This window comes from Ceratotherium simum, chromosome 2 (genome assembly GCF_057802395.1).
Source record: "Ceratotherium simum simum isolate JZ-2026a chromosome 2, ASM5780239v1, whole genome shotgun sequence".
Classification (NCBI taxonomy): domain Eukaryota; kingdom Metazoa; phylum Chordata; class Mammalia; order Perissodactyla; family Rhinocerotidae; genus Ceratotherium; species Ceratotherium simum.
This window is the reverse complement of record NC_141901.1, coordinates 77,298,134-77,350,849: the sequence shown is the minus strand read 5'-3', so window position 1 is coordinate 77,350,849 and position 52,716 is coordinate 77,298,134. Positions and strand designations below refer to the sequence as shown.

Below are 52,716 nucleotides of genomic sequence, written 5' to 3'. Positions count from 1 at the left end.
AAATTATAGACTGATAGTACCAAGTACTGACAGAAATGTGGAGCAATAGGTACAACCACTTTGAGAAGTGTTTGAAAGATCAACTAAAGCTGGACATAAGTACACCCTGTGACCAAGCAATTCCACTCTTGGTATATACCCAACTGAAATCAATGCTTATAGTCTATGGAAGTTTTATTTATAATAGTCCCAAACAGGAAATAATCCAAACGTTCATTAACAGCAGTTGGCAGGTAAATTGTGGTATAGTCTTACAATGGAAAAAGAACATATTACTGCTATATGCAACAACATGGCTGAATTTCATGCAGAAAATGTTATGTGAAAGTAGCCAGACAGACACAAGAGAGTGTGCTGTATATTTTTGTTTATATGAAGTTCAAAAACAGGTAAAATTAATCTATGTGGTAATGGAGGTCAGAATAGCCATTACCGTTTGGGAGTTTTTGACTAGAAAGAAACACAAAAGAGACTTATGGGATGCTGGAAATACCCTACATCTTTGACGAAAGTTTGTCTCTCAGGTTAACTACCTGAACCTCTGGTTTGTGTCATCTGACTCATCTGGGCTGCCTCTGACAAAGCCAGATCCCAGGTGCTAAAGTACGATGCTTTATGTGAGCCAGAGCCTCTGTGCATCTGTCTAGGCCAGTCTTGAGCACCAGAGAGAGTGGAGCTGCCACTCCAGCCCAGCGGAGGCCATGCTAAACTAGGCCCTCTTCCTAGGGAAGCAGAGAAGAGCCAGCAGGAGATGAGGCAACCGTAGCAGCAGCATGGACTCCACTGAGCAAGCAGCCAAGGCCAGCAGGGAAGGCCAAGCAAATCTGGGGAGGCACCTAAGCTGGGTCTATCATACCAGATGACCCCTGTCACAGGCAGCTGCAGCAGCCACAACCCAACAAGGGCAGGGCAACTAAGGGCTCAGACTCCTCAGGGATGAAGTGTTGGGTTACACCAACAGGCAAACAAGCAACACAGATCAGCCAAAATACTGGCTCAATGTGAGGGAAATTGGTGATGAAGGAAGGAGATAATAAATATCTATAATGGCCTTGAGCTCTAGCAGCAGACACCGCAATTTATTTAAATAACTCTCTTGCTTTAGATATTTTAGGAGATTGCAATTGGCCACCACTTTGAAGGAGATTCTATGAATGATTGGACTTGAACCTTCTCTCAAGGAAAAAGCGAGACAGCTTGTGCTCACAAAAAAAAATGCAAACTCTACAGTATAGTATTGGAGCTAGATAGTATGAAAGAGTATGAGTGGATGTGAGCAGTTCAAGGGATGAATTGTACTGGACTTATCTTATTGACCTCCTTAGATTTTCTTAGTCCCATCAGTCTACTGGACCCTCAGTCACTTGCTCCTCCTCAGTCACTACCCACTCCTTGCAAGCCCAAGTGGTTCCACTGCCAGAGATCAAGCCGGCACCACTTGGAATCCTTAGCTCCTTGTATATCACAGGGCATGGTATCTCTCTTTCCAAGCAGCCGCTGAAGCAGCTGGACAACACAGCCAGGAAGTTCAGGGGAGTTGATCACCTAAAGGAGATGAGAAGGAGCCAAACACTTTCCCTTCCTTCCTCCAATGGACTGTTCCAAGGCATGGTTTCTTTGTATAGCCCATTAGGAGATATCCCAGATGGCAGAGCAGGTGCACCTGCAGGGTGGACTGTTGGGTCTCTTCATTGTACCAGTGTGGTAACACTTCACCTTTCACTACTTCCCAGCCATCCCTGACTCATTTTCCCTTCCCCTTACTCTCACTGCTCTGGGATTAAACTCTCAAATCATTAGCACGTAAGCTAGCCTTAGGCTCTGTTTTCTAGGGAATCCAGGAAAGATACACATAGTTGGGGGTCTGAGACATTTTAGAATCTAAATTTTTTATGTCATATGTACAATAAATGCAGACATTTATTCAATAAGCATTGAATAAATTATTTTCATATGAAAGCATATTTGGATCATCTGGACAACCACTTTATAATTGAGTACTTCCACTCTATTTCAGTGCTTTACTTTCGATTGCTTAAAGATTAAGCACTTAAGCAATAAATACTAATTGTTAGCAATAAGTACTAATTTAAATTTTATGAGTCAATGTCAAAGACAAGGAACAGACAAGATGAAATTGATGCTTACCACCATGCGAAGACCAAATAAAGTCATGGGATGAAGGGATATTTCAAGTAATTTGAATGCAGGAAGGTGGTGGACCAATTTGAGTTTCCATCTGAGGTATGGAAAATTTAAAAGAATCTATGTGGTAGATGGCAGTCCATAATTCATAGCCTGAGAGACGTTAAGTTTCAGTAAAATAATTTCATATTGTTAATTTGAATTTTGTTGACTGATAGGAGCTATGGAACAGAGAAAGGAGAGGACTGATGAGAAAACTTGAGGGAGTTTGCTTTGCACAAAACAATTTTATCTTTTCTCTCTATTATAAAATATTCAGTAATATCTATGTTGCTTGCTAATGCTTTTGGTGCAAGTGGATTGTCTGAGGCATGCACCAAGAGGTGCTGAGGTTATGTCAAGATCAATGAGGATAAAAATAAAGACCACCACGAGGGATAACTGGATACATGATTTACATTTAATGAATGCTTATTGAATACACAGAACAGTCAGGTCTCGGCTGGGCAGGTGGGGGCTGGAGGGTGGCATTGGGTGAGCCAGTGTCCCTGGCTGGGCAAACATTTGTAAGAAGTAAACATCTTTCAATGGCCAAGCTGCTTATCACCTGTGAGTCCTTCCAGGGAACCGGATGTGGGCGCCTCACCCTCATTCTTAGCATCTGGCACAGGCGAAGTCAAGGCCAGCGATCCTTTTAAAACAAAATATTTAAAAGTACACAGAATTTGAGACTAAGCTTTGATTACCCTCATATTGGAGATAAACGCAATAGTTAAACAATTTTGGATCAAGGGGTTTAAGTCCTTGGTAAACTACCTCTGATAACTTGTGTCTATATGTTCATATATATAAGGGTAAAGAAAGCTGCCTCCAAAACCAATACTTCCCAAAGAGAGAAATCCAAGGGAGAAGTACAGCAATGGGGTCATTTAAGAGTTCTGTTTTCATCTTAGTCCTTCACTTTCTGGAAGGGGCCCTGAGCAATTCACTCATTCAGCTGAATAATAATGGCTATGAAGGCATTGTCATTGCAATTGACCCTAATGTGCCAGAAGATGAAACACTCATTCAACAAATAAAGGTAAGTTCGAAATGGTAATTATCCATGCTTTTTTTTTAAAAAAAATGAAGTATAATATTGTGATAGAGGGAACATGAGTTCTCTAACCCCAGTTGTGTGACACTGGCAAGTTATTTTCATGTCTGAGTCTCGGTTTCTTCAGCTGAAAAATGTTAATAGTAACACTTAGCGATTAGGATTCTTTGCGAGATGAGATAATAAATGCAATGTACATAACTCAGGGTTTGATACATTGTTGATACGATGACGTCTACATTTATTGGCTGTGGATGATTTCATTGAAAATTATTTAATTCTGCACCAACGTAGAGCCCCCTACATTTGGCAGATATTGTGAGATGCACAGAGGATACATTCCTTTGCCTGGTTTTACCATTGGCTTATATCAAATTCTCCTTTTATTCTCCTAATTGTAACCCCCTTCTCTGTGATCCTAATATAGGAGCCAAGGATAAAATCTCTGACTTAAGAACAACCCTGACCCTTCCAGTGGGAAGAAACCCCGCATTTTACCAGCTCCAATGGAAGGGATTCTCTCAGGGCTGCTGAGTGGCCTCATCTCACTTGTTACTTCTTCTGTGGGAGAAGGAAAAACTAGGGAAGAAGGCTCTTGCCGTCCTGGCAGAGGTGTCTAATTGTTGTAAGGTGGAGGGGTTAGAGAGGTCATATACAACAACGAACAGCTAAGAATAAGAGGGAAATGCCTTACAAAAGACACGCTAGAGTCTAACTGTAGCATATCAGAGGCAGTATTGTGTAACAAGCAAAAGTACTGTCTGTAAAATGGGAGTAAACAGGGGGCCGGCCCCCTGGCTTAGGGGTTAAGTGCGCGCACTCCGCTGCTGGCGGCCCAGGTTAGGATCCCGGGCGTGCACCAACGCACTGCTTGTCCAGCCATGTTGAGGCGGCGTCCCACATACAGCAACTAGAAGGATGTGCAACTATGACATACAATTATCTACTGGGCCTTTGGGGAGAAAACGGAAAAAAAGAGAGGAGGATTGGCAATAGACGCTAGCTTAGGGCCGGTCCTCCTCAGCAAAAAGAGGAGGATTGGCATGGATAATGCTCAGGGTTGATCTTCCTCACAAAAAAAAAAACCAACAACAAAAAAACAAAAATGCGGGTAAACATAAGTACCTTCCTCATAGGATTTTGTGAGTATTAAATTTAACAATGCATGCATATAAGGGAAGCTGGGTGAAGGATATATGGGAAGTCAGCACAATGTCTGCATATCTTCTGTAAGTCAGCTGTAAAATTATCTCAAAAATTTGAAAAAAAAAAAAAACTTTAAGAATGCAGTCATAGAGCCTGGTACATAGTAAGAGCTCAGAAAATGGTGGGCAAAGTAATCAGTCACCAGTCCCTCTTTTAATCCTTCTTGATGGAAATGACTCACCCGTCTTAACCAAGCCAAGGGGACTGGGGCTCGCTTCTGAGCAAAATTTCTGAGTATGAGCTCGGAAGTTAATACGGCAAGGACTCCCAGTGTTGTCCCAAAGGTTCCTTGCTCTGAGCAGGAGCAAACCCAGAAAAGTGGAGTCTGGAGAGAAACCACCAAGAGGAGTTTGGGGCTGGAGAATCGCAGTAGTTGAGAGAGGAGGGGAAGCTTGCCTGTTTAACCTGAAGACTGTCAGATATTGCTGCCATCAGTAAAAGGAAAATTCATACCTTTTGAAATCTCTGAACAATCAGAAACCTTGGGTACGTTTTTGATTGCCTCTAAACTTGGAAATAGCATCAGCAAAAATGAAGGAGCCACTTGGAGCAACAGACACAGAAAGTGTGGGAGAAAAATATGACCAGCAGGTTTCTTCTCTGGCTAGACAGTCAGTGGGGCTCAGGAACATACCAGAAGGAGAACAGAGATGCCTTGTGCCTAATGACAATGGAAATTTGTATTTATACGATGCTTTAGAGCTTTCAACGTGCTTTCATCTCATTATTTCTGGGGATTTTCCTTCTGAGAAACATACTTCTCACTACAACTAGTAAATTGGCTTTCTGCTTTGAGTCCTAAATGAGGTGAGTATGGGATAAGTTGGTTTCCACATTTCCTTCTCTGTAACAGGACCACTTTTACAGGCAGTAGTGTGCTCAGAGGCCCTAACTGAGTAGTTCATCAAAGTGTGTTCCTCCCTTTTTGGTGTTCCAGAAGTGTAGAGTTGAGGGACCTCATTGTGGGCTTTACCGCCTTTCCTGGCCATTCCTCACTCTCTGCTCCAACAACCTTCTTTCTGAGGGGAGACTCTCCCCCGGGTGCCCTGGTGGGGACAGAAGCCTCTGAGTCAACTCTTAAATACTTGCTTCAGCAGGACAAGCCCCAACATTTCTCCACCTACAAGTCCAGCAGATGGCGCTGCAGCAGTTCCGTCGACCACACCTGTGCTCCTGTCAGTTTAAGTTGAAGCAGCGAGAGCACACGTCACAGGATGAGGGAATGAGGGTCAGGGAGAAGCATGCTCTCTCTCTGTCACACACAAACACACAAGACGCACAATGGGAGCAGTCTAGGGTCTCCTCAATGCAGGGAGCCCAGGCACCTCCTGTCTTGGTACTCCTGGACAGTTTGCCATTCATAATCACTTCATTCATTCATTCATTTGTTCATTCACCCGGCAGACATTTGCAGAGCATCTACATTATGTCAGGAACCAAGAATCTAGTGGTGAACATACACTAACCCTGTCCCTAAGGAATTTCTAGCCCATCCTGTAAACTGTCATCTTCAACCTTCTCTCAGCCTTGAGTATAAATGTCTATTTGGACATGAGGTCCCTCTCAAAATCTGGAACAGATGCCAAAGCAAAGATCCCTTATTAATGTTTCCACTAAAGCATGGAAGACAAGACCATTTCTTGCTGCTTATCCTTCTTCCTGGGAGACACTGAAAAGTCACATTTCCCAAGTCATATTATAATATGATACTCTAAGGTAGGAAGTTTTATACCCACTTTTCAACTTTTCTGGTGATCCTGACTCAGTGTTTTTATTTTTAAAAATGACACAATGTTAAATTCTCCTAGCGATTGTTGAAGATCTGGCTTTTTTGGAGGAAGAAAATGCAAATCAATAATGAGAATTTTTTTAAAACTAGCAAGGCAACCATTATTATCAATATTTGAAAGGAGAGAAACTGAGGCTGGAGAGATAAAATAAATTCCCCAAATTTATCACGTTAGGAAGTGGCAGAGCAGGGTTCACCTCTGCGTCAATACCTGAGTACTGCTTCCCCATATAACGCTGCACTGTTTCTGCCCCTAAGGCCAACCCCACTGGGCACTGGAGTCTAATCACTCTGGTCTGCTCCAGGAAGGACTTTCATCCTGCAATGATCCCTTTTTTCTCTTGCATCATCAGGGAATTTTTCCATTAGCACATACATATGCTATAATAGTTCCCGTTTTTAAAAAAAACAAACCACACAAAACTCCCTTGTCCTGAAGTGCTCCTTCGGCTACTGCTTCGTTTCTCTATTCTCCTTTAATTTACAGAAAACTTCTTGACCTGTTGTCTGTATTCACTGCCTCCACTTCCTCACCTCTCCCTCTCTTGAATTCACTCATATGGAGCTGTCATCTCCATTCCACTAAAATGGCTCACCCAGGATGCCAAATCCATTGATCAGTTCTTAGTCTTCATCTTACTTGATTGCTCAACAGCATTTGACACCTATGATCACTCTCTCCTTCTGGAAACACTCTCACCCCATGCCTTCTGATTTCCTTCCCATGCACCAGCTGCTCCTTCTGAGTCTCCTTTGCTGGCTCCTTCTCTTCCCACCTCTAAATGGTGGTGGCTTCCGGGGCTCAGGCTTCAGCCCTCTTCTTTCCTCTGTCTACTCTCACTTTTGAGGCCAGTGATTTCAGATCTAATGGACCCAATGCCCTTTCAATAATAAATATCTTGTGATACCCTCTCTACTCTCTTGTCGTGATGCATCTCAGGGAACCTGCTGAGGTATTTATAATTTAACACTATGGCTCTTCCATTGTAGAGAAATAAAGTTAGGTGTAATTTAAAAAGAAATTATATAATTAGGCCACTTCCTTATATCTGACACTTAGTACTATACTAAAAGTAAATACTATCATAACATTTGGTTAGCCCCCAAATTATTACAGGAGTCAGCGGGTATTGAAGTCATATTCATTTTAATTTGAGTTTCTCTCCAAGTCCTGCTTGGTGTGAGACTTTGAGACTTATACTCTCTAATTGTCAGTTTCTTTCTAAAGGTTTATTGATCCTCAAAGGATCAAATGAGATGAAACTAATAGCTTACATTTAATAAGCACTTGTGCTAAGTAAACACGGTTCCAAGTGCTTTTTTGACTTCATTTGGTCCTCACAACCTTATGAGCTGGTCACTGTAATATTTTCCATTTTATAAACGGAGAAACTGAGGCTCAAGAGGGCTCAAGGAAATTGCCCGATGTCCCACAATAGGTGGTGGAGCCGGAATTAGTGTCAGCCTCAGGAGTCTGCATTGTCAACCATTACACTGTGACACAAATCATGCGGTAAGTGCTCAAAAAGGTTAGCTATTATTATTAATAAAAGGTATTTCCACATTTTCCCTTCCCATTTTGATATAACCAGTCTTTGGAAATGCAAAATACAGATGTAAATTTGAATGATTGGTAAGTTTGTCTATTTCCAGTCGTAATTGCACTTGTTATGTATGTTTTCTTTTTTCCCAGGACATGGTGACCCAGGCATCTCCATACCTGTTTGAAGCTACAGAAAAAAGATTCTATTTCAAAAATATTGCCATTTTGATTCCTGAAAAATGGAAGACAAAACCTGAATATGTGAGGCCAAAACTTGAGACCTACAAAAATGTGAGAATATCAAGTTCTTTTTCCAAATTCAGTTTTCTTCTGTGATTCAGACTTTTTTATCAAAATGTTCTAGAATCAAATGAAATTGATTCAAAATACTGCAGTGTGACTAAGGTCAATTCATTTGCTGAAATTTTGTAATGATAAAAACTTTTTCTTAAATTTTAGGCTGATGTTCTAGTTGCTGAACCTAATCCTCCAGGAAACGATGAACCCTATACCGAGCAGATGGGAAATTGTGGAGAAAAGGGTGAAAGAATTTACTTCACTCCTGACTTCTTAGCAGGAAAAAAGTTGCCTCAATATGGACCACAAGGTATGGAGAGAGATGAAATATTCTGCTCTCTTTTTCATAGTTTAATAATTTTATGTTCAAAGTAGATGAAAAATAACATTATCTTTCTGACTAAGCCCATATAAGCCAAGTAAACTATTCACTTAAAACAGGGATTCAGAAGAGTGCATTTCTCATAAATTTAATTTCTTCATATTCTGCATACATGTATAAATATAGTATTTTTAATTTTCAGAAGTTATTATCAGATAATATTAGTAGCAGAAAATAATTGTAAAATAGTTTAATATGTAGTATTAGCTTTCTGTGAATCTGCAGGGAGACTCACCTGAATGAATTAAAACCTCCTGTCTGAAATTCAGGTAGCAGCCACCGGACGACAGAGACACACAGTGCTCTCAGACTTTTATGCACATTCAAATTTATAAACGGACTGTTAAAATGCAGATTCTGATTCAGTAGGTGTGAGGTGGGACTCAAGAATCTGCATTTTTAACAAGATCCCAGGTGATACTGATACTGCTGGACCGTGGACCACACTTTGAGTAGCAGACAGAACATCCTTGCAGTTCAGCTCTCAAAAACGTGTAACTAAGGAAAAAGTTTCTTTTTACGTCACAAAATAAATTCTTTATCATTCCCATATGAGCTATACACAGCAATCTTTGGAAAACAAACAGGCAATGTAGTATATAGATTATGTATACTTTCCAAGTATAACCAAATGATTAGTATTAACTAATTAGGTTAAGTAATAACTAGTATTAGACTTCTTTACTATCTCGAAAAGATTGGAACCAGCTTCTTTTTCTTCATTTAAATAGTCAAGGCAGAGGAAACAAACAAACAAACAGAAGAGCCCAGGCGCCTTCATGCCCCACCCGCAAACACTCTAGAGCATCTACAGACCTTATCAGAGAGATAAAGTCTTGTCAAGCATACCTCCTCTGTGTTGTTCTTCCACAACACTCCATTTCACCTCCATAACAGGAACAGAAAATTCCCAGTGTATGGCTCAATAAGTGTGCGTTAAATTGATTTACCTAACAGCCCCATCCCACTCTGGAGCCCGCTCCAGCATCATGGTCACCATATATAATGTCATTCCTTTAAAATCTCTCCTTTCCGTACTATAACTCCACATCTGCTCCCTCACAATCTTCCTTTACCTTTAAGAGGCCACTAAGTGTTCCTCAGCACCTACAGAATAAAGTCCAAATCCTTAGTGTGAGATTCTAGGGCCTCCTTAGTATGCACCCCCTCACCTAACCCCCAAATTCAGCCTACCCAGGAACTTACATTCCAGAAAAACTGAACATAAGTCACTAAGATTCATCCAAATTTAACAAACGCCCATTGAGTGCCTATTAAGTTCTAGACACTATGTGCCCAGACGTGACAATGAAGTTATGGTGCCTGTCCTCATGGAGACAAGTGTCTAGTGTGAGAGACTGGCAAGTAAGCAACAATGACAATATAACAGGACAAGTGCCATAATAGAATATAATGAAAGTGCAAAGGAGGGTTACCTGGACTAGTTTGGAGATGTCAGAGAAGGCTTCTAGTACACATAAGCTTGATTTTGAAAGAAGAGTAGGAGCTATCCGGGCAGAGACAGGGAAAGAGTATTCTCAGCAGAGGAAAAATATTTTAAAAAGGACCAGAGATGAGCAAAAGCATGGTGTGGCTCTAGAAAGTAAAAGGAATTCAGGAATTCACTGATTATGGAGTTTTGGAACTGGGTGGAAAACAGCAAGAAATATGGCTGCAAAGAGGAGCAGGGCCTGTATCATCAGGGACCTTGTATGCCATGTTGAGAAGTTGGAGTTAACCCTGAGCACCATTAGGGGAGCCATTGAAGACTGGAAACATGGAAGCCAGCTGGGTGGCTATTGCAGTAATTCAGAAGTAACTGGCAATGAGACTGGAAAGATGAGAATATGTCAAAGCAAAAAGGCAGAGGTAGAGTAGGCAGACCTCCAGGTTTGAGCAGATATGAGCCATGAGAGAAAAGGACCTACTGGGGATGCTGCCCTGGCTGCCCTGTGAGTGCCTCTGGCTCCCATAAGAGGTCCATAGGAACCTCCACCATTACACCTGCACCACTAAGGCTTTTAGTTATCCGATCCTGCATGTCATCTGCTAGATCGTGAGCTACGTAAGGACAAGGCAGTTGTTTCATCTTTGTATGAATAACTGTCTGGCACTTACTTGGTGCCTAATTAACATTTGATGAGCCAACACAAGTAGTTATATTTTACGGAAGTGTGCAGTTGCCATATTAGATTTTTCTTTTAAGGAAATAAAACCTTTAATTAAAAAATTAACATAACAAAGCATAATAACATTCAGAACAATGGCTTTCTCCCAGTGTGAGAAGGTAATTTTGCCATTCTTATTGTAATCAGGTGTTTAAAATATTTTCTCACAGGAAGGGCATTTGTCCACGAATGGGCTCATCTACGATGGGGAGTATTTAATGAATACAATAATGACCAGAAATTCTACTTATCCAAAGGAAAAAACAAAGCAGTAATGTATGTATATTTTGATTTAACTTTTCCCAAACTGTATTAAATTGCAATGAATTTTTTCTTTAATTGATCACCTTAAAAATATCAGTCTTTCAGGTGTACATCCTTATACTTCAATTTCTGTAGACACTGCATTGTGTTCACCACCAAAATTCTAGTTTCCATTCATCACCATATGGTATACAGAAGTCAAAATGTAACAATGTACATATGAAATTTATATAATGTTATAAACCAATGTTAATTTTAAAAAATCAGTTTTTTGTCATTTTCTATCTGTCATTCTCTCACAGTGCCTTCTTTTTCAGATCTCCACACAACTACCGTTTTTGCTCACTTTACAAGGGCTTCAGTTGAATTCTCTACTCTGCAACTACAAATCTTTTGCCTCTTTTTGTGTGTGTACAACTATAAGAAATCCACAGGTGCTATGTTCTGTGTCTCCAGCTTCTTGTATCAGAATCTGTGACATAAACAAAGCTAATGGACTCTTCAATGCTTTGGGGGAAGAATGATGTCTGTGTGGATTTTGTCAGTGTGAATGGGCCTGGGAGGGATTGTGGAACTTATCTGAAAGATGATCCAAATATTAAAACAAAACAGAAAACATCTCCCAATTTGAATTAAACCCTGTATGGTATGAGTAGAAAGCAAACCGAACCCTTGGAAAGTACTCTTGGCTGCCATGATTTTATGGGCAAGTTCTTGCAACCAACAGTTTCAGTGAATATAAACTGCTTTAGTACGAACATAAAAGATAGGGAACGTCCCAATTTATTTTAAAGAGCTAGCATCACTCAGATACTAAAATCTGACAGATGGCATGAAAAAGAATTCTGTAGATACAGCTTTCTAAGAAGATTTTAAATAAAAGAATAGTAAATTACATCTGGTAGAATTAAGAGAATAACAAACACACTAAGGCCACCTAAGATGTCTCCCAGAAATCCGAAAATGCTGTGATATTGTTAAGTAATTTATATAGGGTATTGAGTAAAGAAGAAAAATAAGTGATTATTCCAAAAGATTCTCAAAATGAATTGGATAACTTTGCACATTTGTGCCTGAGTTAAAAAAAAACAGCAATCTCTTTTTAGAGACTAGATGTTGGTACAACACCCCTCTCTGCTTCTGCTTTCAGTTCTACCCGCCCGATGGCTCTTTAAGGATATGCTGTTGGCTTTGGTTCTGTTATCTTTACTGGGTCCAATGGTTTCCAAGCAGAGCTGCACTAGGCTCAGAGTTCAGCCTGGGCTTCTCATTTCTCCCCCAGAAGCGTTAGTCCCCTCCACTTTTCCCTTTCTTTATCACACTCAAACTCTGACAGCTTGGTCCACTTCCATTATATTTTCAATCATCATTATCTCACTTCAGGCATAAGTAGACACTAAGTGCCCCCTAGAGCCATGAATACCGGATCCCTTTAGCTTGTTCCCTCTGCATGACATAGACCACACCCCAGGGTCACTTCCCTGATGTGATCCTATGTTGGACTGACCTCTCAAATCTCAGCCAAGATGCCGTTCCAAACCTGACGTCTACCTTTCCCACTTCTCTTTTCTAAGCTTCCCGACAGTTAGACCCTGTATATTCCCTTGAGAGAAAAGCTGATCAGTACATATTCCTTTCTACAGATCTAGAAATGTCTACGTATACAGCATGTTTTTCCTTCCACAGGTAACATTAGCAAAGCTGACACGATTACCGTGTCCTCTTAAAAAGAAATTTTATTATAACATATTAATAATATTGCCTCTTGTCCAAATTTTTTTCTATTACTTTTAAGGCCTAGAATAGTAATAGATGGGACTTTTACTTATTGAATTTTAAATATACTATAAAGCTACATTAATTAAAACAATGTGGACTGACAGACACATATATAATAATTTACCATTTAATATAGTTAGAATTACAAATCTATGAGGAAAGGCAGAATTTCTTAAGATATCAGGACAATTTTTAACTATGTGGGGGAAAAAATTTAACAGATCCTCTTCCAATTGGATTGACTCATTAAACATAAAAAACAAAAACATAACAAAAATTAGAAAAATATTAACAAATATTAAACTGCTATACAGTGAATTTCTTTCTAAGCATTCAAGAATTGGAAAAAGACATAACTAAAAGAATAATAAATTTGGCTACATATAAATTAAAAATTTTATTCACACAAATCTAACATTAAATAAAAAGGTAAAAAACAGAAAAAGATATTTGCAAAAATTAGAAAACCAGGCTTTTAAATGCTTAGTATTGTAACACATAAGGAACTTTTAAAAACCAATAGGAAAATAATAACACCCTAATAGAAAAATCGACACAGGAGAACAATAAATAATTCACCAAAGAAGAAGTAAAAATGGCCAGTAAACACATAAAAGAACACACTTTGCTAGTAATCAAAGTGCAAATTGGACAAAGAAAAGAATCATTGGTTACCTTTTAAGTTACTGTCAATGGGATGAGTGCTCCCACAGATGGTTGATAGAGGCATAAATTAGCACAACTTTCCTGGAAAGCAATTTTGTGACACGTATCAAATCTCTAAAATTTTTCCTATTTCTTAATCCAGTGATTTCATGTTTGAAAATCCATTTTACGGGAAATGATGGAATGAGCTGTAGCAACAGATTTTAAACTATTCATACTTTTGGGTCTGATAATTTACTCTGGGAATCAATCATGCAGCAAATGTGGAAATAGAGCCAAAATTTTGTATGAAATGTTATTTATTCATTGAACTTTTATTTTTAGAACTGACAAACTGGGGGACGGGGAACCAAATTAAACAAATTAGGCTAAATTAATATTATAGTATATAAACATGAAATTATTAAAATCACGTTTTGAAAGAATATTATGAATTATAATAATATATTAAATTTTTTAATATACTAGCATACTAAGTTTTTAAAAGCAGGAAGCACAGCTGCATGTGCAATGTTATGCCGATACATGGAGAAGGAAATGCTCCATCATGTTAGTCGTCTATTTCTGATGGTGGGACATAACTTTTTACTTTTCTTCTTTATACTTTTTTGCTATTTTCCAAATTTTCTGTGGCATTCAAATATCTTTTATATATTCAAAAATAAGATGTAGGGAAAAAGCATTCCATTTATAATAGCAACAAAAGTTGTAAGCATATAATATAAAGAAAAATCCAATATACCTATGAACATACAAGAACTATGCAAAAACAGTATGACATAAACTAATTAGAAAAAAAAAAACAAACAGGAAATGTCAGCAAGGCTTTTGAGGGAAACAAGAGAGGGGTCCTTATTTTCCAGGAATGAGGGGACTAGACAAGGGAGTGCCTCGGGACTTCGATCCTTATTCATTCTAACAGCAGCCATAAGCCAGACTTTGCTTTTCTGCTGCATAGAAACAAATCCTGATACCATTTTGGGGACCCCTCAGATACTGTCTGCAATCAGAAATGACGATAAGAATTTAATAATTTTGCTCTTTAAGGGGATGTATTTGTTTCTTGGATTACGAGAGGAAATCATAGACAAGGCCATCCGTCAGAAACTGACCACAGAGTCTAATGCTTTGAAATGATTACATCACCTAAACATCTAACCTTCATATATTTTCAGATGTTCGGCAGCTATTACTGGTAAAAATTTAGTAAATAAGTGTCAAGGAGGCAGCTGTGCCTCCAAACCTTGCAGACTCGACAAAGTAACAGGGCTATTTGAGAAAGAATGTGAGTTCATACCTGACAGCTTGCAGACTGAGAAGGCTTCCATAATGTTTTCACAAAGTATTGATTCTGTAAGTACCCTCTTCTTTTTTTTTCCTCTTGACACTTATGAATTTAGTGAGGTTTTTATCCTAGATGCTGCAAGAGAGGATCAGATCTTAGGAAATCATCAGTGAGCAGCTGATTCTCTGGGGGACAAGCTGGGAGGACAAACTCAGGGATGAAGTCCCATCTTCCCCTCACCCCTTCCGTAGGCCCATTCTTGCTTCTCCGTCATCTCCCTCCCACTAGCTTCTAGTTTAAGTGCTTAGAATTACTTCAAGTGTCCTTAAAGGCAGACAAGCACAAAAATTCTTAGTTAAATAAGAAATTTACCCATGGGGATCAGGTAATTCTTTCCATTAGTTAATAAGGACATGACCAGTAGCCTTTCATTAACTTTCAAAGATCTCCTCTCAGCCTGCATATTTGCTTTTGGTTGTTAACTGAAATGTTCTATCTTTTTAAGAGTGTTGGTAGCTTTAGGGAGTTTGTATACAGTTTTAATAGCTTTATATAGTTTTTAAATACTTAATGTTATTTTGTTATTTTTTTTTTTTTTGCTGAGGAAGATCCACCCTGAGATAACATTTGTTGCCAATCTTCTTCTTTTTTTTTTGCTTGAGGATTAGCCCTGAGCTAACATCTGTGCCAATCTTCCTCTATTTTATATGTGGGTTGCTGCCACAGCATGGCTGATGAATGGCGTAGGTCCACACCCAGGATCTGAACCTGCGAACGTGGGCCAGTGAAGTGGAGCACACTGAACTTAACCACTACTCCACAGGGCAAGCCCCATAAATACTTAAAGTTTGATTTTTTAAATAACTAACTTGTCATAAAATGAACTTGACTAATTATCCTTTTTAATGCTAAATATATACATCAGAACATTTGTACAAACTAAGATTAAACACATCAGTTAGCTGACTTGAGTAGGGAGCCTCTCTTATCTTCCAGTGTCTTATATAAAATTATGTTTTTCTTTTGGAATAGAGGGTGAAGGAACTTGCAAGAATCTGTCAATAACAATATGGCATAAGTTTTAAAATGTGATGTACCATGGTTCACGAGGCCCATCCTTCAGTCTGGCTTTGCAATCCGTTCCCAGACTTATACAGAAGCTTCCAAGAGGGGGCCCAGATTATGTGTTTTAAATTAACCACAGAGTTAAACCTGATGCACAATCAGGTTTGGGAACCTCTGCCTGGAGGTTTACGAAAAGTTTTTCAGGTTCCCTTGCTAAAAAGGAGCCATACTGATAATATGGAAACACTACCAAAATGACCTGAAAAATGCAAATAAAGAGAAAAAAATAAGTGTTTTACAGCTAATGATTACTTTCTAAATTACTAGAATCCCAGATATTTAGGATTTTTTAATTGAATAACAATACTATAAAGTCACTGAGAGGAGGAACTAGGTTATGCCTCCTTTGTATACTCTGCTTCCTTTTTTCATCCCCCAAATGCTAGGAAAATAAATACTTAAGAAAAGAGAAGAAACTATCATTTATTGGCTGTGTTAGTATTGACCCTATTGCATTTGTTCTCATGTAACTCTTGCATAATAACTACTGCCGTTTTGTAGATAAAAAAACTGACATGCAGGTTGGTTAAGGTTACTTAAAAAACAGCAAACTTATATTGAGCTTTTATTATGCATCAGACACTGGGCTAAGTTTTCAGGAAGCAAAATTTAATGAGACAGATTCCTGCCATAGATGGATATACAGCTCAGTGAGTGCATTATGATACTAAAGGAGCCTTACCAAAGTTTCTATAGGGTACTGTGAGGCCACAGGGTTGAGTAGAAATTCTGTGGGGAGAGAGTAAGAAATGAGAAAACATTTTGAAAATGATCTTTTGGCTGAAACGTGAAGATATGGTACACAATAAAGATATAGTTCATGAATGATATAGTTCACAATGATGTAGTTCCTTGACAAAATGGGAATCCTGAGCAAAGGTAGAGAGATATGAAACAGTCTGGCAAGTTTGAGAACTTATAGCCTACAGTGGGGGAAATAGAGTCTTGGAATGCACAGCCAGAGTGAAGAGGAAGAGTGAAGCGAAAATCCAAATCATGGAGATTACTGTTTGCTATGTGAAGTAATCCGGATTGTGGTATGTGAACAATGATGAGCCACCAAAGGATTTTAAGGACAGGAGTAAGAAGGAAGTGCTCTGGCAGCTGTGGAGGGGGAGCAAGACGGAAAAGTCAGAGAGGAGACTGCAATAGTCTGAAGGAAGGAGTGTGAGGGCTTGAATGATGGAGATTCTATTGGAGAAGGAGAAAAGATAATGAACTGGAGACAGAGTGAAATGTATTGATCATGGTTATTTTGTGGAGGGAAGAGGTAGGAAAACTCCCAGTTTCCTGATGTAAGTGACTGGGTGAATAGTGGTAACATCAAGTTAGGAAATACATGAGGAAGAGGAACTGAGTTGGAGGAAAGGTGAGGAGTTCTATTATGAACATGTGAAATTTGAGAAGCCTGAGGGACATCCAACTGGATTTTGGAGAGAGCTGGAATGTTGGGTGTTTAAAGTTCGAATGCAAGGTATTGGGAAGTGAGTGGGAAGAAAAGAAGTGAGTGGGAAGTGAAAGGATGGAGAGATAAGATGGTACCAGGAGAGAAATGTTGAGATGCAAGTGACTTAAAGATAGTGGTGATGGCTTGAAATGGCAAATTGAGAAGCAGAAAGGAAGCCAAGGGCAGGTAAATAGGTTGTTGAGGAGCACTAGGGGTCCAATGTGGTTGAACACATGGTTTCAGATAGGAACTCCAAATTATGACTATGATTTTCCCCAGCAGCACTCTGCAGTGACTGTGAGATTGAGCCAACTTTATGGGTTAGCAAGGCAGACTGGGGAGAAGGGAAAGAAAGCAAAATATTTTAAATCTGCATTTAAAATAATTTAATCAAATTATTAAAGATTTTAGTAAGTAGTTTACTGTTGTCTATATCATTTTATTGACAATTTCAGGTGGTCCAATTCTGCACAGAAAAAAATCACAATAAAGAAGCCCCAAACCTGCAAAACCAAAGATGCAATCTCAGAAGCACATGGGAAGTGATTCGCGATTCTGAGGACTTTAAGAAAACCACTCCTATGACGACACAGCCACCCCAGCCCACCTTCTCACTGCTGCAGACTGGACAAAGAATTGTGTGTTTAGTCCTTGATAAATCTGGAAGCATGGCGGTATGTTCAAAGAGTCTTGGTTTTCTGGATGTTAGTCTCACGTTTGTGCACGATACGATCTGGAACATAACTTGGAACTGGCTGGGAATAAATACAACCCCAAGGGTCACAACAGTTAAAACAATGACATTGCCATCAGAAAGGCCCACCTCAATTTTATTCCACAAAAATTAAGCATCAAGTGTCTCATTTGACAAATTAGCTTTCAATTATGAGCAAAGATCTGATAAATTACTTAGCCTTAATATTTTTTAAGTTTCGCTGACACTATGTAGGTCTATGGTATTACTAAAGCATTGAACTGATAATTGAACTAAATCGTAGTCTGGCTTTATCTTTTAGGGCTATTTATACAAAAGCCCTAAAATTCTACCCAAAGATACTACTAAATATAAAGAAGAAAATTTCCCCCGTAGAAGGATATGCCTTGAGTAAGCTTGCTGTCCTTTACTCTACGTTGAGGCAGCCACTTCCAAATTCTAGCCTGTTTTGTTATTAGTTCTGCCCATTTAAACCCAACCTGACTGCTTTTCTTTTGCTTCTCCATTCAGACTGGTGGCCGCCTTAACAGACTGAACCAAGCAGGCAAACTTTTCCTCCTGCAGACAGTTGAGCAAGGGTCCTGGGTTGGAATGGTGACGTTTGATAGTGCTGCCCATGTACAAAGTGCACTCATACAGATAAATGGTGGCACTGAAAGGGACTTGCTCACCAGAAAGTTACCCACAGTGGCCTCAGGAGGAACGTCCATCTGCTCCGGGCTTCGATCAGCATTTACTGTGAGATAAGTTCCCCCATTGTAGTTTGCCAATGTTTACAATTTATGCTTCCTAAGAAATTCGCCTTTCCAGTGTTTCCATACATGCCTAGTGTCTAGTTGAATCAGACAACCAAGGGCAGAGCAATGGTTCAAACAATGCAAAAACACAGGTCCCTAAAGCTGTTGTTAACTAATTCATTCATGCTTTTGTGCTTTTCTGCATCTGTGCATTCATGCTTTCCTACATGCATTTCTGCATTAAAAATATCCACGGTGTGCCTTCTACATGCCAGGCAGTGTGTTAGGCATTAAGTATACCAGGATGGCCAAACAGACACCACACCTCCTGTCACAGAGCTTATAATCTTATTGGGGGAGACACATTAACCATGTAGTCACACAAATAAGTGTAGATTCACAAAGTGTAATGAGTGCTATGAAGAAAAGTTCCACAGGGATGTAAGAGAGTATCTTCCAAGAGGAAAAAAAATGAGCTTGGGAGTATGGTTCAACTTTGAGAAAGCTTAACACGCCAAACTTCTGGGTATATAGGATTTCCTTTTGGGCAAGCAAACGTCTTATTTATTAAAGCAGAAGGCCTTAGGAACTGTAAATATAATTGTATTGGGGTATATGCAAAGATCTCATCCAACCATCCCATCACATCATTCCTCTACTTAGATATCAATGTCTCCCCATTTTCAACAAAATTCAGTAAAAATTTCTCTATATAATATTTAAGTTCTTTCATAATATAGCCCCTTTCCAGGCTTCAGTATCAAGGACTCTCTTCTAGGTATCCTATGTTCAAGCAAATTGGATCACCTGTCCTGCAGAGCTTCCACGCTTTTGCCAGGCTGGCTCGCCACTCAGAGTACTTACTCCTCCCTCCTTCATACTTCAGATCACACGCATCTTCAGAGATCCATCACAGACACCACCTACTTCTTGACATCTTTCCTGATGCTTCCAATTGTATAGATTCTCTCTTTCTGAATCCTATGACCTTTTTTTTTTTTTAATATCTCTTGTGACTTCTAGGCTCTTATGTCTTGTTTTCTAATCATATGCTTCAATCGAGCAAAACTTCTTTAGGGATAGGATTTATCTTTTCACCTCCTAGGCTGCTGGCACAATATCTTTTCTACAGGAGGTTCCCGATAAATAAAATTGAATGGAGTTATTTGATGCATCTGATACGTAATCACTCCAAATATAGAATACAATATTCTATATTTATTTAGAGGCTGTTTAGCCCCATGAAACAAAGAATAGGAGGCTGAAAGAGGCTGGCTGGCCTGAGGTCTCAGAATCTCCGTTGCGTCTTGGGCAGGTCTGCCCTCTGCCTGCTGTGAGGTATAGCCCGTGAGAGGGGCTGTTCCAGATTCCCAAGCAGTAGCAGGAACATTTTGTTTCCAGGTCACACTGTTTCATGTGGACAACAGACTCAACCATTTCCTCAAATGCAGTCTGTCCCTCTGGCCCTTTTATTCCACCTTGAAGGTCAGTTCCCTAAAAGTGGTTTCTAGTGCGTACACAGTCAGCTGCAAAACCCTTCTCCAGATGCCTGTGTGCATCTGGGTTCTCTCGCCTCTGCCACTCATCCAAGCTTTGATTAAAGAAGCAAATGAGGGGGGTGACTAACAATGAAACCACTGACGTGTTGTACTAAACTCCTGCTATGCAAAATCCTAGGGGAGATGACTAATGCCAGATGGCCTGGTGGTGAAGAGAAAACTTCTGGTCTTGCATTTTCCACTCAGATGGTGAGACAGAGGGTGAGGGATACATTTGGAATTTAGATGCTCCTCCCACCCAGTGGAGTCTGGGTGTGGGGCAAGAGCAGCTTGTGTGTGACTTCAGGGTGATGAGGTAAAGGGCCTTGTATCCTACACCACCCTCAAGATCCCCACTGGTCCCTGTTGCAGGACCTTGGTCAGGTCTGTCCTGGGCTCCTGGCAGTGATGTTTGCAGAGGTGTGGTCACTGGACTTTGCTTGTTTTCTTGGCTTGATCAGGACCCAGTGGTCCTCCCTGACTGATTCAGCCCACCTTGGCTCTCATTGTTGGAGCAGAGCCATGAGCACCCCGGCATCCTCCATCCAGCCCCTGAGCAGGCTGTACATCCCTCTACCTCCTATGGGAACATGACCTGTTCTCTTGCCTGCCGACTCTCAAGTCAGCTGTCTTCTGTCTCCGCTATGGGATATGTGGGAACTTCTGCATGTTTTCCATGACACATAGCAGTGATGGGGAGAGGGCAAGGGAATCCAAATTGAGCCCTATCTCTGGCCTTGCAGGCCCTGCAGCTTGGTCAGACGGAGGCCTTGGCTGCATCTGACAGGCTCTTGAGCTCCAGGTTCCTTCACACGGCAGCAGTCACAGTTCTGCTCTCTTCCCTTGTGAGGCAGCCCCCTCTCAGAGTTCAAACAGAGTGGGGTGGAAGTTTCCTCTGCTCTCCACTTTCCTTTCAACCTGTGTAAGATGTCTTCCCTTTCTGAGCATTGTTCCAGAGAGGGGAGGTTACTTAGGCTTGGCTGCTTGTTTCCCCTACTTCTGGGGCTCTCCTTCCACTCTTTTTAGGGGAAGAGTGAACACTTACCTTCCTCTTCTTAAACGGATAACATTATTCCTTTACCTAATTTTCCTTCTATCATAATCTTATCCAACATTGGCAGAAGGAGTGTCTTCTCTACACCATATAAAAAGCTATAATCTGTGTCTACTGGGAATAGTTGAGACACAGGTGTCAAGGACAATTAGGAACTGGGAATTAATAGGAACAAAATGTTTTGCTTTAACTAGAGGGAATATAAAAAAATTTAATAACTCATGTTACCTGGGTACTGACCAATCAGAACCAATGCCAGCCATAAACAGCTGGTATGGTCAGACTGGTGAATATTATACAAGCTAAAATCTGCCCTGGGTCTAATATCCCACAAATATTATCCCCATTAAATGAAGGTGGTTTTTAAAGGCATCTGGGAACCCCTGAAAGCCTGTCAAGGGGGGATCATGTGAAGGAAACTAGACAAGACCTTCTTTGCTGCTTCCCCAGGCCTGTCTATCCCTGGAACTGCCCTGCATCCACCTTACAGAGTCCTCTCTGCAGCAGGCTAAGCAAGAGAAAAGACTGCTGTCAAGTTCCATGGATGTTGCTGATTTAAAATTGTATCATTTTCAGGCAGACATTTGACCATTCCCAGACACTTTTGTTTATTTCCTCTGGAATTTCCCTTCTCACTCCCCTTAAATGCAGTTTTCCCAAACACTTTGGCTACTCTGAGTCTGATAACTCACGCCCTGAATTCTGTCCTCAGGTGATTAGGGGGAAATACACAACAGACGGATCTGAAATCGTGCTATTGACCGATGGGGAGGACAACACTATAAATGTGTGCTTTAATGAGGTGAAACAAAGTGGAGCTGTCATCCACACAGTCGCCCTGGGGCCCTCTGCAGCGCAAGAACTAGAGGAGCTGTCTAAAATGACAGGTGAAGGATGATGTGCTGGGTCCCACTGATTGTCTCTTCCATGGGCCTGTGAGCTCCCGTGAACTGGGGAGCAGAGGAAGGGTGGGATAGGGACACACAGGGGTAATGTTATTGGCCAACTAGCTGCTCTCACCCGAAATGACCATTAGAACTGACTCCACCCGTTTATTTTAAGGCCATCGTTCTAGGATTAGGGTAGTCTGGAGAAGATGAGACCAGCACAGCACTCTAGTGAGGACTCAGGACTCTCTTACCAGACACTTTATAAGGACTGGAAAGAATCTAATAGCTTAGTCGGAAATCACTCACTTCCAACTGGCAACTGGCCAAGAGACCCAGGGGAGACAGATGACAAGCCACTAACTGCATAATAGCATGATACCAGTGCTCTCTTAGCAACAGAAAGTACAATGAGGCACAAAGAAGGGAGCCATTAACTTTAAGTGGGGAAGGAGAAGGGTCCAGGAAGATGACATCTGAGCTGGTACTTTAACAAGGAGTAGCAGGAGAAGGGCAAAGGGCCTGTGGAACCTCACAGAAAGTCACCCTGAAAATGAAGAATACAGGGCAGCTTCTCTGTAAAACATTAATATGTTGTGCTTCTAATTCCCACACACAGTCAGATGGTTAAAATGGATCCCATATGTCCCTGGTTTCTTTAGCAGAATAGTGGACATATTTTTCTCTCTTTTCTTATTTAGGGCCAGCATTATGAACATCAATTATTATACTGAGTCGCCTTCTGAGGCAGCTAAAATGGCAGGACTGTTTGCTCCTAATACTACCTGTCTTGGGCTGGGTTTTCTAGCAGCAGAGCCTGAGACAGGGATTTGGGTACACGTGATTTATAGAAAGAGAGCTCTCAGGAGAAAGGGAGGGAGGGAAGTAGGATAGGGCAGGGGAAGGAGCTAGGCACAGAGGCTGACTCAGAGTCTAGCTGAAGCCTGACCCCAGGAGGCCCTGGATTTGGAATTGCATCACAGAATTGGTCCAATCTTGAGGCAAGAGAGCTGGCCTTTTGTACCACTGTGTCCATCAGTCAGTGGCTGTGGACTGTCAGGGTGGGGCAGGGCAGAGACGAGGGGGCACGTCATTTCTCCAGCTAGGGTGGTCCCTTTTGGTAAGGTACTTCTTTGGAAAAGGAGGCAGCTATGCGCCATCAGCAGCTAACACTTAGAGCAGCTGGGGAGAGAGGCACTCAGCTAGATAAGGGGTTCTGGGTGGAGCACCAGCAGCACGACGGAAATACTTTCCTTAGACTTCAGATGGCATTAATAGTTTAAAAGTGCTTTCACATCAACGATCTCAGTCGCATCTGTTCTAAATAGCCCAAGACTGCTAGGCCTGGTGTATAATCTCATTTTTACTACATATTGTACTTTTCTATAGTTGTCTCTCGTCAGCTGTTATTTCTTGCTGTTGTCACATACACACCTTTTCTGATTTAGGAGAAAACTCAAAAGTCAAGCTTCTTAGGATTATGTCTAAAATAAGAATAAATCAATAGGCTTGGAGTAAAGCTTAATGGTTTCTCTCATATGAAAGTGCATGTTCTTTAAAACATGAATTTTATGACATTAATTTTGGCCTGTCAGAGATTCATGGCAGCTTTGCAGAGAGTTGAAGTAGCCAGACTACTGAGGTGTTGCTGAAGCTATTACTTAGTAGGATTAAAAATTAATATCAGAGGCCGGCTCCATGGCATAGCAGTTAAGTACGTGCGCTCCGCTGCTGGTGGCCCGGGGTTAGGATCCAAGGTGCACACCGACGCACCGCTTGTCCAGCCACACTGTGGCGGCGTCCCATACAAAGTGGAGGAAGATGGGCATAGATGTTAGCCCAGGTCCAGTCTTCCTCAGCAAAAAGAGGAGGATTGGCATGGATGTTAGCTCAGGGCTGATCATCCTCACCAAAAAAAAAAAAAAAAAAAAAAAAAAAAAATTAATATCAACTTCTGAGTTAATCTGAACACCTATTTGATGTCAATCTATTAATACTTTAATAACACAATAGAATATTTATTTCATGTACTCTGCTATCTTAATAGCTAAAATGTTGCAAATACTTGCTTTCTAGAAAATAACCTCTGATAATGTAATTGCATCTTAGGGGGGTTACAGATGTATGCTTCAGATCAGGCTCAGAACAACGGCCTCATCGACGCTTTCGGAGCCCTTTCCTCAGGGAACGGAGCTATCTCCCAGCGCTCCATCCAGGTCAGAGTTCCTCTTTGGTTTTTCATGTTTATAAATAGTCATAGCCAAGATGGAGAGTTTGATGGTTAAAAGTTTTAGGTTCTGGGAGCCGGCTCTGTGTCCGAGTGGTTCATGTTCCGTGCGCTCTGCTTAGGCGCCCCTGGTTCGCGGGTTTGGATGCCCAGCGTGGATCTCATCAGCCATGCTGTTGGAGGCATCCCACATACAAAATAGAGGAAGATTGATACAGATGTTAGTTCAGGGCTAATCTTCCTCAAGCCGAAAAAAAAGGAAGACTGCCAATGGATGTTAGCTCAGGGCGAATCTTCCTTACCAAAAAAAAAAAAAAGTTTTAGGTTCTACATTCTTCTAGTAGTGAAATAAAATTAAAATAGAAGTTTTAGCCTGATATTAGATGATATTCCTAAAATGCAACACTACTCATTTAAACAAGGCAATTAGTGTTTACTTGTTTGGAAACAATACTAAGTAACTGCACTGCAGAAACCAGCAACATAAAATATAATGAGTCTAAGAATTCTTTTTCAACATCTGCTAACAAGCACCCATAGCAATATAATTGGCTTGAAATTTTCTCCAAAGTAGATCATCTTGATACAAATTTTCTAGGACAAGTGTTCAAGGATTACTTGCTCTATTTTTCCATTACCTCAAATCCCTGAAATATTTGCCAAGATTTTCATATAATGGATAGGCAGTGCTGTGTACTATGAAAAGCCCATGGTATCAGTCCAGACACCTGGATCCTGGTCCTGGGTCTGCCATTAACTCTGTGACTCTGGGCAAAGAATTTCACCTCTCTGGGCCTCAGTTTCTCAGCCAGATATGAACCAGAAAACTTCCATGGCCCCTTCTGTTTCTAAAATTTCAAGAAAACTAGATTTTCTTTCAAAAGTCTTGGGATTATTAAAGAAAAGGACAAGTATATTTTAAAATGCTCATCTCTAATAGTTGCAAAAATTACTCACATGAATTTTTAAACTAGAGAGAGTGAACAATCAGCCTCACACATGTGTGAATTGTAACTTTTATTGTGAAAGTTTGGATAAAAGTAAAGGAATAATGTAATATCAAAGCCAAATAATGAGAGATTTCAAAACAATAAGCTTTCTGGACTATCAATGTAGTACTTATTCAGTCAAAGGAGACAGCGATTACACTCACTTGGGTTATCCTACTTTAGATTTAGAAAATTAAACTCAAGAGCCCGGTTTGGAAATGGGGGGAATGTGTCTTAGAAAAGCAATAAACTGACAAAAGGACAAATTGACAGCCAGGCAGTTTCTGCCCATTATTTTTGTATTTAAGAATACAAAAGAGGGAAAGAGAGAGAGAGAGATGAGCAGGACCCATTTACTCACCTACCATAAGAATCAGATCTCAGAGCCCTTCACTTTCTCCACATCCAAGACCATAATCCACCGATGAAACTAGAAAGTCGGGCCCCACGACCAGGCCACTTTGTCTTCTAAGAAATATCAATTTGAAGACATAAATAATTATCTAGGAGATAATCCTCAAAATCACAGTTTCTACAAAAGTCTTGTTACCCCTTCCCCCCTCAATCCCTGCTCCACAGCTCCTTCTTTCTACTCCAAACAAATCAGCCTTGGCCATTGACATTTCATTTATTGTCACAGGGACTGTGGTAATACTTGACGTAGCAATCAGTTATTAGCAATTCAAACAATCCATATGTGGGTGAAAATAAGTTCTAGTCCGTCCCCTTAAGGGTTTACAATCTAGCAGATGAGATGAGCTGTGTACACCAGTAGGTATAAAGCAAAACACAATGTGAGAACGTCAAAGGACTGATAGAAGAAAGATTCTGTGGGAGCTCAAAGGAGGAAGAGATTATTCCTGGCTGGTGAGTGAATTGGACGTCAGAGAGAGATTCATGGAGAAAGTGACTTTCCAACTGAGTTTTGAAGGAAAGATAAGGCTTAGACAAATGAGATGTACCTACAGATTTCCAGGAAAAGCAGAGTATGATAAAGTCATAGAGTCAGGGATCCATGAGGATCATTTGGGGAGATGGTCTGGTTTGGGTGTAGAAATTAACATTGTGGAAGCTAAGGCTGGAAAGGTAATTTAGAATTGGATCATAATAGTCCTAAATACCAAACCAAGGACACAAGCATCACTGAAGGCTTTTTAGTGGTGCAACTGAGAGTTGGGAGCAGAATGGAAGAGACTATGTAATGGAAGCTGAAAAATTTCTGTAATTCTCCAGAAAGTAAAGAGTTGTTTTTCTTAACAGCTTGAGAGTAAGGGATTAACCCTCCAGAACAGTCAGTGGATGAACGGCACAGTGATTGTGGACAGCACTGTGGGAAATGATACTTTGTTTCTCATCACCTGGACAACACAGCCTCCCCAAATCCTTCTCTGGGATCCCAGTGGAAAGAGACAAGATGGCTTTGTAGTGGACACAACAACCAAAATGGCCTACCTCCAAGTCCCAGGCACTGCCAAGGTATAGAGCCAGTGTGTTTCCTTCTCACCATTCGACAAGATAAAGTTTTTACCAAATAATTGTAGCTTTTTAAATGTGGGTGACTGCTAAAAGGAGAGTCTGTATTGAATGAAAGAGAGAAAAAGGAAAAATCTCCGTCCAATGGAAATCACTCAGTATGACAGCAAGTCAAAAGAAAGGAAATTGGTGGTATTTTCTCCGGGTACTAAAAGGAGAACCTTCAAATTATATAGCAGTCAAGATGCAAAATGATCCTTCAAGCTTCAGGATCATCAAAGCTATTTCCTCTACTTCAGGAACCCATCAATTTGATTCTGCTCTTGAGAAACCAAGACAGTGATAAGGATACAGCTTTCAGACCTCATTTTCCCCAACTAGGGTTTTCTTGAAGATAAGAGCAATGTAGTCAGTCCAAACATACCAACATTTCCATTGGCTGACAGAGTATCAAAGGTCTTCTTAGATATGCTTGTACAGTGCTTATATCAGATGGGCTCTTCCTCTAGGTGGTACTGAAGTCAGATCTGTGTCACCTACAGTTATTAACTGGAAATGTCTCCATTTGTTTTGGTCAGGTTGGCATTTGGAATTACAGTCTGCAAGCAAACTCCCAAACCTTGACTTTGACTGTCACCTCTCGTGCATCAAGTGCTACCTTGCCTCCAGTTACAGTGACCTCTAAAGTGAACAAAGACACAGGCAAATTCCCCAGCCCTATGGTAGTTTATGCAAAGATTCACCAAGGAAACTTACCGATTCTCAGGGCCACTGTCACAGCCCTGATAGAATCGGTGAATGGAAAAACAGTTACCTTGGAATTATTGGACAATGGAGCAGGTAACCACCCAAGAAATTGGAAAACACGTCTTTCTTTTTCAAGAAGCAACCAGGGAACAGCAGGAGGGCATGGTCTGGGGAGGACAGTTAGAAGCAGGGAGTCCAGCACTCGAGGGTCTGGTTGGGAGAGCTCTCTGCTGCCCCACAATTCCTATATTTTAAAATGTTGGGAAACATGAAGGGCCAACCTTGAGCTTCTGCAAAGCCCAAACACGTTAGTGGCTGAAGCTCACTAGGCTCAGAGACTCTAGAGAGCTGTCAGAGGGTATTCTGCACTCCCCAAAAGGGAAAGAGGAAAATTAATAGCTATTTTGTGTTAGGTGTTTTCTATGAAGATATATATATATATCTTCATTTTTATCTTCACCACACACTTTTAAGATATTATTATTCCTACAGCACAGATGAAGAAACTGAGGCTTTCACATGTAGAAGAGGAAGTCAAGTACAGTTCTATGTGACTTCTATATCTATGTGTACTCTTTATTACCTTGCCCTCAAAGAGAAAATCCTGCCCATTATTTTTGTATTTAAGAAATCAAATAGAGAGAGAGAGAGAGAAAGAGAATTCTACATTTCTCTTTGGAAGGAACTTGACTGCTTACTGTGATGCGAGTAACCTTACTAGAAGAAATTCTCTAAATGAATTTCCTACCTAAATCTACCTTGGGGAGAAGTCATGAATTTTTTAAAAATAATTATATAACTTTTTTTTTTCTCTCCAGTCACATACATTCAATTCAGTTCAACAGACACTTATTGAGTAGTTACATTGTGCTATACTGGTTGTAACAGAGACACATGACATGATCTCTGACTTCAAAAAGAAAGACAACAATTCAGGAAGACAAGATGTACATATATGAAACTATACACACACACACATACACATACCACACTGGTAAAAGAAGTAGATCTCATCCTTAACATAGTCAAATCCCAAACTTGCTTGGAGATAATGCTGGATTATCTTTGCTTTGAAAATTTGCTTTTTTTACTCACATGTGAGTTGGAAATATACAAATCCCCAGTTACCTTTAGGATATTCATTAATTCCTTCATTTCCCTATCAAGGTGCTGATGCTACTAAGAATGATGGTATCTATTCAAGGTATTTTACGTCTTACGACACAAATGGTAGATACAGTATAAAAGTGTGGGCTCTGGGAGGAGTGAACACAGCCGGACAAAAGGTGGTACCCCAGCAGAATGGAGCCATGTACATACCTGGCTGGTTTGAGAATGGTAAGTGATCTGTAATAACACACCTGGCTTGAGTAAAAGGCTTGGGATCAAGAGAAAACCATTAAGCCTATGGGGAGAATGGTACAGGCTTAAATCAGGGTTTCCCAATCGTGGCACTATTGACATTTTGGACAACATAATTCTTTGTCGTGGAGGGCTATCCTGTGCACTGTAGGATGTTTAGCAGCATCCTTGGCCTCTACCCACTAGATATCAGAAACAGCCCCCCGGTCATGACAATCAAAAATGTCTCCAGGAGCTGGCCTGGTGGCGCAAGCGGTTAAGTGCGCATGCTCCGCTGCAGTGGCCCAGGATTCGCCAGTTCGGATCCCGGGCGCACACCGACACACCACTTGTCAAGCCATGCTGTGGCAGCGTCCCATATAAAGTGGAGGAAGATGGGCACGGATGTTAGCCCAGGGCCAGTCTTCCTCAGCAAAAAAGGAGGAGGATTGGCAGATGTTAGCACAGGGCTGATCTCCTCACAAAGAAAAAAAAAAAAAGTCTCCAGATGTTGTCTACTGTCTTCTAGCGGGCAAAATAGCCCTCAGTTGAAAACCACTAGATTGAATGTAGTTTTGACTGCCTTGGTTCAAATTCCAGCCCTCTACCAAATAAAGTATTTTAGGTAATCTCTTTGTGCTTACTTTCCTCATTTGTGAACTAGGGATAATAATGGTAACTACCTCATAGGATCGTTATGAGGAATAAACAAGGAAATACATCTAATAAGCTATTGCTGGTAAATACTCAGTGTTCAGTAAATGTTTGTTATTTTTAATACATTTTAAAACACTTTTAATGAAGTTCTTTTCACTGATACAGGCATTTCCATAGAATAAAACATAATTTAGGGCTTGTTAACTACATCAATATCACCATAAGCCCATTGTCTCCTCTTTCTCCTCTCTCTTCCTGCTTAGACCAGGGAGAATAGTAGATTAACCTAATACCTGCCCACACTGAGCCCACATGTAAGCAGGTGGGAAAATTATGCTTCAGGAAACAGACAGTCCCATAGCACTCTTTGTGATGAACACTTGCCGTGGACTAGAGCTGGAATTGGAACAGAGACTGAGTCTTGATGGGTTCCAGGACTCGTTTTCCATTATCTCCACTCTGTCCTGGGCAGGTGTTTTCTGAGCACTGATGTGTAGTAAGAACAGCTTCTCCAAAAAGCTTTCCACTGTCCTCTTTACTTAGGTGTACACACAGTAAAGAGAGGATTCAGAGACATGTGGTATCTCCTCATGCAAAGGCAATTATAGGGAAAAAAAATGCTTTAAAAGACACTGTTGCTTCCAAAGCTCTTTCACATATTTCAGCTTATTTCAGTCTCTTTTGCTCTTCTTTTTGAGTTAGGGGAAGAAGGCAGGGGGGCACTGGTTTGGTGGCTATATCTAGCCTTATGCTCAGTGTTTTCCCTACATTAGTACATCTCATTCTTCTAGTTGTCTCATTTGACAGATGGAGAAACAGAGGCTAGAGAGGTTCTTAGTCCACATAACCAATATGGTAGCATCTGGCTTGGCATTGGGAAGCCATGTTCTTCCCTCTATCCCTTGATAAGCCTCAATACCAAGAGAGATGGTCTCTATTGGTTAATTGAATACTAACCCTGAACTTGCTAAAGAACTCATTTCATCTTTGCCCAAGACCAGATTAATGGTATGAAGATCAATCTTCCTTTACAGACAAAAATTTTAAGGGCTAAAGAAGTAGAGTTTATGAGAAAGTAAATTCTGAGTAACACCACGTTAGAGTGTGATGGAATATTTCTGTTAAAAAGAGAGTCTGACAACTCCACTGATGGAGCAGGTCAGAGTACTTTTTGAATTCCAGGATTACTTTTACACAACCTTTCAATAGGAATGTGAAGGAAACTGGGACTGCTAGGAGAACTCACTTCCCATGCTTTCATTGACAAAGTTAGAAGTTTTTCAAAAGCATAAAATTTTAAAACCCCTAACATAAAACGTTTCATGAGAAACTGCAATCTAATAAGAAAGATAAAACACAAACATGGAGAAAGATAAAGAAAAATGCACAGAATAGATAATCAAGGCAATTCTTGAAGTCCCAGATGATTAATTACCAAATAAATAGGAAAGATAATGAAACCCACAGTACTATCTAGGTGGAAGAGATTTCTTGAGGCATTCTGAGAAGGTTTAAAACAGAGATAGTATTTAAACTGAACTTGTGGAAGGATAAGATCAGGATAGGCAAAAAGATGGGAAAAGAAACAATTCCAGGAAAAATGTCATGAAAATAAATTACAAAATTTACTCCACTAAATATCCAGGAAATGCCTGTGAGATAAAGAATGTGATTCTCTCTTTGCTTTTTTCACTCTGATTCAACCTGATTTGGGATCTTTACACCAAGGAGTTGAAGTGAATTTTGTGTGGGGGAGGAATGAAGGGGAAGGGAAGAGTAAGAATAAGGTAATCCAGTAACAAAACAGAGGGAAGTACAGATGTTTAGTGGTGTTGCTTATCACATAATGAGGAATTTTTTAATACAGGTGAAATAAAATGGAATCCACCAAGACCTGAAATCAATAAGGATGATCTTCAAGGCAAGCAAGTGTGTTTCAGCAGAACATCCTCGGGAGGTTCATTTGTGGCCTCCAATGTCCCAAATGCTCCCATACCTGATCTCTTTCCACCTTGCCAAATCACTGACCTGAAGGCAAAAATCCAAGGGGACAGTCTCATTAATCTGACTTGGACAGCTCCTGGGGACGATTACGATCACGGAACAGGTAAGCTGGACCTGGTGTGGACCGCGTAAGGGAGTTTAGCAGCCAAGCAGAGGTGCAGAAGGGAGTGAGGCAGGCACGTTGTGGTCCACGTGGAGGGCAGAAGGCAGGAGGGATCTTGAGCTTCCTCTGAAATGAAAGGTTAAGATTTTTAAATATTAGAGGTTTAGAATCTGAAAAACTGGCGTACGTTAAGTGTAAGAGGTTTCAACCAGGAAAAGGCAACCCTCAGCATTTTCTGAAATCTTGCTAAACTGTCCTTTCATAAACTCCATTTTTAGTAACGACTCCTGGGGAGGATTGGGAATAAAACATAGATCTCTATAGAGCAGAGCTGTCCTTTGGAAGAAACCTCTCAATCTGTGGACTGCAGCATGGGCATCACACAAATGCTTGTTAGAAACGTAGAATCTCAGGCCCCACCCCAGACATACTGAATCGGAATCTGCATTTTAAGATCCCGAGGTGATTCGTATGCACATTAAAGTTTGAGAAGCACTGGTACTCAAAACTGGTCTATACATAATAAAATAATAAGCGGTAATTAAACAACATCCTCTCTCAGCCAGGCACTATGCCCAGAAATACCCACCAAAGCTTTAAGTCATGCCCGATGCAGTTTTATGTTTATCACTCTGTCAAGATACACCAGCAAGAATGTAGAAAGGATACTTACGCTTGCAAATATGGACCATCAATTCTATTTATTCACTGGAAATTTATGGAATGGTGATATAGTTTCTAACAGACTTTTAAAACTTCTTTAAGACATGAGAATTACAAGTTATGTCCTTTGCTTTCTTTTTTCTTTTTTTTTTTTTAGCTCACAAGTACATCATTAGAATAAGTGCAAATATTCTTGATCTTAGAGACAAATTCAATGACTCGCTTCAAGTGAACACTAATGATCTCATCCCAAAGGAGGCCAACTCTGAGGAAGTCTTTGTGTTTAAACCAGAAAACATCACTTTTGAAAATGGCACGGATCTTTTCATTGCTATTCAGGCTGTTGATGAGGTCAACCTGAAGTCAGAAATCTCCAACATTGCACAAGTATCTTTGTTTATTCCCCCACAGACTCCTCCAGAGACACCTAGTCCTTCTCTTCCTTATCCTGATATTAACGTCAACAGCACCATTCCTGGCATTCGCATTCTAAAAATTATGTGGAAGTGGCTAGGGGAATTGCAGCTGTCAGTAGCCTTGGGCTAGGTTTTCATGAGATAAACAAATCACCCATCCTTCTTTTGATTATAAAATTTTCTAAAATGTATTTTAGACTTCCTATAGGGGATGATACAATGAAATAAAATGCTAAACAACTGGATACATACGTATAGAAACTATCCATTCAAATCCAAAAGTTTAATCACTGCTCAGTCATTTATTAATGGTTTTGAATACCAGAAAGAAGGGGTGCTTGTATCAACAAATGCAAGTGTGTTCTAATTTGTTTTAAGGAGCTTTGCCAGTTAAAAAGAACATGCAATTGTACGTGAAAGATGCCAGAAATCCCCAACCAGGTCAAACTATACAAATATAAACAGCATGGCTTATTATAGAGGAGATGTGGACCAACATCACCAGGAAGATGTATTCTTTTCTCTAGATTTGGGCAGGGATGATGCATTTAAGGAAGAGATTGCATTGTAGAAATAACAGCATGGTGAAGGTTCCATAGGCATAGAAATGTATGTTATCTGCATGAAATTACAAGAGTGAGTGATGATTAAAGCCACAGTGGTGGCAGATGAGGTGGGAAAGGTAGGTTCAGGACAGGTGTGAAGGGAACGTGATTAAGAAATAAACATTTATTGTGTACTTTGTGCCAAGTACTCTGCTAATAATGCCTTGTATGCATTATCTTCTGTAATGCAATTCAGTTCATTTAACAAATGTTCATCAGCTGCCTCCTATATTCCAGGCCTATGCTAGGTCATCCAAAAAGATGAGTAAGATTTGGCCTTTTCCTGAAGGCAATGAAAAAGATTTGAGGATTTTTTTTTTTTAAATCTGGAGACAGATATAATCAGAGCCTTGCTTGAGAAGGGGGGCTTTGAGGACCACATGAAGGACTGAATAAAGGTAGAAGAGGCTAGGGGCATGACAGATAAAAGGAGAAGAAGAACAGGAGCCAAATAGACTTAGCAGTATGGCAGCCCCCATCAAGGACTAATCACACATTCCAGTGCCTCCAAAAGAAAGCATTCTGGTGAAAGGTGTTTCAAGTTCTCAGTTCATTTGCATAATGACTTCATGATTTGGGTGGCTTTCTTACTGAAAACAAAATATCTAGGAGATTGTTTCCACAGAGAATGCAAATTTGTTTCTTTATTTATAGACCTATCTTATTTCAAAACAGAATTTGAGGCATCTTAGAGACACATACAATAAATATAATACAAAAATATAGAAAATAAAGAAATGGGTTGTAGTGAATATAAAATGAAAACTAGAGGAAAGTTTAGCACATCCAATAATTAATATAATATTCTGTACAATTGTTACAGCCAGTTCACACATTTCATTTTGAGCTTCTAAGTGGGCAGAACAAAGGAGACATATAGAGCAACAAAATTAACAGCATCTACAGCACAAAAAAAACCAGAGGCTCAAGAGGAGCATGGCTTTTCCTAGTTGAGACCAAAGTGAAGTTTCATTTATTAATCCTCAATAAATTAGGATACTGTAATGTTAAGGGCTGCAGCCTCATCAACTCCACATAATAATCACAACAACTAGTTTAATATAGTGCTGATCAGAGAATAGGTCAAGATGGCAGCATAGGCAGACTCTGAACTCAGCTCCTCCCACAGACACAGCAGACCTACAACTACTCTTGGAACAAATACCCCTGAGAGAGAACTGAAAACTGGATAAGAGGAACCCTTGCAACAAACAACAATCTTGACTTAGGTGAAAGAGGCAGAAATTCCCTTCTAGAGAGAAAAAACACCACCTTCACAAGCTGCAGGGCTTCACAGCCACCCAGGAGCAATCCAAATGTATGCAGCCTTCCCTGGAGGAGTGGGGGACCTGAGCCAGGGAGCATTGCTGCTATAAGCATTTTTTGGACCCCGCACAACTGAGACAAGTGTCATAATATCTGGCTTTGCTGGCTACTAACAACAATGGGGAATACCCCCAGAAATGCTGGGACATAAAGCAATTAAAGCCAGCTCTTAAAGGGTCCATGCACGAATTCACCTGTTTCAGAAAGCAACCTAAAATCACCAGAAAGAAAGGTGCACAGTCATTTGGTGAAAAGAGACTCACTTGATAGGCTCTGGGTGCATCTCGGTGAGAGGTGAGACCTCTCCAGGGACCGGGACATTGGCGGTGGCCATTGTTGTGACATGGTGTGGGAGTACTCACACAGACACTGGCAGACACCATTGGAGTTCTCCCTGTGGCCTGCTAGCCCATAGTCTGCCCCACCCACTACAGCACCAATTTAATCTAGCTCACCCAAGGCAAGCAGCCCATCCTAGGGACTGGCACCACCCAATAACAAGCCCTCTGGCAACTTGTAGTGCCTAGACTCTCTGCAGCCTGGCGAGTGGGTCCACCTCTGTGGGGCAGGGCATGCGTGAGGAGCAGGTGGAGTGTGTGGGGCATTGGTGGACAATGTGGGGCCTCTGCTGTGGAGAGACTGGGTCCATTTCAGGCGGTTGGGGCACGCACAAGGCAGGACTGTGCTGACTGTGTGTGTGTGTGTGGACCTGTGGGCAGTGGGGCTTGTCAGCTGCAGAAGACTTGTGCTTCTCAAATAGCCACATAGGGGATCAGGCCCACCTTCCAAAACCTGAAACAATTGGGTGCTCCTGTGCCTTGGGCCAGCCCCACCCAGCTGCAATCCTCAGAGAGCTGACAAGAGCCTTATAGGCCGGAGGCCTAAAGCAATTGTAAGCCCCTGATCCTAACAACCAGCTGTGCTGTGGGCCTACTCACTTAATAGAAAAACGGCAACAAGAAAGTGCTATTAGACCTTGCAGCCAATTGTGCTGGGGCTCCCCACTCCCAATAAAGAGACTGAAGCTGAGCATTACAATTACCTCGCCAGGGGGCTGCTCAGCCTCCCTGGGCGCCTACAGCAAGAGCATCCCTGCCACAACAGAAGGACACACATAGCCCACATGGGCATCACTCCTGGAACATTTGGAACTGGTGGCAAGAGAGAAGCACACTGCTGGGACTCATAAGGCATCACTTACATGAGGTCATCTCTCCAAGATCAGGAGACACAGCCAACCTACATATGATACTGGAAATGAAAAACTCACTAGAGGGAATAAAAAGCAGAGTAGAGAATACAGAAGAACAGATCAGCAAGGTGGACAAAAGACTAGAGGAAATCATCCAAGCTGAACAGATAAAAGAAAAAAAGATTAAAAAGAATGAGGACAGTCTAAAAGACCTCTGTGACAACATCAAGTGCACTAACATCCATGTTATAGGTGTCCCAGAAGGAGAAGAGAGAAACAAAGGGGCAGAGAATCTATTTGAAGAAATAATAGCTGAAAACTTCCCCAACCTAAGGAAGGAAACAGACATCCAGGTACAGGAAGCACAGAAAGCACCACAAAAGATAAACCCAAAGAGGCCCACACCAAGACACATCATAATTAAAATGTCCAGAATTTAAGATAAAAAGAGAATCCTAAAAGCTGCAAGAGAAAGGCAACAAGTTACATACAAAGGAAACCCCATAAGGCTATCAGCTGACTTCTCAGCAGAAACCTTAGAGGCTAGAAAAGAGTGGCATGATATATTTAAAGTGCTAAAAGGAAAAAACCTAGAATACTCTACCCGGCAAGGTTATCATTCAGAATGGAAGGAGAGATAAAGAGTTTCCCAGACAAGCAAAAATTAAAGGAGTTTATCACCAAGAAACGAGTCCTACAAGAAATGCTAAAGGGACTTATTTAAGGGGAAATGAGAAGACCACAAACAGGAAAAAATTATCTACTTCCGTGATAAGAGGGTAACGGATACAAATGCACAAAAAAGAGGTTAGATATGATATCAAAAACATAAAATGTGGGAGGAGGGGAGTAAAAGAGTAGAGCTTTCAGAAAGAGGACAAACTAAAGAGACCATCAACTTAATACAGATTGCTATATATGTAGGTTATTATATACGAACCTCATGGTAATTACAAACCAGAAACCTATAATAAATGCACAAAAAACTAAGAGAAAGGAACCCAACCATAATACTAAAGAAAGCCGTCAAACCACAAAGGAGGAGAACAAGAGGAGAAGAAAGGAAAAGAGAAGAACTACTAAAACACCCAGAAAACAAGTTAAAAGATGGCAGTAAGTGCATAGTTATCAATAGCTACTTTAAATGTCAATGGACTAAATGCTCCAATCAAAAGGCGTAGGGTGGCTGATTGGGTAAAAGAAACAAGACTCATATATATGCTGCATACAAGAGATACACTTCAGACCTAAAGACACTCACAAACTGAAAGTGAAGGGATGGAAAAAGATACTCCATGCAAATGGCAATGAAAAGAAAGCTGGGGTAGCAATACTCATATCAGACAAAATAGACTTTTAAACAAAAACTGTAACAAGAGACAAAGAGAGGCACTACATAATGATCAAGGGAACAATCCAACAAGAGGATATAACACTCGTAAATATCTATGCACCCAATGTAGGAGCACCTACATATGTAAAGCAATTATTAACAGACATAAAAGGAGAAATAGACAGTAACACAATAATGGTAGAGGACTTTAACACTCCTCCTACACCAATAGATAGATCATCCAAACAGAAGATCAATAAGGAAACATTGGCCTTAAACGACACAATAGACCAGATAGACCTAGTAGATATATACAGAACATTCCATCCAAAAACCGAAGGATACACATTCTTTTCAAATGTACATGGAACATTCTCCAGGATTCATCCCATATTAGACCACAAAACAAGTCTCCATAAATATAAGAAGACTGAAATAATACCAAGCATCTTTTCTGACCACAGCAGTAGGAAACTAGAAATTAACTATAGGAAGATAATCAGAAAAGTCACAAATATGTGGAGATTAAACAAAATGCCACTGAATAATGATCGGGTCAATGAATAAATCAAAGGAGAAATCCAAAAATACCTGGAGACAAATGAAAATGAAAATATGACATGCCAAAATTTATGGGATACAGCAAAAACGGTTCTAAGAGGGAAGTTTATATCAATACAGGGCTATCTCAACAAATAAGAAAAATCTCAAATAAAAAATCTAACAGTGCACCTAAAGGAACTGGAAAAAGAAGAACAAACAAAGCCCCCGATCAGTGGAAGGAGGGAAATAATAAAAATCAGAGCAGAAATATATGAAATAGAGACTAAAAAAACAATAGAAAAAAATCAATGAAACCAAGAGCTGGTTCTTTGAAAAGATAAACAAAATTGACAAACCTTTAGCTAGACTCAGCAAGAAAAAAAGAGAGAAGGCTCAATTAAGTAAAATCAGCAATGAAAGAGGAGACATTACAACAGACACCTCAGAAATACAAAAGATTATGAGAGAATACTATGAAAAGCTATATGCCAACAAATTGGATAATCTAGAAGAAATGGATAAATTCTTAGAATCATACAACCCTCCAAAACCCAATCAAGAAGAAATAGAGAATTGAATAGACCAATCACCAGTAAGGAGATCGAACCACTAATCAAAAACCTCCCCCAAAATAAAAGTCCAGGACCCGTCAGCTTCCCTGGTGAATTCTACCAAACATTCAAAGAAGCCTTAATAACTATCCTTCTCAAACTCTTCCAAAAAATTGAAGAGGAGGGGACTCTTCCTAACACATTCTACAAAGCCAGCATTACCCTGATACCAAAACCAGACAAGGACAACACAAAAAAAAGAAAATTACAGGCCAATATCACTAATGAACATCAATGCAAAAATCCTCAACAAAATACTAGCAAATAGAACACAACAATACATTAAAAAGATCATACACCATGATCAAGTGGGATTTATTCCAGGGATGCAGGAGTGATTCAATATCTGCAAATCAATCAACGTGATACACCACTTTAATAAAATGAAGAATAAAAATCACATGATCATCTCAATAGATGCAGAGAAAGCATTTGACAAGATATAGCATCCATTTATGATAAAAAAAAAAGAAAATGAGTATAGAAGGAAAGTACCTCAACATAATAAAGACCATATATGACAAACCCACAGCTCATATCCTCAATGGTGAAAAACTGAAAGCCATCTCTCTGAGAACAGAAACCAGACAAGGATGCCCACTCTCACCACTCCTATTTAACATAGTATTGGAAGTCCTAGCCAGAGAAATCAGGCAAGAGAAAGCAATAAAAGGGATCCAAATTGGAAAGGAAGAAGTGAAAGTGTCACTATTTGCAGATGACATGATTTTACATATAGAAAACCCTAAAGAATCCACCAAAAAGCTTTCAGAAATAATAAATGAATACAGCAAAGTTACAGGATACAAAATCAACATACAAAAATCAGTTGCATTTCTATACACTAACAATGAAGTAGCAGAAAGAGAAATTAAGAATACAATCTCATTTACAATTGGAACAAAAAGAATAAAATACCTAGGAATATACTTAACCAAAGAGATGAAAGATCTGTACACTGAAAACTATAAAACATTGTTGAAAGAAATTGAAGAAGAAACAAAGAAATGGAAAGATATTCTGTGCTTCTGGACTGGAAGAATTAACATAGTTAAAATGTCCATACTTCCTAAAGCCATCTATAGATTCAATGCAATCCCTATCAAAGTTGCAACAACATTTTTCACAGAAATAGAACAAAGAATCCTAAAATTTATATGGAACAACAAAAGACCTTGAATAGCCAAAGGAATCCTGAGAAAAAAGAATAAAGCTGAAGGTATCACACTCCCTGATTTCAAAATATATTACAAAGCTATAGTAACCAAAACAGCATGGTACTGGCACAAAAACAGACACATAGATCAATGGAACAGAATCGAGAGCCCAGAAATAAACCCACACATCTATGGACAGCTAATTTTCGACAAGGGAGCCAAGAATATACAATGGAGACAGGCATGTCTCTTCAATAAATGGCGTTGGGAAAACTGGACAGCCATCTGCAAAAAAGTGAAAGTAGACCATTATCTTACAGTATACACAAAAATTAACTCAAAATGGATTAAAGACTTGAATGTAAGACCTAAAACCATGAAACTTCTAGAAGAAAACATAGGCAGTACACTCTTTGACATTGGTCTTAGCAACATATTTTCAAGTATCATGTCTGACCGGGCAATGGAAACAATAGAAAAAATAAACAAATGGCACTACATCCAACTAAAAAGTTTCTGCACAGCAAAGGAAACCATCAACAAAATGAAAAGACAATCTAACAACTGGGAGAAGATATTTGCAAACTATATATCTGATAAGGGGTTAATCTCCAAAATATATTAAAAATTCATATATCTCAACAACAAAAAAACCCAGCAGCCCAATTAATAAATGGGCAAAAGACCTGAACAGACACTTCTCCAAAGAAGATACACAGATGGCCAACAGGCACATGAAAAGAAGTTCAACGTCATTAAGTATCAGGGAAATGCAAATCAAAACTACAATGAGATATCACCTCATGCCCGTCAGAATGGCTATAATTAACAACACAGGAAACAACAAGTGTTGGAGAGGATGTGGAGAGAAGGGAACTCTCATACACTGCTGGTGGGAGTGCAAACTGGTGCAGCCTCTATGGAAAACAGTATGGATATTCCTCAAAAAATTAAGGATAGAACTACCATACGATCCAGCTATTCCACTGCTGGGTATTTATCCAAAGAACATGAAAACACGAATGTGTAAAGATACATGCACCCCTGTATTCATTGCAGCATTCTTCACAATAGCCAAGACTTGGAAACAACCTAAGTACACATCAAGGGATGAATGGATAAAGAAGATGTGGTATATATACACAATGGAATACTACTCAGCCATAAGAAACTAGGAAATCCAGCCATTTGTGACAACATGGAGGGACATTGAGGGTATTATGCTAAGCAAAATAAGTCAGAGAGAGAACGTCAAATGCTGTATGATCTCACTCATAAGCAGAAGATAAAAACAACAACAAACAAAGACATAGAGACAGAGACTGGATTGGTGGTTACCAGAGGGGAAGGCAGGAGGGAAGAGAGCAAAAGGGATCATTAGGCACATGTGTGGTGATGGACTGTAATTAGTCTTGGGGTGGTGAACATGATGTAATCTATGCAGAAATAGAAGTATAATGATGTACACCTGAAATTTATACAATGTTATAAACCAATGTTACCACAACAAAATTAAAAACATAGTGCTGATCTCAACATCATTTACTGTAATCACACTTTACAGTGGTGTTACAGTGGATTAACACCCCAGCATTGTTCAGGAAAAGCAATTATACAGGGTTCTAAACAATGCAAGTCTAGCAAGTAGCTCTTGAGTTTCTCCAAAGATAAAATTTGGAATGAATGGATTGCCTGTCCTTTAGGCTGTTTTCCATGACCAGTTTTTCTTATGTACAAGTTTCTTATAATAATTGAACAGCAGAGAGTTCTGTGGTTAGGTAGACACTGATGTCCTAAAACTCAGTATTGTTCACTGAGGGCTGTCTTGACATGAGTACAGCCGTGTTTGGCCGCTCCATTGACCTACAGCCACCAGCACAAACAGAAATACCAAGCTGCTTTCTGTGTGGTGGGAACTGGCCCTTCCCCCACAGAGAAAGTTGCAAGTTGTAACATTTCAAGGCTCTTGGAGCATCGTAGCCCGGGATGGACTGGCCATCTGTGCCGGGCTGGGACGATAACCAAAGAGAACAATGCACGTGCACAACTACTGGGCTAGGACGTTAGCCAGGGGGCTCAGTGCACGTACGCCACTGATAACCATTTTGTGCATGGAAACACTAAATGCTTGCTCTGCAAACTCTGTAATTGCTTACTCTGAAAATTATTGATGGTATAAAAACTGCTGGAAACTGAGACCCGGTGAGAGTTCCACCTGTGGAAGGGACGCCTTGCCCAGGACGTGTGATCCTTGCCCAGCCACGTCGATTGACAGGGCTCTCCTGGCAGTGGGGGGTGGATGTTGTGAGTAATTGATTTGATGTGAAGTGATTGATTTGATATGAAGTAATTGATTTGATGTGTTCTCTTTTCAGTCAACCTGGTGTTTCTCTTTCCGGTTGATTTGTGTCATTTCTCTTCAGCCGATGTGGGTGTTTTCCCTTTCCAGTCGGGCTGATGTTTTCTCCCTCTTAATACTTGACCTATTTCGATCTGTTTGCAGACTATCGCCTTTACTATCCTCTATATAATAAAATATACCTTCAGTCCATTTGTTTGGAGTGGAAAGTGTCTTTTACGTCTCAGATCGAATCCCCGAACCTTTCATAACAGGGCACATCCAGGTGCTTTGCCAATCAAATGGACAGAAGGTCAGATTGAAGTCTTCTGAAAGTTACGAAACCAAACTAGGGCACATGCTTGACAAAAAGGCCACTCACCTAGCCCATGTGGACAAATGAGTCTGAGGCCCCCATTGCAGCCGCATAGAACATGACTACCATGGGTTTAGCCTGAAAATTTCTAAGTAGTCCCTCACTGAGATTTTAATTTCCCCTTTGGGTGAACTCAATGGAATGTACCACGGAATATAGTTGGCAACTGCATAGAGATGTGTGATGTTACATCAGAGAAAAGAGGTAAATGTTATCATGGAGACAAGACACAAAGTAGAGAACAGCAAAGGAAAACATTCTTATGTACTCTGGGTTATAGGGCAGCTTGTTGCAAAATTGATAGGGATTGTCATATATGATGAAATAAACCAAAATTTTGCTTTCTGTTATCATTACTCCACAATAACCTTAATTTTTGCAGTTTCTGATAGGTAAATTAAGTGAGTGAGTAAATCTGGTGAATATATCCTAGACGGTAATCTAAGACTTTCAAATGAAGGTCTACATCCTACCTAGGTTTTCTCGTCTGGAACCACAGCATTATTCTGCTTCCTCTGTGAATGTCGTCTCTGCCCTTACTTAACTGAGCCTGAACTCTTATTGGAAGACTCCCTTTCCTCTAGAAGAGGCTGCTCCTTCTGCCAGTACCCAAGTGCCAGGGGTTGGTGGGGAGAAGTATTCTGCAAGCTCCCATTTGCAACTTCCAGCAAGACCATTACTCCTAGTCTCATGTTCGTTTTTTTTTAAAGCCTCCATCCTGTGCCATTGATCTGTGCCATCCTTCATCCCTTCTCTTCACTGTTGTCTGCCAATCTCACCCAACACAGGCACCTGAATCATAACACCCCTCCTCTCTTACCTTCTAAAATCATGCTGCTTGGTATCAGAATCTATATGAATGAAGCAATTAATATCTTAGCCTCAAAACTCCGTGATCTTCATCCCATCTCCACTAAACTTTAGCAAACTGTTGGATTGGATCAAGAAAGGCCTTTTTATAAGTAAAGTGAGAGAATATTGGCAATTCCACAAAGTTTTACCTAATACTTCCAAGGCCACAATCTAGACATAGTAATGACCTAGAACTGCTCCACTTATGAAATCTTAAAATCTAGTATCTTATTCTGACCACAACCTCTTCTGAGTTCTTCACTTACTACCCCCACTGAACTGGCTTTGTAATTTCATGATGACCTCGGACCATTTGATTGCCTTTTTTTACTCAGTCCATTATTTCCTTCTCCATACAGCCCCTACATGTCTTGGTGTGTCACTTCAAGTCCTCCTTTGACAACCCCTTCAACTGCCTCATCTACTAATCTTCTTATCACACCTGCTCTGAAAATCCCTAGCTTGCATTAAGTATACTGTTTGTGTGCTTGAGGTATTCGTTTATTCATTCAATATTTTTTAGGTACCCACATTGTATCCCAAGCGCGGTGTCAGATGCCAAGGATACAATGGGTAAACAAGGCAGGTATGATTTCTGCTCTTAAGGAGTTTATAGCCAGCCAACATATAAGTAAGCAAGCAGGCAATTAACAATGCACAGTATGTAGGCGCTATTTTAGGGGAAGTATCTATTTTAAGAACCCATGGTTTGATATCTAATCCACATGTGATGACTGCCAGAGGAAGTGATGCTTGCACTTTCATGATATCTGGCTATAAGTATAAAATAAAGAGGGAAAACCAAGGGCCGGCCCCGTGGCTTAGCGGTTAAGTGTGCACGCTCCGCTGCTGGCGGCCCGGGTTCGGATCCCGGGCGCGCACCGATGCACCGCTTCTCTGGCCATGCTGAGGCCACGTCCCATATACAGCAACTATAAGGATGTGCAGCTATGACATACAACTATCTAATGGGGCTTTGGGGGGAAAAAAAAAAAGGGAAAACCAAGAGAAAATAAGGAAGCAAAATGACTCTAATCAAATCTGCATTTCTCTAAACATTCCTACATCTTGCATGTTGGACAAAATCTACCGCCAGATGCACTCTGGAGTGACTCTAGGGATCTAATTCTTTGCACTCACTTGATGATAATCTGGTGATATCAACACCAGCAAAAGAATAAGAGAGTGGGGCCGGCCCGATGGCGAAAGCGGTTAAGTGCATGTGCTCCCCTGTGGCAGCCCGGGGTTCGCCGCTTCGGATCCCGGGCGCGCACAGACGCACCGCTTGGCAAGCCATGCTGAGGCAGCGTCCCATATAAAGTGGAGGTAGATGGGCACGGATGTTAGCCCAGGGCCAGTCTTCCTCAGCAAAAAGAGGAGGATTGGCAGATGTTAGCTCAGGGCTGATCTTCCTCCCCGCCCCCCCCCTCAAAAAAAAAAAAAAAGAATGAAAGAGAGAGAATATAAGAACTATGTTTTTTATATTATCCTTCAAAAAACGACCTGACATATGGCCTCAATGGATTCTACTCACCCTTAAATAATTCTACACGGTTTCAGACTTTTGAAGAAATACCAAAATCATTCCAAAGAACATGCTTTCCAAGCATGTTTGTGAGAGTGATTCATTAAAACTAAGAGAAGACAAATCAACAAAACAGTGTTCAAGGAGGCTTACAGTAAAATTCCACAGAGACAGTCAAAGATGACAATCTAGGTAAGAACTAAATAATGAGGACAGGAAATTTATTGAACTAGAAAGCCTAAGCAATGCATAGTTAATGTAATTGAGAAAAATCTATTTCACCCAGTTCCTAGCACCCAATTCAAAAAGAGAAACATGTTAAATGGTTCTTCTTCACCTATTTTAACTGTCACTAGAGATAAATCTTTTTTCTAAATTTCAAAAATAATTCCAAATCCATTAGGGAAAAAACAAAACAAAACAAAAAAAAACATGTGATGAGCTGCAGAATGGACAGCATAGTTCAGACTGCGGAGAGCATACCAAGCTCATGCAAGATTCAGGCAGGCACAGGACTGCAGCTAATCCTACTCTTAGGGCGTGACTGTGGGACCCAGGGCAGCACTTTAAGGGTCTAGGCAACCAGTCTATTTAGAGCAAGGCCTTAGTATCTGGGAGTTGGAAAATAGAATACTACCATTACCACCATAACCCCATCTACTAGGGAGTGAGGGAGAGCTGTAAGGGGAGGGAGAAGTGAGCAGAATTTCACAGCATTGGCCAAGAAGAGAATCATGTTATTAGGGTTACATTATTACCATCATTATTTGTTATATTATCAAATAATGATAATAGCTACCATACACTGGATTTTTACTAAGTGCCAGGCACTAAGTGCTTGGCATACTCACATTTAGGTCCTCTCCTAATAGTTGAGGGGCCTGGAGCAAAAAAAGTACCAATGGAGATCCATATACCATATGTCTAAATATGCAAACATTATGAATCAGGCTAACAAACTGTTAAAATGTGTCTATCTCCTGTCTTGACAAAATATACCTTCTTAATGACTTGGAAGGTCAGGTTTAAATTTAAAATTCTTGGACCCCTCTCAATGTCATGCTTGAACAAGGCAGCTCAGGAACAGATGGGCCACGGAGCACACTTTTTTCTTCTTACCCTTCCCAACTCCAGTCCTCACCGTGAAGGGCCTCATGTTCACAGGTGTGGCCCCTTCAGCCCACACGCCACATCCACAGCTGCCCTTTGTCCATGTCTCCAGCCTGGAAGTGCCCACACCTCTGATGCAATCTGCACTAAGGAGAACTAACCCCAACACCCAAGTCAGTTCTGACCCATGCAGACCATGGAAGGAGGATCAGTTACTTATCCAGGAATTTCAGGTTTCAGGCATGTGAAATGTGTTCTAGAAGAGGGGAGAAGTGAGGGGTCACTCACTGGATGGGTACAAGCCCTTGGCCCTGTGGACTCCTCACCCCATAGAAAGAGGATAGGGCCAGCTGCATAATTCGGGGGATCCAGTGCAAAATGAAAATGTAGGACCCCTTGTTAAAGCAGCAGCAAAAACTAATGTTATTAAAGCTACTAAAATATAAAGTTTTTTCCTTTCTTCCATAGTCTATCGCAGCTTGCCATGGTGTTTCTTATTTATTATTTAAAGTTGTTCTAAACACAGAAAAATTACAATTTTAAAATACTCATATGAATTTTACCATTCATCTTTATATTGTACTATACCAGTTCTAAATGCAAATATAATAATTTAACTTGTGTGTGAAATACACAATTTGTATTTTGTAGCTCGTACATGCATATGTATTTTGTTTTTGCCAGAACAGTGAAAACACCGCACAAAACTGTTTCAAGCATTTTTATTTCACATCTTGCTATATGCCCTCTACCTTAGGCTCACTGCTGAGTAAGGAAGGACTGAAAGGAAAAGGAACTATGGGTTGCCCTATTTCCCCCTTTCCTTCAATGTTGTCATTTTCAACATAAGTAGTTGGCTAACGAAGGGAAATAACATGAATAAGAAAGGATCCAATACAGTTTTTTGGTCGTTTGTGTTTCTTAGAACGTCGTCGCCTTCTTTCTGCATTCAAGCAAAGTTCTGGGTCAGAGTGAAAGCACAGCCTCTCAGGACCGTCAGGACACCGTTTACTCAGTCGTAGATGTAACATGTTTACCTTGTGCTCACTTTGAATCTCACTGAATTCCAACGCGTTGTGTGTCCACCTGAATTCTGTGCCCATGGGACACCATGCCGTGTGGCAAGGAACAGTGGACACACATGTTGCATGTATCTCCTCTACTTAAATGCATGATCCACTGACCCATCAGACTTCACTTACAAAACCTAACTTCAAAGACATAATTATCAAGAATTTCAAGACGTCTACAGCAGAGCATTAAATCAAGCACAGGACCTCTCTGATTTCTGGGCTATAAGTGACTACGCAGGTCTCACACCTGTGAAGCCAGCCCTGAGAGAGAGAAAGGCAGCAAAGGGCCAGACCAGGGCCCTCTAAAGGGGAGGGATGTCATATCAAAAGGCTGTATGGCTGAGTAACTAAGGCTCAGACTTACGTAATCTGCCTGCAATCTCAGCTAGGAAGTGACTTAAGTATTGTTTAAACTGGAGTGAGTCAAAATCTGGAGAGCAATCTCTTGAATCAGTTTACTATACTCCCTCTTGAAAGAGAAGCCCAGTTGCATGAACTGGGCCAACACTGTACAAGCCTCAGATTCTTAGGTGTTCTTTTCCCCATAGCCAGGAAGTACTTCTAGGTTGATTCTTTGGCAGGCTGGCTCCAGAATCTATTATACTAATGCTATTCATGAAACATTACCTTGATGAAGAGAGAAGAGGCAAGCGACTGTCCTTACTACTAGTAATTAGAATACATAGAATAATAAGAATAAAAAGAATACTTATTATTTCATGGTAATAATAAGAATAGCTAATATTTACTTAGCACTTACCATGTGACAGGTACTGCTCTAAGAGCTTCTGCTGTATTATCTCATTTTTTCTTCACAGACACTCCGTCAGGTTGGTAATATTATTATGCACGGTTTACAAGTAAGAAAGCTGAGGCAGAGTGGTCCAACAAATTAAGTAAGTTCACACAACTGACTAATGACAAAATCAGCATTGTGAACTCAGGCAGTTCTGCTCCTTTGAACCATCTCTCTCTATACACAGATCCACTCCTATATGAGTGAGGTCTACAGGCAGGCAGGTGGAACTAAGCCAACCAACCCAAACAAGATGGTCAGTAAACATAGAATAATCGTACAGGGAACTTGAATAGCATTTTAGATTATCCGTCATAACTAACTAAAATCTCACGTTAGCTAGTTTTTCTTGCATTTTATGTTTTAGAAAAGAATTTTTAAATTCTCCTGTTATAAACCTAATTTTTTTTATCACATAGCCAATGCTCCATATGCAAGAAACGCTTTATATTTAACTCAATGTCCCGTGTACCTGCCATATCTACACTTATGGTACATCCAGGAACCAGGAAAGAAGAAAACCTGCTGACTCACAGAAGAGCTGTAACAGGGACTGTTCTCAACATAGCTATTAAGTTGAGAAGTGAGTGTCAATAAAATTTGCTAACTTAACCTACGGAGTTAACTGCCTAGCTTGCTTTTTTGTTTTTTCTGTTTTAATGCTGGATAGCCCGTGGATCAAATTTGCTAATACATAGTCTCTCCTTATTCGGGGTTGTGCTTTCCATGATACAGTTACCTGTGGTCAACTACGTCCAAAAATATTAAATGGAAAATTCCAGAAATAAACAGTTCATAAGATTTAAATTGCTTGTTGTTTTGAGTAGCATTATGAAATCTCATGCCTTCTCACTCTGTCCTGCCCAGGTCGTGAATCATCCTTTGCCCAGCATATCCACGCTGTAAACCCCACCTGCCCGTTAGTCACTTAGTAGCCATCTAGTTTCATTGTCATGGTATCGCAGTGCTTGTGTTTAAGTAACCCTTGTTCTACTTATTACTGGCCCCAAAGCACAAGAGTAGTGATGCTGGCAACTCGGAAATACAAAGAGATGCTGGAAAGAGCTACCTTTAAGTGAAAAAGTGAAAGTTCTCAACTTAATAAGGAAAGAAAAAATTGTATGCTGAGGTTGCTAAGATCTATGGTAACTTTTATCACAGTATATTGTTATAGTTGTTCTATTTTATTATTAGTTATTATTGTTAATCTATTACTATGCCTAATTTATAAATTAAACTTTATCATAAGTATGTATGTATAGGAAAAAATATAGTATATATAGAGTTCGGTACTATCCATGTTTTCATTCATCGACTGGGGATCTTGAAATGTATCCCTTGTGGATAACAGTGGTTAGGTTATAAAATAACCTAGATGTCTAGTTAGTTCGTTTTGCTGCTCTGTTTTACTACCGTATAGGATTAGATCTATGTGGAAACTCATGTATCAAACACGCATAAATGGGGGCCAACCTGGTGGCGTAGTGGTTAAGTTCCTGTGCTCTGCTTTGGGGGCCCAGGGTTCGTGGGTTCGGATCCTGGATGCAGACCTATGCACTGCTCATTAAGCCATGCTGTGGCGGCGACCCACATACAAAATAGAGGAGGACTGGCACAGATGTTAGCTCAGGGCCAATCCTTCTCACCAAAATAAAAAAAAACCCTGAAATTTAGGGAAAAAAACCAAAAAATTCATACCTGATAGTGACTCAGCAGTCCTGAGTAACAAGCAGTGACAAAGGTCACCAAGAATGGCAAACGGAAGATCCTAAGCACTAGGATTGACTGGTTCATTCAATTTCCTCATCTGGGAATGACAGTATCTTCTAGCTCTAATTTTCTGTATACTGTGAGCAATTCCGTTGATTGGTAACAACAATACAATCCATGTTACTAAATTAAATATATAGACAACACTAATTTTACTTTGCATACTAACAAAGATATCTTTAAATGTTAATACTGATAAAATGCAAGGAGATGTACACTCTCATACTCTATCTCATGGACTATAAATGGCCACTGTCTTTCAAGAAAGCAACTGGCAATGTCAAGTCCATAAACATCTTCACCCCTTGACGCATTAGTTTATATCCAGATATCCATCACGAGGAAGTAACTAAAACTGCCAACAAAGAGGTTCACAGCAGCATTATACCCAAATTGGAAACAATCTCAATGTTTAACAATAATAGTAAATTACCATGTATCCATGTGACAAAATTCTATTCAATCATTTAAAATGGGATTTATGAAATATTTTATTGACATAAAAATGTTTTAAAAATCTACATATACTCCCTAGTTATAGAACGTTGGGCAAGTTACTTATCTCTCTGTTCTGCAGCTTCTTTATCTGAAATGTGGGACTAACAGTCCTGCATCATAGGACAGATGTGAATATAAATTGAATGAATATAAGCAGAGTGGTTAGAACAGTGTCTGGCAGAGAGGAATCACTAAGTCAATATTAATTATCTCATCACTTTCATCATCTTCATCCTCATTCCAAAACACTCTTTTCATAGAATGTTTATAATATGTCCAGTTTTTAAATTGAATACATATGTTTACAAATTGAATACATACATACTCTTAACGGTTTAAGAAAAAAAATGTATGTATGTATCTATCTATATGTATTATGTATATATAAAACAATAGGTAACTAAAATTTCCTTCTTTGGAGATATAATGTACAGCATGGTAACTATAGTTAATAATACTATATTGCATATTTGAAAGTTGCTAAGATAGTAAATCTTAAAATTTCTCATCACAAGAAAAAAAGACTTGTAACTATGTATGGTGATGTAAGTTAACTAGACTTATTGTGATGATCATTCTCAATGTATACAAATACAGAATCATTATATTGCAAACCTGAAACTAATATAATATGTCAATTATACTTCAATAAAATTTAAATTAAATAAAAAAATTTTTAAAGCCCATCCTAAAAAAAAACTTCCTCCTGTAAACCTTGTAATATTTTCAAATTTTTTTATGATAAACATGTATTATTTATAATCAGAAAAAAGATTTTTACATGTAAAAAGAAAAGCTACACAGTACAAAAGCCAAAACATGTTGAGAAACAGAAAACAGAAAGGTGATGAAAGAAATTCAAAATGGCAACAAAGAACGGGCACTGGGAAGGTAAAAAGAACCAGAAATGAGGAAAATGGAGAATATACGGCTCTGCAGCATAAGAACAACATGTCAGCAGTACCTTCAGGGGCCACTGTCCCATGCTAGAGGCACGTGGGACACCACACACCTCTACAGACATGAGCAAATTTCCAAGAACATTGTATTGGTCCCCAGAGGAGATTCCAAAAGTTGATGTACAGAATGGTGATCCAGAGTTTGCAGCTAAACTAATTCTAACATGAAATAGAAGAGGCCACAGAGCAGCAAGCCCAAGAAACACTCAGAGAAGATGCCAAGTAAATGAGCTTTCTCTACTTTCTTTCTGCAAAGCTGATTACCATATGAATTTATTTGGAATTTATTACTAAAAAATTTGAAAATCTAGCATTTCCCCTTTGTGAAAACATTTATGTGCCTCAATAAAAATTCGTCCCTTTGGATAAAGACTTGGATTATACGATCCTGGTGCCTACTGGAGGGCATTCATAAAGACTCATGCTACCTGCACTCACTCTTAGGTCCCATTACATTACCCAAGTTATTGTCAGTACTCCTAGTCAATATATTGGCTAGGATGGGCATGAAAATACTTAAAACTAAGTTTTCAAACTAAATTAGTTAGGTTTCAGTTACCTGGAAAGTTCAGTGACATCATTTATTCCTGATTGATGCCAGACAATCAAGACTACCATACACCCATGCAAATAATAAGGAGGAATATCAGATTGGCTGAGACCGGTTCTCCCAGAACAGCCCATATAGCAGCCTAATGCATCTACCAACCAAGGTGTTTTCACCTGAGACCATCTCAGACTTCAGGAAATCATCCCCTAGATAGTTTCAGAATCTGATCCAGACGTAAAAAGCTGCCCACAAACTGATTCTGTATTGGTTCTTGGATAATCTGCAGTAGCACTGGTTCCAAGTTCTCTCAGGGACTTACTTCCTGAAGGAGAAACAATTCAGTTGCCTCCGGTAAATCTTTGGACCAAATGGAGAGGGCCTTTGGCTACTCTAGTTTCATTATCATTCAAATGGATAGTTGCTGCTTTGGAAACAGTACAACCATGTGTTCAGAAAATGAAAGAGAAATGCTTCAACATAGACACGACAAGCCATATTCCTTAAAATTACTGTACCACTAGAATAGTCCAGGTCAATGAGATTGCAGGTCATATAATAATAACAAGCACAGAAAGTGTATTGATACCACCACAGGACCACTCTAGGAGTTATCATGGTCAGTGCCCAACTGTTTAATCAAGAGCAACTGGGAAAAAGATAATGAGAGTGAGGCCTGAGGAAACAGGTCACTGGTATAGAAATGGGGATTTCTAAGAGCCAGTAATTCGTCTTTGGGCTGTGAGATTATAAAATGATATGACAGTAAAGGAAGTTGAGATGTCTATTTCTTTACATATGTGACAAACTATCCTAGAGAAAATAGTGAATAATATTTCTCTGTAAAATTTCCTCCAAAAGAAAATTCCAAAACTTTTGAAAACATTGTATTTTATGTTTTAAACACTTAGGATGATCTTGCAAACATTTCCTTGAAACTCCTTCTGCTAAAAGTTAAAACCAGTGCTAATTTTCCCAGCCTCAGAAGAAATAAAGAACAGTCATTGCTGGTTAATGTGTCCTGTGCTTCTGAGACTTGAGTGTGCATACAAATCACTTGAGAATTAGTTAAAATGCAGATTCTGGTTCAGTAGGTTCAGGGGCCCAAGATTCTTCACTTTTTTCTTTTTTTTTTCTTTTTTTTTGTGAGGAAGATAAGCCCTGAGCTAACATCTGCCAATCCTCCTCTTTTTGCTGAGGAAGACTGGCCATGGGCTAACATTCATGTCCATTTTCCTCCACTTCATATGGGACGCCACCACAGCATGGCTTGACAAGTGGTGCACTGGTGCGCGCCCGGGGTTCCGAACCGGCGAACCCCAGGCCGCCGCAGCAGAGAGTGCGCACTTAAGTGCTTGTGCC

At 40.1% G+C, this 52,716-nt stretch overlaps 1 protein-coding gene across 1 annotated transcript; it reads left to right on the top strand.

Annotated features, from left to right (window-relative positions):
- The first annotated feature begins 2,998 nt into the window (after positions 1–2,998).
- On the top strand, positions 2,999–33,432 carry CLCA1 (chloride channel accessory 1). Its single transcript, XM_004431572.3, has 14 exons — positions 2,999–3,226; positions 7,930–8,070; positions 8,239–8,386; positions 10,797–10,902; positions 14,511–14,688; positions 17,648–17,866; positions 18,418–18,645; positions 21,949–22,123; positions 24,233–24,339; positions 26,600–26,815; positions 27,391–27,652; positions 28,727–28,897; positions 31,425–31,664; positions 32,485–33,432. Exons 1-14 carry the CDS (start codon positions 3,065–3,067, stop codon positions 32,871–32,873), a joined length of 2,742 nt encoding a protein of 913 aa, XP_004431629.1. The 5' UTR covers positions 2,999–3,064; the 3' UTR covers positions 32,874–33,432.
- Positions 33,433–52,716: the final 19,284 nt, after the last annotated feature.

Excerpts from the sequence above, each read along its gene's own strand:
- CLCA1 (XM_004431572.3), top strand. The coding sequence starts at position 3,065 with ATGGGGTCATTTAAGAGTTCTGTTTTCATCTTAGTCCTTCACTTTCTG. Across the intron at positions 14,689-17,647 it reads TTTCACAAAGTATTGATTCT|GTGGTCCAATTCTGCACAGA; the intron begins GTAAGTACCCTC and ends TGACAATTTCAG. Across the intron at positions 31,665-32,484 it reads CGATTACGATCACGGAACAG|CTCACAAGTACATCATTAGA; the intron begins GTAAGCTGGACC and ends TTTTTTTTTTAG.